The 69,005-nt window shown below is 38.8% G+C and overlaps 2 protein-coding genes across 7 annotated transcripts; one reads left to right on the forward strand and one right to left on the reverse strand.

Moving 5' to 3' along the window:
- Positions 1-4,806: 4,806 nt before the first annotated feature.
- Positions 4,807-46,682, reverse strand: LOC134816172 (membrane-associated guanylate kinase, WW and PDZ domain-containing protein 1-like). Of its 6 annotated transcripts, XM_063824943.1 has the most exons (21): positions 46,511-46,682; positions 46,251-46,347; positions 45,920-46,063; positions 41,954-43,435; positions 41,525-41,735; positions 10,618-10,728; positions 10,345-10,478; positions 10,039-10,177; positions 9,776-9,919; positions 9,486-9,602; positions 8,973-9,318; positions 8,704-8,852; positions 8,425-8,559; positions 7,884-8,279; positions 7,514-7,767; positions 7,139-7,387; positions 6,742-6,980; positions 6,496-6,618; positions 6,188-6,386; positions 5,801-6,021; positions 4,807-5,691 (listed from the first exon to the last, which is right to left on the reverse strand). In XM_063824943.1, exons 1-21 carry the CDS (start codon positions 46,608-46,610, stop codon positions 5,525-5,527), a joined length of 5,157 nt encoding a protein of 1,718 aa, XP_063681013.1. In that variant the 5' UTR covers positions 46,611-46,682; the 3' UTR covers positions 4,807-5,524. The 6 variants fall into 6 exon arrangements, with proteins under 6 accessions (XP_063681013.1, XP_063681017.1, XP_063681014.1 ...); XM_063824947.1 differs by lacking the exons at positions 41,525-41,735; positions 41,954-43,435; positions 45,920-46,063; positions 46,251-46,347; positions 46,511-46,682 and adding an exon at positions 40,587-40,805; XM_063824944.1 differs by lacking the exons at positions 41,525-41,735; positions 41,954-43,435; positions 45,920-46,063; positions 46,251-46,347; positions 46,511-46,682 and adding an exon at positions 36,885-38,573.
- Positions 46,683-56,595: 9,913 nt separating this feature from the next.
- Positions 56,596-58,901, forward strand: LOC134814901 (cilia- and flagella-associated protein 161-like). Its single transcript, XM_063823236.1, has 7 exons — positions 56,596-56,698; positions 56,850-56,939; positions 57,055-57,257; positions 57,574-57,655; positions 57,849-57,986; positions 58,165-58,259; positions 58,423-58,901. The coding sequence occupies exons 1-7, from the start codon at positions 56,630-56,632 to the stop codon at positions 58,529-58,531; spliced, it is 786 nt and encodes a 261-aa protein (XP_063679306.1). The 5' UTR covers positions 56,596-56,629; the 3' UTR covers positions 58,532-58,901.
- The last annotated feature ends 10,104 nt before the right edge of the window (positions 58,902-69,005 follow it).

Raw genomic sequence — 69,005 nt, forward strand, 5'->3', positions numbered from 1 at the left:
TGGGCGCCTAACCTCAATTAAATGATCTGCTCCATTTTAAGTGGAGCGTTTATGATTTATGGACCAAATGGTAGGTGTGATAAGTTTAACGATACAACTTGAAATGACCAGTTTAGCTTTAGGAACGTTGATGAGGTCAGAAATAAAACCACGCCTTGGGGGGCCAAGTTTGACCAGTTTTGATCAAATATTATCAGTGTTCTTATCAAAGCTTCCCAGGTTCTTTTCATGGTAGGTTCTCAATCACGTACTTTGAACAGTATCATAAATATGCCTCTCAATCTTCGTCTCACACTTTTCATCGGTCACGATCTTACATATCAAAATACATTCTAAATCTGTATCAGTCAGTTCCTATAACTCTAAAAGTAAACATGGATATACCACTGTTCAAGATACTTATCAGCCGGCCTGTTGAGACTGTGTGAAGCCGGTGTTAACTGCAGCAACTTGTATGGGTTTCCTCCAACCTATTGTCTCTACACTGCTGAACCATAGACAGCTGTCCTGGCAGCCGGCTCATGGTTGTCATAGCAACTACAGTGAATATTGTGACACGTACAGAATGGTGACTAGGATGCTGTTATAAATACGGTCCAGGCAGCCATGGTTCTTGGGGAATGGGTTGCTGCGAACTAGTCAGTCTGACTCACGTATTGTGTGCTGGCCCTCGCTGAATTGCACTGTAAATGTAAGCAGGCGCCGATACCAGCCTTTTTGCAAGCTATTCTATAATTTGTCAGCGACATGAATTGAAGGGATTTTGGGTTTTACTTTCACAATCGAATAACATTGTTATACGTCGTTATTCGATTGTGAATTGTGAAAGTAAAACTCAAATTCCCTTCAATTCATAGCCCTGACAAATTAGAGAACATTGAACATGTGCTAAAATATAAATATTGAAGATGCTATAACCTTTCTTGTACCTGTTCAGATTACTCTCATGGGTTAATTTGCCTTCACCCGCTTTTATATTTGCCCCATAACCAAGTCGGGTGCGAAATTCAAATATTACTAAATACAGTAGCGTCCCTCAGTTGGACTCAATTCCTGAAAAATATCATTCTAAGTTGAGCAATGCTCGCGCTGCTGAAATTTGTCACCCCTCACCGCTTTAAATCAAGTTTTACTTTTGGGCGTTGGGCTAGAGGCTAAGGTAAAATTAACCTATAAGCTCTAAAGAAGAGTTTGAGATAGAATGAATTTTGGTATATTGTCAATGGTAACATTCGATGGCCATTCGATGGCCATTTCAAGTTTTAAGATCGGTTGATTGAATGCAGCCAAGGTTTTTTGATTCAAGTTCAACTGTCGTTAGATTTAGAATTCGGTCATGATCAACATGATAGGTGCTCCATATTCATTTCATTAACGATTTTGTTCTTCAAGTTTGAACCCCGAGCTTAATGAAACCGATGGATATTGATCAATTTGCAGTACAAAATTTGTAAATAACAACAAAATTTAATCGAAGATAGGAGCCCCCGTAGGAGCACGTGTAGTACTAACACTAGTCTATTTGTTTCAAGGTGGTCTAAATCGGATGAACTGTTGTGGCCGGGCCCTTTGTTTGGGCGCTATAAGTAAAACAAGTACTATTCAATTTTAATCTCAGCGGTGATGCATGTTGCCTCGTGACATTGAGTTTAATCAGGCAAAGCTTGTGCTCAGAATTTTTGTGAATGGTAAAACTAAAAGTGGGCTGTTTTCGGGCTGCTTGGGTAAAGTTTAAAAACCGTTAGCGTTGCTCAGCACAAAAACGATTTCGCAACTCTTCCGTACTGACCAATCACAATTCCAGGTGTTTCTAATCTAACCAATGAAATCTCTGTGTTTAATCACGAGGAGGAGAGAAAGAAGCCTTTTTTCGTAAAATAAAGGGGCTGGAGTTACTACACGGAAGTGTTCATTACCCAAAAGTATAGTTTTGGGGCTTTTCCGGACCTTGCCACTAACCTAGAGCTTTTATCAAATGGTCGTGCCCACACTTTATATTATTATAACTTAATAATGCTAAGTTGATCCTTCAGCAAGGTGTGGACTGGTAAGGAAATTAATCGTTTAATTTGCATTATTAATCATAATTGATAATATTAATATCAAAACGGAAATCCTTTTTGTCGCAGCATTAAAACCTGGTCCTTTGTTCAATAAGTATCGTCATAAATCACATTCACAATTAATAACAACTGTAAGTATAACACTCTACAGATGGTTCTAGTGATCACCATTCATGCTAAAACCAGTAACTTTGGTATTCATTAATATAACGCCAGTGATTCCTTTGAACGCCAGTGATAGTTTTAAACCATCTTACCAAATACTTGAGAAAGTGAAAGAAAATGCTTTTTTTACTGTGGAAAAAGCAAGTTCTTTCGGGAAAATATCTCTCAGGTATAATATGATTATGGTCTCTGAGCTATGGCACCCTTCGATAGAAGGTTACTCTGAGTAAATCCCAACCGGGTCAAGGTTTGGACTGAGGAATGGGTACCTCAGGAAATAAGAAATAAGATTTGCATAATATAACGCGTACCAAGGTATATGATTAGGCGGGAATGGTCTATTTTGGTCGTTATAGATATTAATGGCTGCCCCTAGTTGCCAAGTTTATTTCCACGTGCAATCGAGAACTAATTTTGTGGGACAGGGCGATAAGCCAATCAGGGCTGCTTGAACCGGTCAATGATCAACACAATCATCACCGTGTTGATAATCACTGTTTAGCCGCAATTCTCCCTGACTTTTCAGCACCATCTGCCCGTCACGTGGCTAGGTCACGTGACTGCAAGGTGTCGGGCTGATTGGGCGGCCCTCTTAGAGAACCAAGTGTTAATCCTATATTCTATGATTCGGGGTCTCAACTTGCTACTCTTGACAACAATAATTGTACTATTTAAAATGGTGCTGTAAATGCTTGCTCGGGGGTTTAAAGTAAAGCCGGTTCAGACTAATTTGGTTTGGGCATTGGTCGAAATAGGACCGAGAGAACTCTCTAAAGATGATAATTTTACGTCGATATTAATCTCGATCTCTATATCATGAATTTGTACTATTTAATTAGCTAGTCATATGGGTTGATTTTATTCCATGTTAAGCCCTGAAATCGATTGGAGTCAGGAAAAATCACCCGAGCAGGTTTGTGTAATCGTATTTCTGCGAGAAAGCCGGTACAAGGTATATTTGTATCAATCGATTCACATCATCCAACAACTCAGTTGAAGGCTTAAGGAATTTGCATTGTAACCCAGTATAAATTATGTTCCTGTATCAGTCTCCTACCTTTAAGTTTAAGAAGAAAACAAAGATTACGCAGATCAAAGGAACCATACTGGGCACTGGCAGTCTGGTACCCAGTTAATACAAGTTCATACCAATAGTCACATACCAATAATCACAGTGGTAGTCGGAGTCATCATCATCATATTCCGATGCTGCTTCAGTTTTGAGTACTTCCGACAGAGAGTCATGATGTAGAGTACATGATAACACTAACTCCAAGTGGTACCAGGTACTGGTATCTGTCGGTGCAGAGCTAGACATAACATTATAAGTACCTTATCGGTCTGAATGTTAGCACAGTGCACTCGGATTATTGGGCGTCTTGCGGGAACGATTTACATACTTCATACTTAGAAGAGAAATACCCGATAGACCAAATAATCAGTAACGCGGAGCTCACATAATTTACATATGAGGGTTTGTGGTATCAGTACCGGTATATTGTTTTCCGGCACTAGATGTTCCTATTGAAACATAAAAAGCTGAATTATGGCCGGGGAAATTAGTGCCGGGGAAATTAGGGCCGATGAAGTATCCCCTTCAATTCGTGTATTTAAGTATTTGCAGCGATCATTTACCTCCCCTCGAGGGTTATTTCAAGTGTTATTGAGCTTATTGTTTTCAAGTGCAGGCTACATTCCTTTGAGGGAAGCGAGGAACCAATTAGTGGCTAATTAGATTGTTAAGTGTCCCATTATATATCACGAGGTCTCTACTGTAGTGAGAGGTCTTACTGTCTTGTAAACAATCCCGGAGAAGGTATTTTACAACCTCATCATTTCCTCTTCTAACGAGGTAATCGATCAACGGGTGATGTGAAAATCTGGTCCTACTTCCCACATCACACTCCAGCTTTAATCACACCATGTGACCCATGTCCGGCTACCTGATTGGCTCAGAAGGAGAAATGCGACACTGTCATTGGTTGGAGTTTGAGAAGAGCACTGCACCGTGAGACTGCACCTCAGTTCATGTTGGTAATTGTTATTTTGTTGCCAAATATTGCCAATTTCCCAGTCCAGTGCGACTTAAGCTTCCTTCTAAAATACAAGCTGAATCTCACGTACAACCAATCGCACAGAGAGCATATAATCCTGACCAATCAGCGATCTGGGAGACTACCAACACTTCGCAAGAACTTACAGAGGTCAATCTATTGACTGATTGATTTAATTCTGTTCCAGAACAAAAGAGGGAGTAACATATGGTAGGGCAATTTGGACACTTTGTCAAAATAGCAGTCTTTAATTGGCGATTACCAGGCCAATCATGTCAATAATCTCCATAGTTTAATTTGTCATTTAGATCACGCTGTATTCAACACTTTCAACATGCAGTTTCAGTCTTTCTTCAGACTAGATGAGGTTTTGATCATTTTCAGAATTTTCAGAAGCATAATCATTAATCTCAATGTACTAAATTTGATATTGCGGGGTAAGGATGTGGGGGATTTCTAATAATTTCCATAAATAAAGGTCACATCATTTGCGAGCGCACCCCAACTACAATGAAGACGAAATCTTTTTCTTTGTGTGATAAGAGATTGAATTTAATTACAAGGTACATTACAATGTAAAACGTTAATTCAAATGACTGAATTAAAACTCACTATAATGTTAAACATCCTCAAAACCACTGAGTAAATATCTTTAGAATAAAAACTTAAGTTCTCTTCGAAACTTATCTTAATCCAAAAATAATTTACGATTAGTAAATAATCTATTTTAAAACTCTGTACATCGTCATTTCAACCCAAAACTGACGCAAGTTTTTGTATCAACAATTAGATCTCGTCTGATGAAAAAAGTCAGAACATAATGTGGAAATCGAGGATCAAGTACCTCAAATAAGTAACAAAATAAATCAGCATCAACAGCTGGAGATCAAAATAAATAAAGTTACGCATCATTCCTAAGTAAGTTCATTACCCTAGCATCTCTGGATTTAGCCAGTGATGGAAAGGTGGCATCCAGCGACCCCAAGGTAGAGTCAGGTTTAAATATAACATTAGAAAATGATAAAATACTAGTCAGAGAGTCAGAGGTAATGTCATGCAATGTACATTCTAACACCTAAAGCTAAAAGAGGTAAGTTAATATACTGAAAATTAAATACTGAAATTCAAATAGTCAGTGTCTCTGCATTCTCATCTAAGTAATTAAAGTTATGATGACTAATCGCGTGAAAATGTCTCTGTTCGGAAGAAGATGCCCGGTCTGGCTAGAGTCCAACTTCTCTATTACCTAGTGGCTTGATGTCTGGCCACGTTTAGCACCACCTCCCCCATGGGCATGTACCTAATAACATTCACCACCTCCACGTGACTCAGAGCGGACAAGTCCACACCGTTTACTGAAGTGATGACGTCACCGGGGATCAGTCGACCACACTTGTGTGCTGGACTTCCTGAGGGGGCCGAGGAGTTAGGAGGGGGGTTTCATTTACATTTAAATTAACGTTCCATTAGAGGGTTATTTTCCAAATAAATAAATTCAGTATAGATGTTAAGACTAACCTGAATAAATTCGCTTGATATGTGGAGGTTGCGTAGTCCCCAATCCCCCTCCTACACTGAAACCCAGGCCTTTAGGCCCCTTCCAGAGTCTTATCTGCATTTTAGAGTTCGGTCCGTTTGGGAAGACGTGGTCTCGAGCCAGCTCCTCGACTGAGTTGTACGTACCAGGGTACACACTCGCAGATGTACTGTAGAATGAGGGAGCAAAACTTCCAGGTGCTCTGAGAAGGAAATTAATATTTATTGGAAGTTGTTCCTTTATATTAGTTAATTAATCGTTATGATATACTCAATTATACCTCAGTGATTTAGTGATTCAATTTGATCAGTAAAGGAACTTTAGTAACGAGAAAATCAAAACTTATTCTTTAATAACAATTTACAAACCTCATAGTCATATGATTCCCATTTTCAGTTCCAGTTTGCCAGCTCATGGCACTACAAAGTGATTGAGTGTCAAGACCCTGTTTCTTCTCCTGATCCTCCCTCCTTCCAAAGTATCGGGACAGTTCCATTGTCGTGTCAAGCGGAGCATCTTTCATTATCTCCAATGCTTGGTCATGGGTACAGTTCGTCAGATCGTTACCTGAATAACATTTAACTTAATGTTTTTTTTTAAATATTTCTCATTAGCATCTTATAAAACCCTTAAAAGTTCAACCCATAACTAGAAATGTAAGTAAAAAAGCTCTTACCTTCCACACTGAGGAGGATGTCATTAGGGATGATTCCAGCAGCAGCAGCAGGACTGCTTATAATCACCCTCTTGATCCGGATACATCCTAGTGGAGTGTCTGTTCCACCTTGTATTGTTACTCCTGAGATAAACGTATTGTAGTTTGTACTGAATAATTTTTCTTTAAAAATTATGAATAGTCGTCAAATGAATGCCATTCAGATAGAACCATAGGAATGAGATTTCTCGCCAGATAAGGACTCACCAAGCGCTTGATTAGGTCTCCTGGTGACGTTAACAGTAACTACTTGTTCTCCAGCATTACTGAGAATCATATCTCGTCTGCTGCCAATATCTGGAGTTAATTGATTGCTTGATTGACTACTGCTAGTTGGGATTGTTGGTAGTTGTAATGTCATGTCCTGGTGGAGTTGATCGAATGCATCCAGTACAGGAGGTCTCTTGTCCGGTACAGAGTAGAGAGGGTCTGCTGAATCTGTCTCTCTGAAAAAGGACAAGGTTACTCCAACTTATCTCGTGAATCACAAAATACATGTTAAACCTTCAAACTGCATCATTATCATAGGTTTAATAAGTGCTTAAATAAATTGGGAGTGAATGCAATTATCAGAACAAGACAATTTTATAATTTTATAACTCACTCGACTCGCTGTATTTCTTGTTCTAAAATAGCTGAAACTTCATCAGCGTTGGTATCCCCATCAGTAATATTGCTTAACATCTCAAGATTAACCACTGGCTCCGGCACTGTCACTTTTTGGTCCAGGATTGTAGCATTAATGATGGTGAGCTGGACTTTGTTTTTACAGGATCTCAAGAGCTGTGCAGCTTGGTAGAAAGAGAGACCGCTTACTGGCACGTTGTTTATAGCGAGTACAACATCGCCCGACCTGGTTATATTACAGGTTAATTAAGATAATAACTAAGTGATTGGGGTAATTACTTCTACCAAAAATATCTCTAAAATCTTCTTTTTATTTGCTAATCCTCATCTATTTATCTGTTCTGTTAATTACCTGAGCCTGCCATCAGCGTAGATAATTCCACTACTCTCGATATTCTTAACAGCCAGATGATTCTCATCATTGAGACAGAGCGTCATTCCTAACCGAGTTTTGTGGTCTCTGAAAAACTCCACAACGAACGGACCGTTCTCAACTCGCTCTCCAGTCCAGTTAACATCCATTCCCATTGAGGGGTACATAGCAATATACCTCTCTTCTGGGATTGAGGGAGCAGAGCCAGGGTTGCTAGACATCTCGGGGCGATTCTGGAGGTATTTACAAGTTAGAAAGAACGAAAATAAATCTCTGGTTTAACAGAATCCTACGAGTCATAATAATCGAATGATACGAACAAAATAATGCATAAAAGAAAAGAACGCACCGATGTTGAAGTTCCAGCCTCGGTCGCCTGCCCTCGCGTCGCAGGTGCCGTCACAGATATCGTAAAAGAAACATCACTTGAATGGTTAGATAAGGCTCCCACACTTTCAGCATTAGAAAGAGCCCCATTACTATGACCATTAGACAAGGTTCCAGTGGAAGGAGCAGATGTCTTTGTGAGGGTCCCAGAGTAGTAATCATCTTCCAGCAACTCCTGGGGCGGAGGAGGGAGCGAGTATACGCTCATTACTGAGTATGTCCTGGCCAAGCTGCGGCGCGCCTCCGTGGGTGTAGTCAGAGGGGACGCTGATTGAGAGTTCGTTTCCAAGGACAGTGACAGCTTTGGTTGAACAGGGTAAATACCAAGCATGATAGCAATAGCTAGCCTATCTTCAACCTGGGTAGAAAGTGGTAAGTCACGAAATAAGTAGCTCACAGAGTGAAAACTCATTATATACAGTATAGTTAAAGAGTGACAAGTCAGTCTTAAACTTTAGTTGGTGTTCAGATCAAAGTTTATCAACATTGCTTTATAGACTCACCAGACCGTTGAGAATATCAAGCAGTTCGTCTTCAGGAACGTTTAACATCTCACGAGTGTTAACCCTCATTATCACGTGACCTTTGGACAACGTGACGTCATCAGACGGATAAGGGTCCAGTTGTACTTCCGCTACCTATAAACGAAACATGGGTCAATTGTGATATCAAGCTGGACTGTTCTTTCAGTCTTAAATTCGGATTTTAACCAACAATGAGAGAAGAAGTAAAAATGTTTCATTGAGTATCTCAACTCTCAAGCTGTCAAGATTTCGGCTTACCTCCATATACCCAAGGAAGGGGGAAATGGCAGGTTGGAGTCGCAGTCCCATTCTCATGCCCGCGTTGAAATCTAGTTTAATGCACGTGCTCTCGTGCTCAAGGGGATCTTGTTGAATCGTGGAGTCCAGGACTTCTGATCCCATACTTCCTGAGAAAAGTGGGTAGTTGGAGAAATGTTTAAATTGAAGCAGAATTTTCAAATTATCAAATCAAGAATCTTCCAGAGTGTCTAAAAGTAAACAGCAATTTTAAAGTCAAACATTGTTACCTATTCCATCATCGAGAGTTTGGTCAGCGAAAGGAGTAGGAGAAAAACAAGTTGGAGACATAGACTGAGACAGGGAGGAACTTCTCTGAATACTGCTGTCCTTGTATGGTCGTACAGCTAACGTCAGGAATCCTTTCTTTGCACTCTTGAATATCTTTAATGCTTCCGCGTGACTTTTACCGACCATGGCTAGGCCATTGACTTCCACTATTTCGTCTCCGGTCTGCAACCTTCCATCTGCTGCTGCCGCACCGTCGGCGTGTATTTTCTTTATATATATCGGAATGTCACCTTTGGCACTGCCTTTACCTCCGACTATTGTAAAACCAAGTGGTCGCTTCGAAGCCTGAAGAGTGAAGAATCATAATTTTAGTTAGGATTTTGATTGAACGCATGAAAATGAGATAAATTATTGAAGAATCTAAATCCTGAAGGCCTAATCTATCGGTGTATATCGAGACAGTTATCCCTGGAAATAAATTATAAATTTGATTGCTTCCAAAAAAGAGTTACCTTGACAAGTGTGATAGTGACTAGGTTATCAGTGTGAGAGAGGGACTCAGTATCACCTCCATGACTCGCAATACCTGAACTATCAGATATTGTACTTCCTCTGTTCACACTGTCACGCTGTAGAGTGTAGAGGTCAGGAATAAGGATACACAAGAGACACAAGATACACAGGATACACAGGATACAACGTGTGTAGATTCACAAAACAAAAGTCAAATTGAAAACATAATTCCTGGAAAAGAATCTGTAGATAAACGCACAGCAACAAAAAATCTCTAAAGAGTATAAACCTGAACTGGGTCAGCAGATGCGGTCTCGTTGAAACTTGTTGCACTGCCTCCATCAGGAAGAGTCCTAATTTCCGACTCTACCTTAGGAGTCACATCTTCTGACTGTTGTTTTGGAGCTGGAGTTGGGGTAGTTGCTGGACTTTCCTGATAGAGAAATATGTTCAAGGTTGAGCTATTGAATATATTGTCACTTACATTTCATTAAACTTTTTCTTATCGACTTTAAATAAATCGATGAAATCTAAATTTCAAGGCCGACTAACCAGTTTGGAGCAGTACACGACACGGATAGGACCGTAAGGAAGTTTCTTGATAGACTTGTTAGCGTCAGACAAAGTCATACCCAGCAGACCAACACTGTTCACCATTAGAATCTCATCTCCAACCCTCAATCTACCGTCCCTGAAGTAACAGAATCGTCAGAATTATGGAAACTTGAGACGTCAGAATCATGGAAACTTGAGATAGGAAAATTGAATTTAGGAAAACGTGGTATGGGAAAAAATTAAGAGTAGAATAAGTTTTTTGGGAAAAAAACCGTCGCCAAGAATAAAAGTAAAGATACGAACTTGTTAGCAGATTTTCCAGATACAATGTCAGCTAGAATAATGTTTCCATCTCCAGCTCCTTTTCCTCCGGACAATACTAATCCCAAATCACTGTCCATTTTCTCCACGTGAATAATCTTGACACTCTTCTTACCCTGAATCAAAGATTATGTCATGCCAAAAAGTCACTTAAATCTCTTTATAAAGATTAAAATTTTCATTAACAAAAAACGCTTTTAATGCTAACATTTTCTCCAATATCTCAAACAAGAGAAAAAATCTGGTTTAACTGACCCTGGGGTCTCTTCCAAATGTTTCCTGAACTTCATCCTTATGGCAAGTAGTTGGGGGCTCTTTCACAAATGGTGCAGATTGTTCTTTGCTTCCCAGTAATCGACCTGTACTCTGAAATATAAATCCTGGTTAGAATAGAATATGATATGATCAGTAGACAGTGAATCATTGTCAGTGTCTGATTTGTATTGTGATCGTTATCATTTCGTGTCTGTGTAGACTAGAAGTCGTAAAAATGTAAGCTAGGTGTCGTATTTCGGTCTCAATAAAATGATGAATGTTAATTGATTGTAAATGTATACAGCATCCTAGCTGTAACATCTGACCCACTCTATACCTCTAATGCTCCCTCACTCGGACCTTCCCCACCTCCTAAAGTAACTACATCCCCTTCAGCAACCCACACAGTCCCATCAACTCCAGCTCCAATTCCAAACAGCTCTTCTCTATTTTGTGCTCTTTCGATCAACATCAACGTCAGCCGATCAATGAATAACCCAAAATACTCCAGAAAAGTCGGTATATGTTCCCTAAACCAGTAGATCAAAATAGATATAACAGAGCCGGATATGATATCCCCAAGTAGCATAGTTCCGAAAATTTAGCCGTTGGGAAGCATACTCGAATAGTATACCTCAAGAAAACTCCTAGTAAAACAAACGAATGAAGGAATAGTGCGGTGATTGTGGCAGTGAATGTAGATTGTAGAGGCATCTAGTGTTGGAGTGTTCACTTTCTTTACATTTACTTAACTTACACTTAATCAAGTGTTAGAAAGATGTTTTAGGAGAAGTGAGGCTGCTTTTTCAATTGCAAGAAACGTGTTATCTGTATATCAGGGACAGCGATATGTCCCAATCTAAGCAACCAATAAGAACGTATTCTCAAAATCCAGTACTGAAAATACAGCCTCAATTCTCAATTAAACAAATAATCCTCAAAACTTACCCAGCGCCTGACATTCTTTCGAAATGAACCAAAAAATGGCATGGCAAGAACAGTCGATCCCGTGGATAAACAACAATTTACAAAATACCAGAGGATGATAATAATATGATGGGGAGGTCTTTTAATTACAGAAGATGTTTTAATAGGTGTCCAAAAACATGTCTGGTGATGGGGAGCCAATCAGGTGATTTGGTAAGAGACACGTGACACACTAAAGGGTTAGAGGAAGGTCTAATTAGAGAACATCTCTCAAAACTTGGAATTGTTTTATTACTTAGCCAGACCGTTTTCCTTGAACAGCGGTCAAGTTTGTATACGCTATTGACCTGAATTCTCTATTGACAAAGAATATAGGACAATAACCAAATTGCTCGATCTCAAATATTGCACGAATTTCAGTAGAGAATAAGTGCTATCTGTAATAAATGCTATCTGTAATACCATCAGTTCAACAACAGATAGTAAGAAAATGTTTGAAGCTGTTCGAACCCTGAACTTACCTAAAAGTAAAGCCCCTTCTAGTATTGGTGTTCATGATGAGCAAGGGTGCAATATTGCAACAGACACTGGTAAAGCTGCCGTAGTTGCTAAGTACCTTGAGCAACAACTTACTCGTGATGAAGCACCTTTAGAACCTTTTGTAGGACCTCCTCGCCCACTAGTTAAGCCATTCACTAGTGAAGAAATCGGATCAGCTGCTAGAAGTCTCAAAAATGGTCGAGCTAACGGCCCAGATGGGATTCCTAATGAGCTTCTCAAGTATTCTACTGGATCAGTACACAGACGTTTTGCAGACATTATCAATAGAAGCTTCGAGACCAATTCCTACCTTGACCCCATTGGACAGGCAAACATTACCCCCTTACAGAAGCCAAATAAGCCCATTGGTCCAGTGAAGAATCTACGACCCCTCACTCTCTCAAATGCTGTTAGAAAGATTCTTTCAATGGCAACCTTGAAGAGAATTGAGAATAAAGTCAATGCCTTCACTGGTCCATGGCAATGTGCTTACAAGCAGGGTAGATCATGTGCTGACATTGTATGGTGCCAGCGTGTGATGTTATCAGTTGTCCAGAGGAAGAGGTGGGAATACCATCGTATGGGGATCGACATGTCTAGTGCCTTTGACACTATACGACGATCTACCATCCTCGATCTTCTTGTTGAGTGTGGCTGTGATGATGACGAAGTCCGTTTGGTAAGACTTTTGCTTTCCAACACCAAGCTCAAAGTCAACATCAACGGTACACTGTCTGCTGAATTCCAGAGTTTTCTCGGTGCATTCCAAGGTGACTGTCTGTCTGGATGCTTGTTCACACTTGTCTTAGCGGGTGCCTTGCGCGACCTCCGTAACAGGCTTGAAACTGCAACGAATAGGCCTAACCCACCTATCACCGATATTGGTCTTCCACTTGACAGTGAGTATGCTGATGATATCGACTTCAATGATGAAGATGAAGACAATTTGAGGGAGCTGTTGCCTATTGCAACAGAAGTCCTTAAAGATTGGAATCTCTTCGTTAACGAAGACAAAACTGATTTCACTCATGTGTACTTAGCTGAAAAGGGAGCTAAAGACGATCAGGGTAAGCCAATTGCAGGGAACGAGCTCTGGAGAAAGAGTATCACGCTTGGCTCCATGCTTTGTAGTAAGGAGGACATCTCTAGAAGGATATGTCTGGGATATGCCGCGTTTAACAAATACAAGAAAGCTTGGAACCATAAGATCCCTCTGAGCAAGAGGCTTCTGTTGTATGAGGCTCTGGTAGTATCCGTTTTAATGTACAATTCATCTTGCTGGGCTGCCCCTAAATCAGTATTGGAAAAACTAGATATTGCTCACAGACGTCATCTGCGATCAATTTTGAATTACAAATACCCTCACATCATCTCCAACAAGAACTTGTATAAACGCTGCAATAGCGAACCATTGTCAGCTAAAGTGGCTCGTAGTCGGTGGAGGATCCTCGGACATGTACTGCGTGGGCCTACAGATGGCCCAGCCTATTCGTCGCTTGTTTTTGCTGTCAACACCTTACAGCTTCAAGGGCGGCGTGGAAGACCGCAGTCAAACCTTTTCTCACTGATTCTACACGACCTTAGTGTCCGAAAATTATCGTTAAATAATTTATGTGATTTGGACTATTTAACGTTAATTGCTCAGAATAGAGTTAAATGGAGAAGTATGCAAATTGCATGACTTTTGTTTGAGAAAGATTAGGGGACAGAAATGTTTACTTTGTTTACTATCTGTTTCTTAGAGCTTTTGTTTATATAATAAGTATTATCTGTCGGTTATGGAACCAATATCCCTGATTGAATATGACGGATACTGGAGGGAAATTACAAAGAATAGGCACGGAAGAATGTAGGCGAACAGACTATTTGTTCACGATAAGACAGTGTTGTAGCATGAAGAACTAACGATACTTAACTATAAGCAACAGTGAAGAGGGCGTTAAAAACAGCGGGAACGAAAGGAACAGATAAAAGATAGAACAAGCAGAGGGTAGGACAAACAGCTAACTATTTACTTTGTTAATAAACACAGATGAGGCGGAAATTTGGCAATTGTCACCCATTGTATACGCTAAACAATGTCCTCTAACTCTCTAAACGTGTCAGCAGCTGGTAAGCGCAGATTTTATTCCCGCCTTTATGCGGCTAATTCTTCCACTAAACTCACGGGATTTTTAAATATGCGTTATTAAAACGGGATCGGGAGTATCTTTATGCACAGAATATGTTCCTGCAGAACTGAGAACGGTATCCAAAATCAAATAGGAATGACAGTGCAAACCCATAAATTTAAATTGATTTAAAGTTGTCAATCTTTCCCATTCGATATAAAATTTTATTGAAGGCTCCAGATATTTATAATGATTACTTACATGCACAAGGGTAAAGTGAAACTTTGCACCGCACCATACCATCTTGTTTATAAATTCGATAGAAAACCACTTCGAAAAATGTGGCGTATCGAAAAAAGGTAAACAAATGGGTGATTCGTACCACGAAAAGTATAAAAAGACGTCGAGGGCGAGACTGAATCACCTTATTGGGAATAATGGAAGTGATTGGCAACCATATTAAAGCTTCGCCCTATTTTTAGATCAATGCAAAGTTACCATGACTACTTTGTGTCCACTAAGATTTCTACCGACAGCTTTTCTCATTTGCAGATTTTATCGATGTCTAATGTCATTACTAAGCAGTGTAGTCTTAATGCACCAGGGATAATGGGTGACTGTTCAGTGTTCTGTAAAACAGTGACTAGTGACATGTTGTGAATCACAGAAAAACGATTGGGAATGAACTCCAACTATATTTCACGATACTTCAACCGATTTTGAGTTGTTCAATAATTTCTAAAAATAGCATGGGTCTGACAGGTGTTATAATTATCAATATAGATACGTTTTTATCTGAACACTGAACAGCATAAACGGAAGTCAGACACTGAACCTCGTCTCGCTCGTCGATTGTATTACAAATTAAAGATCCTGGAGTGAATTTACGTAAGAATGAGAACGAGTGTCTGTAAATCCATATCTGTGAAAATAAAGACCCTAACAAGTAACAGTAATGTCGGTAAATCGTTGAAACGATTCGCATTAAATAGTTGTAACTCCCTTCAACTCCATTGACTTCGGGACATAAGACATCATGCCTTAGCACTTTGTCATTCAGATTTGTGGTCATAAGTCTCAACAGAGCTTACGACCGGTAACACAAACCGCCTTTCGCTCATGACTTCTTAAGCTCATACTAAACTTGGCAGCATGTTGAATTATTATGGTCGTTAGTGCCTTTTAAGTTCCCACCATATTGTAAATCAGAGAAGAGGGGTTCACTGTTCAGTATTTTATTTGGGAACTTGGAGACGGAAGTAACCATGCGTATATAATATATGCGGAGTGCATGCAACATTGCAACAAACGAACCTAACATTCGCGCCGCGCGCGTCACAAAATGTTGTTGTGGGCATACAATGCATCAAACTTACAATATATAATTTGTTTCGCGCGTTACGCAAACCAATGACAAAAAATTGAAGGGCGAAACGATTATTTTGCAAATTTGATATTCTGACCTTCTCAAGAAAGGGAAACAATTCTGTAGAAAAAAGTAAATAATAGGATAGCTATTTTTGATTTACAGTAGAGTTAATAGCCTGCAGAACAAATACTCAATTGACGTAACCAGTGGGAAGACCGGAAACATGTTAAGGGCCTCCTTATACAAAATATCACCCACTTCAAGTACTCTCACAAACTTGGAATATCAACCAACCTTCCCTCCTTAATAGCTCTTCATTACATCATTTGTTTTCTGTCCAATTATATGCCAACTAAATGCCAGTTGCCACTCCTCCGGTTTCCATGACAAGATAGTTCTATAATACAAGAAGAATCTGTCAAAATTCCACTTTGTGAAATGTCCAAAATTAACCGTTAATTCTGCAACTCTACAGTCTACATGCAATAACCGTTATATGGAAAGTTTAATCTCATAGGCGTGGATCAATATACATATGAGCCATGATTTGATAACGCCAATACTTCAAATTATTTGCGTCACAACTGTACATGACAAATGAACATCATGTGCATTCATCATTGTAAGCAGCAACTCAAAATAAAGTTTTTAACACATTCCATGTGACATAAGTTATGCAATAATAACTGGCAGTGTACAACTTTTGATACAATTTCAAGATACATCTTCAATAAAGAAACGAATTACTAATTTTGATATCTGTATAATAAATTACTCTTACCAATAAAAAAGAGCCGAAGTGGAAGTTCCGATATTTACACAGAAACGCAACCGTCATGTTCGAAGAAACAAAATAAAGAATTACGATATTAAAATATTAAAATGTGACCGTCACCTCAGGAGGTGGGGTGCATACAAAAAGTTAAAACAATATGAGATAGTCAGACGAAAAGTAATGAGGTGCGGTCAAATGAGTTGTAATTAGACACTAGTTATGAGAGAGTTAAATACCTGATTGCTTACTAAATAATATAGTTCAAATTAATTAGGTTCAACACTAACTCTTTAAAAACTAGACTGACAATAATGACTAACTCGCAAGCATGATTGTGAATAACTTATCTCAGACTAAATATGTCAACAGAGAAATTAACATGACTAATAAAACATTTTTTAGATATAATAAGATTTATAATATTATGTATAATTCTGTAATAGAAATAATAGAAAAACATCTGTTAACCATCTGTTAACCATCTGTGAACGGGATCTCAAGATAAAACGCCTCATCAGTCAGCAAGGAGTCTCAAAGTCACTGTCATTTCCTTCAGCCCAATCTTTCTTCATCTGCATTAACGATTCAGCTGTCTTTGTCCTTGATTTTCTAATCATTCTCGCAGAATCGATCTGATCAGCTATATTAATAGTCACGTGGTTCATCTTACGCTTCATGCGCCTCATAACAAACCCTCTGAACCTTGTATTAACAGCAGTGTAAACAATAGGATTACAGACAGTGTTCAGGAAGTACACTTCCTTCTGGAACAGCATCAGCCAGTTAGGTGGGACCTTGTGTTGTGCTACTATAACGTTCATCACTCCTTTGGGAACGGTGGAGATAACGTATATCGTGCTAATACTCAGTGTTATGACTATAGCCCGGAAACTGGGCATGTTGGGGAGGCAATTCTTCTGGCTCCTCCCAGCTATAATAAGTAGAGCAATGTTAATAATTATAATCAGTATCGAGGGTACGAACGATATCAAAATGACTGATATCCCCCCGTATATGGCAAACTCAGGACGCTCCTTGTTAATAGAACAGGTCAGCTCGGCGGGATGGTATGTTGCGCCGCGCGCTATCAGCAGAGAACACACAGTGTGTGCTGTAGTCAGCAGGTAGGTGATACCAAACGTGGCACTCATCTTCCCCGCCGACCACTCGCTCGCTAAACTTGCCATCGGGCTCAGCAGCAGGATAAGCTTGTAGAGCGTGAACTCGACTATGATAAACGCTTGAGCTATGCCCGGTATGTAGATCAGGTATGCCAGAACCAAACACATAACTTCCCCCAGGATCCATTGTTTGGTGACCAGGGTGATAAGAGTTGGAACACAGGAGATGAGGGCTATGGAGACGTCTGTAACTGCCAGGTACTTAATGAAGATCAGGCTGACTGCGTCTATATTGATAGCGTTGTATCTGTGGGTTCCGTAGAGCACGAGGAAGTTGCCGATCAGAGAGAGTAGCGTTATTAGCACGTGGTAAAGTAGAATGAACCAGTATTTTGCGGGGGACAGGTTGAGAGATAGGGTCACATCTGTGTTGTTGGATACGTCCACTTCAAACATTCCTTAAATAGCTGGGAATATCAGGAATATCACATCGGGGAAATAACAAAGAAGTGAACTGATTTTAGTGATAAATATTTCTATCGTCACAAAAATAATTGACGATAATCATAAATCAACTGTAATTAGCAAAATTGATGGTTTATTAAAGAATAGTTGTCAGACGGAATTTGCAAATTGAAACAATCTTGAAGTATTTCCAACATAATTTCCGACGACTTTGGGTAAATTGGCTGATGACAAGCAATTTGAAACCATGTGCCACAATATTCTTTAACTTAGCTGTTTGTTTAAATGTAGGCCTTTGAAACGAAAATCTAAGAATTAACCAAAAAATGACGAAAACTGTTTGAACAATGGGCGTAAGAAAAAATTAAGTAAAAATATGACAAATAAATCGATTATTAGACAATGCATTGTGACTGATATGAGTGAACAACATAAGCTCATTTGCGGGCTGAAAAACAGTCAAAACATTATTACATTACATTGCCTTACTGTGTCTTTATATAAAATGAATAAATTCTAACATCTATTACACGCTTCGACATTAAACTATACCCAATTCCCAAAGAAGATGTACAATTATATCATTCAAGCTAGACTCAGCATGGAAATATCAATATATTACAGTACAAAAACGTAATAATTCCAAATGAACACAAATTGGAAGGCTTAAATGTGCAAGTTTGGGGAAGAAATGAATGGTTTGGTATACAATCACTTGACGTATTAAGAAGTATTCTGGGAGAATTTTATACTACAGCAAGAGTCCTACTACAAAGAAGAAAAGTTACAACAGCATTAGACAGGCTACATAAATTTTAAGCGCTGCCAGGACCAGTCTAGGTTGCATGTTACAAACTCACATTCTTATTATTATGTTGGACACAATAGTGCAATAGAGAAAGACCCATGTGGCCTCCCGCCCTCCTGCAGTGTACTTCTCTATTGTTTAGACCTTTAGTATCTATAAAATATAGTGCACTCCCTCCTTAGCCATTTTAACCATATCACTATTCACTATATATATAATACAGCATTATCTAGAAGTTCACGTTATAATAACAAACGCGGTAACGATGAGCACGTGCTGTGTCACAACGCCCACGTGCTGTGTCACAACACCCACGTGCTGTGTCACAATGTCCACGTGCTGTGTCATAATATCCATGTGGGTAACTAGATAGCGCAGTGAGTACAGTAGCCCTGGTCACGGTGGGTAAGCAGCCAGGGGATGTTACCTCACAGTATAACCCCTACTATATCCCTTATTATATCCCCGGAGTATACGAGAGTAAACAATGTATAATATGGAGCATGACAAGTGGACAGGTGCACGAATTGTACAAGTTTAAGGTAGGGGTGAGGGGAGGAGCTTCTAATCTGTCTGATAGTTTGAGTTGCAGCTGCGTTAAAGCTGCTTCCATAGCATTGAATTTAGTACTTAATATATCACGAACTTAATTTACAATCATAGTATCAAATGAAACAGGAGCTGACATTAGTCCTTAGAGTTGGTGTCTAAATGGTTCATAATATGAGGTATGGGATTGAAACTGGTCTGTGAGAAGGTAAGCACTGAGAAACGACCCGTACAATAAACAGTCAACTCCGGTAAATAATCACAAATCACAGCAAAGAAAATAGGTGCAGGGGGATGTAATCTAATAATGACAATGGACGCCACCAATGACAAACGAAAATAACTTTAAACCTTAATAAATTACTTTAACTGTAAAGAGAGCCATCGGTTGAAGTTAAAGTGATTAAATAATTTACAATTGAAGTAACGGCTAAAAAAGTCATTTACAACTGAAATACGAGGACAGTCACCAACCATCCTGCGAGTTCACGAAATGGGCCCTGTTTTTCATTTTGGTACTAGTACTCAAGTTTCAGTAATTCTCACTCTAACATTACGAGAGACGATTTCACCGCCTGGCAAACTGATAATAACATCAAGATGCGACAATTATGTCTCGGATCATTCGCAATGGGATTGACACTTTGTGACACTTTGAATTAAATGTTCTGGCCCAATCTCCCAATGTAATCGACTAATCGCACACTAAAAATTGTGAGATAATATTTCGGAATGACGGATTTTAGAACAGCAAACGAATGACGGCAATAGTCAGGACTGTCAAACTATTGTAGTTGAGATAACATAACTGCATAACATCGTATATTCGACACCTCAGATGGCACTTAATCGTGTGTTGTATATTGTTCCGTAAGAATATTAACCGTTGTTAGAGTTTGAAGCGGACTCCCAGGCGCAGCTGATATACAAAATAAGGCCTTTTAAATTTATTTATTTTTATTTAGTATTTTAAAATCACCACGACCATGAGGAATAAATAACGCGACTCAAATTACAAATTCTCACACCTGCTCGTTCAATGAAATGGAATTTATATCAGCGTATCACTTACTAATTGTAAGAACGTGGTAAACTGTCAATATTAATAACTGTTAAACTATTTACGTTAGTTTTAAACTATCGACGTAAGTAACAGACAAGTAAGTGTTACACAAGATCTCAGATACTTCCAATATATACGATACTAGCTGCAGTCTTTGAGTGTCTGAGATACTGACAGATACGGACAGTGTCACAGATACGGACAGTGTCACAGATACGGACAGTGTCACAGATACGGACAGTGTCACAGATACGGACAGTGTCACAGATACGGACAGTGTCACAGATACGGACAGTGTCACAGATACGGACAGTGCACCAACTGCGTGAATTGTACAACAACATCAACTTATTGTTACCTGTATTTTATGTAAAATGACTGTTGTACGATTCAGTATCACCATAATCATACATTATAACAATACTAGGTCAGTGGTAAGTGGTAAGTGGTAACAAGCGAGGCCAGCTCAACGACGCCAACTCATCTCAATAATTTATTATCCGCGTACTGAACCCATAACATATAGTTGACGGGCTAGGATAGGGTTAAAATAAGGGTTACACTTTGATTTAGACCTTTAAACCGTATTAGGGTTAATTAATGAACCTGGTTAAGCTTTCAGGAATGATTTTAAGTTTGGAGTTAGGTTTAGGGTTGGACGCATCAACATATTAGATATGCTCGGCCGAGGCCTTTGTCCATCTCTGATTGTATAGTCTGAGATAATGAGGTATGCTCTGAATAATTATTTAGACAAAGGCCCTATTAACGGTAAGTAATTCAGTATTAAAAGTTGGCACGTCCTGGGCCTTGATCAATTCAATGGTATTGATTTCAGTACTTTTTTGAAGAATTTAGAACGTACGATTCTTTAACCATCGACCACTTGACCACTCGATTGTTGATATAATGTGAATACGCTGCAGCAACAGCATTACACATTTGCTATATTTAGCTTACCTATGACTTTTTGCTTCCGGGGCAAAACTGAAACACACCTGATTTACATAGACAAATAACGTTTCCAGTTATAAGTATTACCTCAACAAATGTCACAAATTGAATCCTACATCACATCATAGGAAACGTAAATTAAAGTATCGTCAATTATAGTTTACTTTGTTTCAAGCAGTTGGACTATAATCCAGGTTATCATCATTCAGTGTGAGTAACCTAATGAGTAATGTTCACCACCATCTGATAGTGGTATAGTGGTAATTAGTATGTACACTCTCTCAGAGTTAAGACGAAACAAAGAAAGTTGATCATTTTATTCTGAGCCATTTTAGTCACATACTTCATACAGGTGTGATGCGTTAACATGAAGCTTAAATGTGAAGTTCAGAGATTAACTCACCGACAATCGACATGTGGTCAGAGCATTGACTCACACGTGCGGAGTTGAGACGATTATCTAGTTATCAGTTGTAGGTTAGCATTATAAATTGTAGCTCAACACAGTTAACGGATAACAACACAACGTATACTACAATTATCGGCCACATACTTAGTTTCTACTTTCTTATTTCCTTAAGTGACTTGCTCGCTGTCTTCTAATAGTAATAGTACACAGATTGTAACAGGGCTTATGTACTTTGCACTCTGCTTCTACTTAAATTTTCAAATTCTAAATGTAGTTTATTAGCTTTTATTAACGACATTGTGTGAACTTTTCAATCGGTACAATTTCATTTTTACATATTTTGAGCATTTTTTAAATGTTAGTCCGAACTTAATGTCTGTCACCAGCGTAGTATATTACACATAGTACTATATAAATTTGAAATATTGATCGTAAAACCCTGACGGATATAGTACAGACATTTTAATAATGTAAGCATGGTCCAACTTTCCAATTCCACATAAAATATGTTAAACGTTTCTTTGATTCGATGAGCTCGCTTGATTTAAACAAAAACATCTCATTTTAGTTTGCCCAGAAATTACGATATACACAACTTAAAGTTTAACGTCGTGTTCACGATGCAAACTGCGAACTGCAAGGATCCATTTTTCAAAAACCTTACATGCTTGTTACATGCAACATAATATGTGGCATTCAAAAATGTTTCTCTGAAGTCGATTCAGATAAGTTCATTGAATCAAGTTCTGAACCTTCTCTAGCAATGTAATTCTGGTTTTCGCAATTTACTTCTCCCGCACATGCACCCCCCTCTTCCTCTCAAATTTCTGAAGAAACTTTCATCCCAATGATGTTTTACTTTTAATCACACCCTCTTGCCAAATACCGTGAAGAAGGTTAAATACCAAAATACAGCAATACTAACGCCTAATGCTCTAATCGTACTTAATCTAGCAAATATCTTCCATCTGAAGCATGTCATATCCTTGAGGAGTCATTACTCCTTACGTTACGGCAAAAGATCGGAAACCAACCTGCAGAGTACAGACTAAATACCTTTTATCTAATCGTTTTATCTTGAAGACCTTTAATAAGAGCTTTTAGCTCGATAATTTATTGCTTCATGAACTTGTTTGGACCCTTCATACGTTGTTTCGGCTGTTTCAGAACACGGTTGTATTTCTGTATCAAGTGTACCATGCGGCTAAAACGTAATTAATCACAACACTTTTAATCAAATGTATTTTCCTGATCAGTTGTAACCCGATTGTAACCCGATTGTAACCCAACTGCACAGGTGACAGGTATAATGTTCGAAGTAAACCTGACATCAGGAACAGAGGAACACTACAAGGAAGCAGGTTTTGTTAACACCTGGTATTACCCTGTCCTCGTTATCTACCACGTGCTCATCACCCTCTCAGCTCTTATCGGTAACCCCATCATCCTGTACGGGTCCTTCAAGTACAACGCCCTGAACGTGGAGGAGATAAGCGTTGTGTTTATAAAGTGTTTGGCGGTTACTGATATCCTGATACTGCTTTCTTCAGCAGTTCCCATTCTAACAACCCTGCTAGCAAGGAGCTGGGTACTTGGTCCGGTCGTCTGCTTCATCCACTCTTTCCTTATATTTGTACCGGGTATCTCACAAAACATTATAATCCTCATGATATCCTGCTACAAACTGCGCTATATCATGAGACCCTTTTCAGCGCCTCTCTCTCCGTCAGCGGTAAGGAACTCCATACTGCTAGTCTACCTATTTGCACTTATCTACACTGTGATAGCGATCTTCCTCACTGAAAATGCGGAGTTCTCCTTCCCAGATCTGTCCTGTATCCCCAGTTTAAACAACCCCCTGATAAAAGTGTACAGCACTGTTGGGATCCTCCTCCTAAACTTCCTTCCCTCAGTCATCATGTTTGTGGTTAACGTTCTGCTCCTGCTACTAGCCCACGCTGCTAACCAGAGGCACGGAGACACCCTCTCAGTAAAGTCTCTAGTCTTCATCAGCGCTATAGCCTGGATCTATATTGTTAGCAGTATTCCTAAAGGAATCCGGTATATCCTCCAGGGCCTTGGTCGGGCTCCTCCCTTGTGGCTGGCAGTATTCCAGAAGGAGATATATTTCCTGAACATTTCCTGCAACTGGCTTGTTTACACTGTAACTAATAGGGACTTCAGGACATTCTTGAGAAGATTTGCGTCCCGAAAGTTAAAAGATCCCAGTAAGGTGGGAAGCACGAGTCCTAGCAGTGAAGTTACTATGAACACGATCAGTACTGGGCGGAGACCTAGCATTCAGTGAAAGTATAGCCCATTCTTTAAATTAAGAAAGTTATTCCTTTTACGCTTGAAAAGAAAGTTCCATTTGAAAACAACTTGCCCGACAATTTATTGTTTTTCAAATTATAATCAATTTCAAGATTAATCATTTTATTAATTTAATTAATACACTGGTTTTATTATTCACTAACCCGATTCATAAAGCTTTTGTTAGTTCCCATACGCGGAGAAAACGTTTCAAATACAAAAGAACAGCTCGATAGCTGTAAAAGCAGCTAACATAGAATCAGAAATAATGCCATATCCAGTGGGCCAAACAACATCGCTCACTGCTGATATTGATATGCAATATACACCGGGAGATGATTGAAATTGGCACACGATTTAATATCTCTCAGCTGATTGGCCCTTAGTTTTATATCTCTCAGCTGATTGGCCCTTGGTTTTATATCTCTATGGTGATTGGTGATCGGCTCTCGAGGAGTCACGTGACATCATGTTATACACGTAGGTGGGGGATTACTGATGATTGCAGTAAGATATATCATTAAGTAGTCAGATATTAACTCTCGTCAGATCCGCGTATGACGAAGGTATACTCAGGCAAGTTAGGACTAAGCACTTTAACTGCAGAGACCAACTTTTAAACTTTTTATATAGAATTGAACTCTACTAGTTCATAACTAAATTTTCAATATATCATTTCCATGATTGTTTCAAAGAGGTCATCTGAAAAGCATCTCCAAAGATCTCCGAAGTACTACTAGGTATAGTCACTCTCGTAGTCAGACTTATTATTATTTTTGGGTTTTAGATCTAAAATACTACACCACTGTTTCAAGATAAGAACGCCAAGGATTATCGTAATATTAGGGTCATTAAAAGGCTACGGTAAGATATAAAGATATAAAGAGGTAAAATGTAAAATGTTGAAGTTAAGAAATATCAATAGTCATGCTATGGTATTTTAGAAAAAGGATAACTTGGCGAAATCAGATAAGAATATAACCCTTCTCAGCTGTGAAAAATGTGAAAAATGTAGATGAATTAAAAGAAACAGTTTCAGGATCTGCAAAACAGACGGTATTTAATTTCCACAGAAATAAGTTAAGATTTCTGTCGACCAAACTCGCTGTGTTTTTAAGTGCATATTTTACGAAGCGAACTTAAATAAACTTTTACTTATTCATTGTAATTTTATCACCCACGAGATACAACCCATTTCTGATTCAGATGTTTGAAAGAATGAAGGCTAGTTTAATGAGAAGAACGACTAGACTTGTCAGATGTTGTGAGGGAGGAAGCCATTTGGTCTGGTAACTCCATCAAATCGAGACTGTGCCACAAAGCAAATATTTTCAGTACCATGTAACTCAGTAACTGGCAATAACTCTCCAGCAAAAATTCTTTAACATGCTATGACATTTAGATTTTGTAGGAGGAAAAATAGAGGTCTGTATCCTTAACCATTCTTAACTACGTCTATATGACCGTTATGATTATCTTCAGCAGATTGTGTTTCATCTTCATGTATGGTTTCAATAATAGATGGACGACTGAGGTTGCTGGTGGTAGAAAAGAAAGACATTCGGGCAACATTTGAAGACAACGATGAGAGTCTCGTGACGAAGGTGCTGTTACCAACACACAAAGACAAATTAGAGACACGAGCAACGAGGTTATTATTAGATCTACCATTTCCCCACTCCCCCACATATCTCCGGAAGGGTTTCATCCTGGAGAGGTAGATGGCGGGGTTAAGAGCGCTGTTCAGGGCTGTCATGACATCTTGTGCAACCAATCCCAGGTAGAAATCTCGGAGTTGCGGCTGTATGGGGGACCCAGTGGAGTGATGTAAAAATGTTACAGCCAGATAAACTTCGTAACAAACTAAGGGGATGTTGCAAGCTAGACTCGTCCCTGTTAATATCTGTATTGTTCTCGATTCGTATCTGCGTTTTCTAGTAGTGGTTGTCGGAGTGGGGTTATCGATTTCTGCGCGTCTGAGGTGAAACACTGACAGTATGAATGAGATTAACATTGGAAGCAGTGGGAGACAGAGAAAACTGGTCCTGATAAGTGAGAATAGTGCTCTGTCAATGTAATATTTAGAACCTTCGGGATGTTGGGGGTTGATGAAACAATGCACTTGCCTTTCATTGTAATTCACGTCGAACTGACCAAAAAAGGTCGGGACCATCGACAGAGCAAGCAAGGCAATGACAGAGGCCCAAAGAAACTTGCATGGGAAGCTTAGCGATAGCTTCTTACAGGGCCAAATTAGAACGCTAAGTCGGCCACAACTCAGAACTGTAACCAGGTAGACCGATAGGGGCTGAACTATTGCCCAGGTACTGCCCCAAAAGTGGCATATCGTGTAATCCGTAAAAAGCAAGTCTTCTTTTTGTCGGCCCACAATGAGAGATTGTATGACAGGGATCTGGGCTAGGCAGACTATGAGATCCACTGCGGTGATGATGAGGAAGCATTTCTGGTTAAAGAGATTGTTGCCACTGTTCGATTTCAGGCTTCTGAAATAAACCAGAGACAGTCCATTTCCGTATACACCCAGAACTGTACACATTATCAGGACAGCTCCTAGGATCCGGTCCGCTGTTTCGTTTGAGATGTAGGACTCGTTCTCAATCATCTTCAATACTTTGAATTAATGGTTTATAATGAGTTACACTAGGAACAAAGGAGTTTAAGCAACATTGAGTGAAATATAATCTAACCCGATATCTTATTACCTTGACAACGGTTTGCAAGAAAATGAGGCAAAATAATGTGAACAATTCCTGGTCAAGGAAGCAAGTTTAGATATTATAGATGTCCACTGTATATGATGTGCACAGCATGAACAGTTAGCTGTCAGGAGATTAATTCCAAGTATAAGAAACGGCAAAGAAGTGATGCTTGTGGAGAGAGCTACTGTAGTTGACAGCATGGTAATTTGGGCGAAAATAGCCGACACCAAACACTGAGCATTGATTCCGTCCACAAAATATATATTACAAAGCATACAATGAAAGAGTAACACAACTTAAAATTCCTAAGCTGAAGAGGTCAATTAACGTAAGAATGCCAGGACACATATAGCCATTTTTATCACAAGGGAAACATTAATGATGAGGGAGCAGTCTTACTCGGAATAAAATGGGGACAAAAGAACTGGACAATTATACCAAATAATACGGTCAGAATCACCGACTAGTATTTAATTCTGCTGAGAAAAATCTGTGGAAAGCGACATGCCCTGAAATGACACGTTCCGCCAAGGCCAAAAAGTGGGAGCGTCATGAAATTTATCGATGAGCGTCAGAGAGCAGAGCAGTAAGAATGGTTAGACACGTGATGGAATAATAGTTTCATTTACAAATTACAAAATAAATGTACTATTTTCACCCAGCACTACTAGTACTGCCTTTCATGCTCACATAATGCTGCATTTGTACAGTAAAAGAAATGCGTGTCTATTATAATGAACTGCTGCGTCATGATCTTGATGACAGCTTCCCGATTGATTCATGAAATTCATTAAGTGACACGAATGAATATCAAATTTAAACGTTGATATAAATATATCAGTCTGGGTGATATTTCCATTTTTGGAAGTTACAGATAAACAAGATGTTTCAATCAATCAAGTGGTACCGCATGTTCATCTGATTTGGGAGTCTTATCGTACCCAATCATGTAAGTGATAAATCCGATGATTAATATCTGAGGGACACTACTTTTCTGATGAACTGGGGCTATTAAAACAAAACATTTGAAAGCACTCACCGCAGATCCCATTGGTTATCCCTTGAAGAGCTTTAGTGAGTCACTAAAGCCAGCTTTACATCCCAACAACGAGACTACCTCCAACACATAACAACATTACGCCAATAAAACAGGTACAAGCCAACAACGGTCAGTTTCCTGCTGCCGCCAACAATGCCTGTTAATAATACTCTTACATATCTCCCAAGTATACCCTGCACACGCCCCACTCCTATTTGCTAACCTAGTCCTGTGTTCAGCGCCTAGTTCCGTTTCAGCTGTCCAACCTTGATTTATTTTAATAAGAAGAACTGCCAAGTTAATTTTAAAAGTTCCGGCGCTCTGCTCTTTGTTACTCAGCTCCGGCTCGCCCGACGGTTCACGTGTAATTTGACAGTGTACTCCGGGACAACTGCCGCTCTCATGTTGTCAACTGTCACAGTGTCACAGTGTGTCAAGTACCGTGACATGACGTCACGTGTGAAGAACTGTGACGTCACATGTACTCACTAAGTGCAGTTTTACATTAGTCAAGTGAGCATTTGTGACATTATTAAAAGACAGACGTACTCTCTGCCAGTAATGTCAGTATTTTCTACAATAAACACGTACAGCGCACAGTAAAGTTATCACAATCACATATTATGCTATTATTGTACTGACAATATGAGCTAAATAAGTGACATTTACCTTACTGCTCCAGTCAGTAGAGATTAGTTCACTTCTCCAGTAAGATCCACCATCTCCAACTTGGAACTCCTCTGTTGAAGACATCCCCCAGGGTTTCCTCTTCACCTCTGACAAGGACATACCACGACTTCTTCTACCCTTTATTGTTGGTTTGTATTTTGAAGATTGGTCCACTGATTCAGCAACAATGGAGATATTTGTAGACATGCTCACTGGGATAGGTCGGACATCCAGGACATATTCTGATGCATACTTCGTTGAAAGATCTGCAGGATCTTGGTTATAAACTTGTGAGTTATCGTAAGACCTCCGGTGCGCATTAGGCAGAGAGTGGAAGATTCGTTCTGAATTCCTATGAGTCTCTGATGAGTGAGACGCTGAAGAGACTCGACTGTGATACTGCTCACTCTGCTGCTTATTACAATACTGCTCACTCTGCTGCTTACTACAATACTGCTCACTCTGCTGCTTATTACAATACTGCTCACTATCAAAAGAATACTTCATTGGAGGACTCTTGGGTCTATATTTTGAAGTCTGAGAGGGTTTAGGAACTATAATCGAGCTGATAGGTATAGAGAGACTGGTGTAGCTTCTTTTAGGAGAAATGTCATCAGAAGTTGTGTGTTCGAAGTGAGTAGTTTCCAGACAGGGGAAACTGGAGAACTCGCAGTGAGAACGAAACGAAGTGAACATTCTGGGGAAAACAATGGAGTGAAGCAATGAACCAGATAAATATTAAAACCTTGCAACCAATAGTAGCACAAATATTAGGGGTTAAGAGACTCAATAATTACTATTCTCAATACCAAACAAAAACGGCTAGATGAAAAGAGATGGGAAAAAGACTAATAAACACTGGCAAATGAAATGGAGTGGGTATAATTAAGACTAGACAAAGGTAACTCCCATTTTGTTGTCTAATTAGTAAGAAATCTGATCGAACCAGCAGTTGATAAAAACTTGAAATTTGAAACCAATAGTTTGCAGAAAGCAAAGAGTGGGGCACATTTACGTCTCACAGGAGTTAATTAGTCAAGTTTAAAGCTTATATTGGGTATCGATTAGGGTAAATGTCAAGTGATATGTTTATTTAAACGTATCATTAAGCGCCGATTGGTTAAACTTGGCATGTATCACATGCATAAATCAATCGAAATACATCACATCGAATAAATGGCAGTATTAAACTGACAACTTACAAAACCACAAAACAAAGACTTAAATCCTCTCTCTTTTTCTTTGCGGGCCTGAGTGGTGTGCTGTCAAATAGACACTTGACAAGCAGTGCCCGCAGTTACAGAGTTACACGAAGTGCATGTTTACAGTGAGCCGTTCTGTGGTAATCCTCACTTGGACACAAGCCCAGAAGACAGAGTTACAACAATTTAGAATGTTCTTTGAGAGAATCTTAGAAGTTTTAGCATGCTGCTCACTGCAGCTGTCTGCATATAATATTCTCTGTTTTATTCTACACACATCTATCTCTTTATTTGACGGTGTGTCTCCGAGGTCTGCACACCACAAGAAGCGCGTCCAGGTGGTTCATCTGAATATTAAGATGAGATGATGATAATTGCAATGTAGATGTGGTCTGGTGAGGTGTGTGACGTAACTGTTGTATCATGAGCAGTACAGCATGAGTGAGCAATGTTTAAATCATCCCTGGCCACCAGGTCACGTATTAAATTATCTCATGACTGTGCACGTGAATGTAACTGAGTCCAGGGTTGAGAGTGTACCACTGTGCACTGTGCACTGTGCACTGTGTACTGTGCACTGTGCACTGTGCACTGTGGACCACTTTGTTCCTCCTCCAGATCACAGATTACAGTAAGGTAAAGGTATCCAATATTCATGTTACTCTATATAGTTACTATAGTTACTCTATACTACACAGATAGACCCCTCTCTCCTCTCTTCCCTATCCACTCTCACTCATTCTCTCTGCTAGCCAATTCTATATACTTTATACACAAAAGAAAAGGCCCTCGCCTCATCCTGCTCAAAACCAGAACCGTGAAAGCTCAAATAGCACAACTCAGAACCCCCATAGAAAAACCAGAAAACAGAGAAAAGTGCTCCTCCTTCATGACTCTCAGATGAACGGATTTATAGCCGAGTCTTTCTCTTCTGGGTTCAAGGTTGAAAAAAAGAAAGTAGGTTCCTTTACTGACCTGAACGGTAAACACATGAGAGATGTGATCAAAGAACCAGAAGTTGACTGCTACATTCTTCAGCTCGGAGTTAATGATTACAGATATAATGACCGTCATGTTAATAAAGCAGTCAAGGATGCAAAAGAAGCCATCGACACACTCCTCTCAAGTTCCAGTGCTAAAATTGTTGTCTCCCTGCCCACTCCAACTCCTGGCCCAATAAGTGATCTAACAAATCAATTTGTTTCGGAGATCACCCAATTTGTCTCCACTAAAAGAGAGCTTAGTGACTTATACCGGCGCCTCTTCACTGTAAACAACACTGGAAACTTCTCCCGAGCCATCTCTGCTGCTGAGTCATCTGAAGACTCTCCTAACCCTCTGAAGGAAGACCAACTTCATGTCTCAGAGTATGGTCTAAAAAAACTCTGTATGAATATCAAACTTGGCCTATACCGTGCCTTTGGTATGAGATCCTATAGAAAGCAGCCCCCCACAGAGCGTTAGAATAACCATGAAATTCAATAAAAAACAAGCCTCACGAGATCAACTCGCTGTAATGTCCTGGAACATTCAGGACAGCACAGGAGATGGGTCTAACAAATTTGAAAATAAAGAATTTCTTTCAATCCTCAATCAAGCTAACATTCTGTGTCTCCAAGAAACAAAGAAACAAGTTAAGATTGAAGGATACCTTTCTTTTAATAGCAACCGCAAAAATTCTCGCTCAGGAGGGGTCTGCATTCTTGCTGAAAATGATTTAAGAAAAGGTGTTTCTTGTGTGCCTTGTAGCGAATCTGACGATATTATTGTTGTCAAACTTGACAAAAACTTTTTTAAGCTTGATTTTGACCTATTTTTAGTATGTTACTATATTAGCCCTGCATATTCGTCCTATGTCAAAAAAAATCCAGACTATACTGCTAATACTTTCTCCGCTCTTGACTCCATCTGTATCAGACTACGTCAAAAGGGAGAGGTTATCATGTGTGGCGATGCAAATGCAAGAACTGGAAAACTCCCAGACTATATCCTCTCTTGTAATGCACCTGCCATGCATGACATTTACAATGACATTGGACTTGAACATGACATCGAAGAACCCAGAAACAACTCTGACCTGACTATATCTGAACCCCACTGCCAACACTTCCTTGACATGGTTATTAATAACCAACTCAAAATTCTTAATGGCCGTACCCTCGGGGACACCACTGGAAAAATGACCTGTCACAAATACAATGGGAGCAGTGTGGTTGACTATTTCGTAATCACCTCATGGGCAAGGGATCATGTAAACTCTCTCCAAGTGAAGGAGTTTACATCATACTCTGACCATTGTCCATTAGTCTTGAAACTTACCACATTTGAACCATTTGTTGCCAACTTCCAGCTCCCAGACTTTTCTAATTTTCCTTGTGGCTATAAGTGGGACAGCAACACCTCTCACTCACTATTTAAAACAGCCCTTAACTCGCCCAAAATTGTTAGTAACCTGGAAAACATTGCAGCAAACGAATTTAGCAGCACCTTGGAGGGCAATCATGAACTGAACGATGCAATTACTAACTGTCTCCACAGTGCTGCTGATATAGCGTTAAAAGTGAAAAAACCTCCTAAAACTTCCGCCCACAAGAAATGGTTTGACCCACAAATCAACTCCTCGAGGCGAAACCTGAATAGGCTAGCAAACCGGCTAGGTAGTAAGCACTGCAACAATATTCTCCGACGTGAATATTACAAGCAGCGCAATAAGCACAGTAATCTTGTTAACAGTAAGAAATTATCTTTTCTTAGGAAGTTAAATGAAGCTATTGAAGAGGGTCATATTCTTGACTGGAAAAAATTTAAAAGGCTTAAACAAGAACATGACACTAGCCCCCTACTAGACAAATTCGATCTAGCTAGCTTTCATGATTTCTTTGCATCCCTCTATAAGAAACCAGACCAGGAGCCCGATCCCACTCACCACAATCACAATCATTACCCTGAACCACCAGATCTGGATATCCTAAACAAGCTCATATCTGAACCCGAACTAACTTCTGCAATCAAAAAGCTCAAAAAGGGTAAAAGTTGCTCAAATGACTTGATCTCAAACGAAATGCTTCAGAGCCTAACTCCGCTTTGTCTCCAAGTCATCCTCAAAACGTTCAACCACTCTCTGGTCTCAGGTTACTATCCATGGCATACCAGTATTATCACTCCTATCTACAAATCAGGCAACCCCTTCAGCCCAGACAATTACAGAGCAATAGCAGTTGGCAGTTGTATGGGTAAGCTGTTCTCTAGCATTTTACTTGAACGTCTGTTATACTTCAAAAAGCTCTACTGTCCTGATCCAAAAGAACAGCTCGGTTTCTCGAAGGGTGCTCAAACTAATGATCACGTTTTCACCCTTAAGACAGTCATTGATAAATACACTAAAGTTAAAAAAGCTCGTCTCTATGCATGCTTTGTTGATCTAAGAAAGGCCTTTGACACTGTATGTAGGGACCTTCTTCTGCACAAAATAACATGCCTTGGAATTACCGGTAACTTCTTTAACTGCTTAAGTGATATGTACAAAAACTCAATTGCTCATATAAAAATCTCCAAACTCTTGTCCCCTAAAATTGATATTGGCAAAGGAACGGAGCAAGGACACCCCCTATCACCAGACCTTTTTAAAATCTATATTAATAACTTGTCATCTCTTCTGAAATCTGTTGGTGATTATCCAGTTCTTGCTGACGTTCTAATATCACATCTGCTCTGGGCTGACGATCTTGTCCTTCTTGCTCTAAGTCCCAAGGCCTTGCAAGTCAATATCAACATTCTATCTGACTTCTGTAACTCCATGGGCCTTGAAGTAAATATAAAGAAAACTAAGATTGTCATATTCAGCCCTCCCAAAAAGAAGCAGTCCCATGAAACATTTACATTGGGAGGTCAGCCCATCCAGCACACCGAAAAGTACTGCTATCTTGGCATAATATTCCACAGAAATGGATCCTTTACGGCAGCAAATACTGAGCTGAGGGCCAAAGCTCTCCGTGCTCTATATGGCCTTAAAGGCAATATAGTTAAAGATGCCCTCTCTCACCGTGCCCTTAATATTCTATTTGATTCCTTAATCAAACCAATCCTGCTTTATGGCTGTCAAGTCTTATGCCCCCACTCTAAAACAATGAGATACCTTTCAAAAATAGATGACAAAGCCAGCCCCCAGCATACCCTGAAGTACATTGCACAGGACCACTATGAGAAATTCCACCTAAAATTTATCAAGTGGTCTTTGTCCGTCCATTCAAAAGCATCAAATATAGGTTGCTGGGGCGAAAGTGGGCGCCACCCCCTATTCTTTGAAGCCTGCAAACTTGCAATAGATTACTATAGTCGCCTTGAAAGCACCGAAAATGAACTACTTTGTGCTGCATTTCACGAGCAGATCATGCTGGGCCTTCCTTGGTATACCAACATCTCAAAACTTCTCACCAAATACAACTTCCCCCACTCATCTTCATCAAAATCTAAGCTCTCCACCCAAATCAGTCATAATATGAGGGAAGAATTCGTGAATACCTGGAAATCTGCCAAGGCCTCCTCACCAAAACTAGAATTCTATAACTTAATTAAACATGATTTTGAACCAGAGGCATACCTACGAATAATCAAAGTACCTGATTTTCGAAAAAGCTTGACAAGGTTTCGTATCAGCTGCCACAACCTCTACGTTGAAAGGGGCAGATACGAAACCCCTCTTGTACCAAGAGAAGAACGTTGGTGCACTTACTGCTTTTTCAGTAAAGGGCTCAAACCTATCGAGGACGAAAGCCATGTATTAATTGACTGTTTGCTTTACTCCTCAGTTAGGGAAAAATTCAACTTTTATCCCCAAAACATCACTGACCTAGCCGGTCTGCTCTCCAACAAAAATCTAGATCCTACCAAATTTACTGCCACAGCAAGAGCAATCCATTCAATTCTCTCTGTGAACGAACAATATACAGCCTATTATAAGAGCCCAGATTTCCACTCAAATACTGGCAAGTGCATAATGCTCTAGGAACTCAAAATAAACTCATGAACCATACAAATTTGATTTACTTAAAGAAAATAGCATTATATTATAACATTTCTATTTTATCCCTACACATTTGTAAATGATTAGAAGTGTGTAACTTAAATTATTTCAGAATTATAACTATTGTGAACTCAATAAAATAATTATCACTTTTGTATCCTTGTATCCTTTGTATCCTTGTATCCTTACACAATCCCTCACTCTCTCTCTCTCTCTCTGAAAGTGAACACACTCATTACTCCACACTACTCCAGGGCCCTCACACTGGATCAAATTATACACCACACTTCTATTCACTGCAACACATGGGGCACCAGCTGTGTGTAATGATGCCGGCTAGTTTAACATACTGTGAGCTTGTTAAACTTCTACAATGCGTCGTCGTCTTGGTAACTACAAACAATAGTTTGATAAATGGGACCCTGTTTATTTGTCACTGGTAAATAAAACATTCACCGTGAGGGGTGGTATCTACTCATAAACTGTTAATAACATTCAGTTATTGGGTGGTTGTGGGAGCTGGCAGTGCCTGGTGTCCAGTCAAAAACTTAACTTACATATAATAAAATATCTTTCATTATTAAAGTAAGAGCTGGAAAAATGGCTCTTTTTGTGGTGTGGTCCTGATTTTAGATCATTGCATATTTATTGGGGCAAGAAATGCAGTGCAAATATTAGCTAGAACTATCACGAAGTGGCCACAAATATGACTGCAACAGAAAAACTGGCAGATTCTATAATTAAGCTAATGGTTAATTAATGTCAACAATGTTTACAGATTAAGTATAATGAATACTGGATAGTACTTCCTAACAGTTCTACATAGAGATCATCCCAGTGGTATGAATATCGAGAAATTTCAAACCACTATTTCTGCAAAGTATGATTATATGAGGATTAAGTCCTATCAAAGTATTCTTATTCTAGAGACAATAACGGCGATTAATTGGCGCCAGTTAAAACTTATGCGGTCACAATGTTCAACACTAAACGGACACATGTAGCGCAGGTTAATTCAAAGTAAACAACTGACAGACTAACAAGCCATCCGTGAAGGAACTTGTTTACAATGTTTACAGACAGAAGTGACAGAACATAATATGCGGTTAAATACCGCGGGTACAGACATACCTTTACCACCGGTGATCAACCGTTCTACATTCTACTCTAAAGTCTACATTCTACAAATTCTGCTGGAATAACAGGATAAACATTAAACATTTGTATGGACCGAAACTTGTTTCGATTAAAAGATTTTAAGCTGGGCCAGAAAACCACAAATTCTGTCAGAGCTGGATTTTAAATCCAAATTATATTCGGAAGTATTATTGATGAGTCAGTATGACTACTTATGTTAAACAAACGTAATAATGCGAGCTACTGGATTTTATCAGAAACATTGCTTATTTGATGATCGTAATATTAATATGGTCCACGATGTCGGTGATCGTGTCCAGTGGACACTTAACTGTCCACGATGAGAGTTATCTTATCCACAGTCTACGTGATACGAAAAAATAGATATAGTAGACTGGTAGAGCGGGTTTCGCCCAGTTTAATTGCAGAGCAGTATCGTCGCCAAGTGAACGCCCTCAAAGATATGAGGAAGCTGGGATAAATCACGAATTCCGCCCAATCACTTAAACTCGCTCGTATTCATGACTCATGTCGTCCACGAAGAATATTATTTAAACAATTTAACAAATTCTCATGCTAAAAGGGATACGAAGCTGCTGAAATTGGATATGAGTATAAATTATAGTGTCAACTTCATTATATAGGAGGTGAATCAGTGATGAATCTTTAAACTGATTAAACAGCGTCGTTTCAGCTGAAAAATCAATAAATGAGGCCACTTTTCTGGCTTCTTTATCGTGAACCTAGCGTGAACTAATCGTTGTAAGCCCTTTCTAATTTTATATCAGTTCATGTCTTAGAACCGTGTCTGCATGTAACTTTACAGTCAGTTATCCAACTGACCTCGGTGGTAAAATTTGTATGGTTTAAACCGTTTCATATAATATGTACATGCCTATTCAAATATACATGCTTAAATGACCGTTTATTCATTTTTAGTTAGAGTAGATCCCTAAATTCATTCGAATCCCCAAAACATTTACGAGACTACATAAAGTGTGAAAAGTATAATTATTATTATATATTATTTATTTGAAATTTAAGAATCCAAGAAATAAAGCAAGTCTTCCTACCTTATGATTCCTGATTCGTACAGCTCCGTGACGCATTGCCACTCTTTTCCCGCAGTTTCTTCCAACAACTTTCCTCTTTCCGCCCGGCCCTGCCACGTGATCAGACTCACAACTGTCAATGTCTGATCCACGTGGGGTGTTATCAGATCCACGATTATCACTATCGTATTCAGCACCTTCGTGCAGTACGTCAGTATCGCGCGGTTTATGATCTATTTCCTGATCACTTCCATGGGTACGGTGATCAGATCTACGATGTTTTGGATTAGATCTACGGTGTCCTTGATCGAATCCAGGACGTTCTTCAATTGAACCACGATGTTCTTGACTGGATCCATGGTGTTCTTTATTGGATCCACGACGTTCTTCATTTGATACACGATGTTCTTGATTAGACCCACGGTGTTCTTCATTGGATACAGGGCGTTCTTCATTTGATCCATAATCTTCTTCATTGGATCCACGACGAACTTGCTCAGATCCACGGTGTCCTTCAATAGATCCACTGTTTTCTTCGTTGGATACAGGGTTTTCTTCGTAGGATTCATGGTGTTCTTGATCGGATCCATGGTTGTCTTCATTAATTCCACTGTTTTCTTCGTTGGCTCCATGATATTTTTCATTAGATCCTCGTTTGCCATGATTGGACTCTCGTCTAGGGTGATCATATCGATGAAGTTCGTGTTCTGTTCTGCGTGCACCCTGATCTGCACTGTGGTGTGATCCGCGATGTTCTTGATATAGTCCTCTATCTTCTTGACCATTTCCAATATCATCGTTATTGGATCTACGCACATCGTGTTCGCAACCACGATCGTATCCTTCTGCATAGTGATCAGGCGCGTGTGCACCATAATCGTTCATACGTTGATCATGATCATATCTAAATTTATCTGATCTGTGTGCTGAGTTATCGGGTCTACGATTATCATGATATGGTCCACGATGTCCGTAATTTTGTTCGTGATGTAAATGATTGGGTCCACGATGTTCGTAATATTGTTCACGATGTAAATGATCGGGTCCACGATGCTCGAAATAATGTTCACGATGTCGGTTATCGGGTCCGCCATGTAATTGATCGGGTCCACCATGTAAGTGATCGGGTCCACCATGTAAGTGATCAGGTCCACGGTGTTCGTCATAATGTGGTCCACCATGCAAGTGATAGGGTCCACGGTGTTCGTCATAATGTGGTCCACCATGTAAGTGATCGGGTCCACGGTGTTCGTCATAATGTGGTCCACCATGTAAGTGATCGGGTCCACGGTGTTCGTCATAATGTGGTCCACCATGTAAGTGATCGGGTCCACGTGCAGTAACATTTGGTTCATGTGGACCGTAATCAGGCCTACCACCAGGTTCACGATGTTTGTTGTATCGGTCCCGATTTACATGATAGGATCCACGGTGTGAGTGGAAAGATCTAGGCGCGATGTTAGCGTCAGTCACATCATCTAATCTACGTTGTACGGGGTCAGAACCATAAGCGAACTTCTTCGTTCCATTGGCCAGTTGACCGTTCTGTACAGAATTTGAGAGAATATCAAGGGATGTGTGAACAATACCAGAGGATATGTTGCCAGCACTGGAACTGAGATTTGAACACAATAGTAGATCACCTCCTGGTCCTTCCATTATTCCACCACTTGGGAGACGTTGTATTATTACAGATCTTAAATAAGTTATATTATTTAATTTCAATTACAAATTACTGCTTATATAAACTATGAAGTTGGTTGATTATGTATAAAGAAGATAAAATATTTGTTGAGATGTACTTATGAAAGAAATGACAGCAACTCTAAGCACTGAAAATACGATATTGAAGAATGAAGACCACTGCCAACTAATTTTAGAATGCACTACAAGATCAAGAAGGCTCGCCTTCCATGCAATCTGTTAAATTGTCGTTTAAAGAAGTCAGGAATCTTTAACTTGATCTTGTATATGCTATGGAGTTATTTGTTATATCAATGCCAAACAAGGAGAGAAATAGCAAAAATCGTCAGCTCAAGAAATGACAGCAACTCTAAGCTCTGAAAATGCGATATTGAAGATAGTGACCACTGCAAACGAAGCTGATAATGCACTAGTCGTTTAAAGAAATCAGGAATCCTTAACTTGATCTTGTATTTGCTATGGAGTATTTAACAAACTTTGTTATATCAATGCCAAACAAGGAGAGAAATTGCTCAGATCTTCAACAATGAAGACAGGCATCTGTCAACCTAACTGCAACTACAGTGTCATTATTAAATTTTTTTCATTAAATTCAAAATTTAGCGTTAAACGCGTATGTACCGTTTAAACGGTATCGTTGCCAAGTTTCAGTCTCAGAATGAAATATTTAAAAATTCTCAGGAAATTTGTCAACACACCTACATTTAGTAGACAGGTTATCAAAACAATACAACACAGGAAATGGTAGTAGCAAACAAACAAAGGAACTAAAATATAGAAGGAACTAAAGCGTGCAACAGCTGGTAGGGCTGGTATTATGAACATCTACATTCTACAACTAGAGTACAAACTGCAAACACTTACTGTATTACAGATCCCGCCAGCTCAGGGGGCGATGTGTGCTGCAATGTAAAGAAATACGAAGGATCGGAGGAATGTAATCGAATTTCCCAATAATAACCGAGAACGTGTGTAGAGTCTTAAAGGTGATCTGATAATTCATAATGAGTCGAGTAAGGGTGATCTGATAATGAGTTAATGTTGACCGATCGTGTGATGTGTTGGGGCACCTCAGGCGAAACTGAAAATATGTGCCTCATGCAGCCGGGCAATCCAGCAAATAGTCTGCATGATAATGAATATGGTATTTAAAATTGAGTGTAGTGATGAGGTCACGTGTGTGTGTATTTATGACGTCACTAATGTACATTTCTTATAGTAATATTGTGACGCATTTCAGAGATTTCTGATTACTTTAGAGTCGGCATTAATGGTCTTGCAGTATGAGAACATTGAATGAAGAAGAGAAAATGTACTCTAGTAATAGTATATTGCTCCTTTGGGTATAATGAGGGGATTTCAGCGAGAAACGTACAAAATGTTGCTTTTTTCAGTGCTACACTTGTAGAAAAGTACAGGATGTTGCATCAGGGGGTAACATTTCGGTCCAAGCTTACAATTAAATAATAATAAAAAGTTTCGTCTTTTGCAAATAATTGCAAATACAACAAACAGCAACGACAAAAATGTTGCAGACAAAACTAGATAGGAATTTGGCGAAATTTTAAATTAGTGATGCTACTTATAATTACTATCATATATATCTTGTGATCGGGATTTTTTGATTATTGATAGGTCTGTCTACAGTTTATCTTAACTTACTCGTATTATTTAAGATCTTTGTAATCAAGATACAGATCTCTGACACCTCATTACTCTTCCATATTCCCGCATTATATCTGGAACAGGATTGGTATGTTGATGTTATTGCCCTGCACGCGGGCTTAATGTGGCCGAGTGTATCTAAACAATTTGAACACGGAACAATGCAAGAAGATGGAATGTTATTATTAAAACATGAATGGTTATATCACGTATGGAACGGTTCACGCATATTTCTGTCTCCACCTCTTTCTTGAGTGTAGTCTCCCGCCGATCATTATTTTACACCCAGTTTTAAATCAACTGGAGACAACAAATTTCCCACGAAAACAATCCTGAATCTAGATATAAACTCACCCGGTAGTGGAAGAATCGAGTAGCTGCAATTATCATCCTCAAAACTAGAACCACGCTCAAACGATCAAAAATTAATGTAAAATCAAAACTGCTTTCAAAAGTAGATAAGCGGATACTCAAGATTGGAGTAATATGAAGAAAGTAACTTGAATCTAAAGTTTAGTGACGATTACCTCACTCTCCGACACCCCTTGGAGATGCTCTCTTCTTTCAAAGTTCTCTTAATCTAATTCTACCATCACACTACACTGTCATTCAACCTCCATGCTAACAAGGTGATTGGTTCGTGAATTTGAGGATTGTCTGTGATTGGACAACTGTTTGATCAGTTAGTATGTGTTAGTCTGTCTAGTGAAATGTTAACCTAAAAGCGGTGAGATTGCTGTAAATTTCGGGATCTTACATCAGAATCTGAGTGATTGATTCCAATTAGGATTCAATTATATCAATTAAATGTAAGGTTCGGTGATCAGTCGGTCATTGATCCTATTCCTTTGATACAACAGAAGTATAACCACATTCCGATTAGAGTAAAGCGGTGCGTGTTAGTCAGATAAAGATAACATCGTAAACCGAGCTCTTTTTAATTGTTTTAAATCAGATCTTCCTCTTTGAACCAACTTGTTTCGCGAAACCTCCCTAGCTGCACCACCAGGAGTATTATCCGATATATATTACCAATATTTACTATTTAGGTCCTGGTTTGCACATAAAACATGCACCATGTTCGGAGTACACGCAGTTCCATCAACGTAAGTGGAGGAGGTGACGCTCTCATAGCCCCACCCTTATACTAGTATGCTTGCAACCAATCTCTTGATGATATTAAACCCGGTTTATGCTATGGATATTTAGCCCCCTAAGTGCAGTAGTAACAAGCAAGAACAACCTAAAATTACTAGAACTCAGATATATCTGAACCATGTTTGGGAACATACCTGACAGGATGGCGCCACTTTGTAATTTCTCGAGATCGAAGAGGAAAACATTTCCTCAGACTCAACCTCCTTGGGTGTAATCTGAGGAGTTTTTGAGGTTGGGCTAGGTGGTGTTCTGTTAGGAAGTTTTAAGGTTGGGTTGGGTTGTGGTCTGTTTGGAGGCATGGAAGAAGGTGCATTCACAACACCAGAGCTTTCGTCAGAACGGTGCCTGAAACGACAGATTTTATCAAGCGAGTAAAATTCAACATAAATACTTCAGTGAAAGTTTCTGACAAATTTGCAGTGATGTAATCAAACCTGGAAACCCTGATAAGTGATTAGTCTGAAAACATGCAAATTTCAAACCTAAAAACCTTATCCTACTCGAATTTCCCATAAAAATGTACAAACTACATTTATGTTCGGAAACAAGAAGAAAGTACTAACATGTCAGAATCTGGCCGTCGTGGAGCAGAAGGAGATAGGACTGAAGCGGGCGAGGTCATCTCCATATAAACATCCTCCTCAGGCGGGGGTTTGTTAGGAGGCTGAGAATGTATCCTGACTGGGGGTTGATGGATGTTCCTTGAAGGTGGTTGGGTGGCGTGTCTAGGCGGGTGTTCAGATACCACCCTACTTGGTAGATCAGGGCCCGTTTTAGTATCTAGTTGTGAAGGTGTACTGCTGATACTAGAGCTGCGGTTCTGTTTGGGACTGAGTAAGCTCTCCAGAGCTCTGGTGATGTCGTTAGGATTGACACCCTGTGACTGTGTATTAGACGGTTGAGACCGGGGACTCAGTAGTGGAGGTGGGGTCTGATTACGATTAGCTGGTGAAGGGGGTCGGTTTGTCTCCACTTTGTGAGAAAAGTGGACACTTCGCGGTTCTACTTGCTGTTGCCGTGGTTGCTGCTTATTGTGATTATTTTCGGCAGACAGGGGTCGTGGTTGCTGGTTAGTTTGAGAATTCTGATTATATTCGGCAGACAGGGGTCGTGGTTGCTGGTTATTTTGAGAATTCTGATGATATTCGGCAGACAGGGGTCGTGGTTGTTGTTTATTTTGAGAATTCTGATTATATTCAGCTGATAAGGGTCGCTGGTTATTCCTACTCTTGATAACCGCCTGCTGAAGACTCTGCAATGGTACAGGATGTTGTGGACTGTTGGTTCGTACTGGGAAAGTAGTATCTTGTCTAGTGTTGAAGGTAGGGCTGGTTATCCTGATGTTAGAGGGTCTCTGAGGATAACCATTCTCAGCTACAACCGGCCCGTGATCACTAAGATCAACACTGTTCCTCTCACTGCTAGATTCAATGCTTTGACTGTTCCGTTTTCTGAACATATCAACTCTATCATCTCTAAAAACAGGGTACTCCTGATCGATATATCTGTGATCCAATGAACGTTCACTTCGTAGACTTTGTAAACTAATCTCGCTACTCTCACTCACTTCACTCCCTCGTGATCCCTTCCTCATTCGTGTCGCATTATAACCAAAATTCTTAGCTTTAGGAGGCAAGGCTGGTCTCAGGGCACGAGATTGTCTCATTTGAGCGTCTCTGATCTGTCTAGACATGGGATCGGAGTCCTGACTTGAAAAAGAGGGACTGGGACTCAGGGAGCTGTATTGAGAAGCAGTGGAGGAGGCTGAGCGACGAGGTGGAGTACGGGAGACAGTGCGGCGAGGTGGAGTTGGAGGTCCACTACGTGGGGTCTGGTGTGGAGGAGTCTGATTAGCAGGTTGGGGTAGTCGGGAGGGGAGGAGAGATATAGCTGGTTTAGAGGAGAGGTGAGGAGGGACGTTGGGAGAGGCAGGGTGTTTGGAAAAGAGTCCAGCTTGTTCAGCTAACATACTACTCGTGTTCTGGGCTCGTTCCACTGTCAGGTGAAAGTGAGTCTCACGTGATCTCATGTCCTCTATACAACGCCTGAAAAAAAAATGAGAAATTATTTTTGTGTTGCCTTTATTGATATTACTTTAATTGTCTGTAATTCGCACTATTTGATCGTGCTAGGTACCTGTCTCCTTAAAATTATTGTTTGCCTTATGTTGCCTTATCTAGAATAGCTGATGTAGAATAAAAGGACGCATGTTTGTTTCATGGTTACCATATCAGCACCACAATATAGACAATATTTAAACGATCATTAACTCATTTCTCAACAAACTCCGTTCAGAGCTTAACGTCCCTGACTACTCGAGTGTACACTCTGTGTAAGCACACTGCACCAGGGCACCCTGGAGTAGCGCCACCAGCTGGTCTTACACTTGTAATAACGCATGTATCATCTTACCATCTAATCGAGTTTCTGTGGCCAGCAACCAATATCATAGAAAATGAGCTGGTGTGACGGCTTACCTGGATATTATACACTCTGAGATTGGATTACCTGTGACAAAAGGGGGACTGTGTGGGTAATGTGGATAGTGTGAATTTGTGGCGGGACTAGTATGAAAGGGGAGATGAGCACGTACAGTCTCAGAGAGTTGTAACTGTACGTACTAACTTACTTTATTGTATTTACTTACTTACTTTTACTTTACTGTACCAAACTTATTGATAATTAATTTTGTTTAGTTTTGTAGGAGAGTCTGGAGTACTAAGTGTAACGGAACTTATCTATTCAATAGGTGATCACATTATCAATAATCTAGTTATGTTTGTCAGGGTTAATAAGGGGTAAAACTTCAATATGATGTAGTTTAATAGCAGTCTGAATAATAACAATAACAGTGTTAAATTACACTTTATGCTCAGTCAGGTCCCAGAATAGGTTTGCTTTGTTCGCTGTGACGTGAACTGTAATACAAAGTCTCAACTTCCAACACACAATACGAAGGCGAGGATCTAACGCTATCCAGGGCTTATAGTAGCTTTGTGAAATGAAGCTTTGTGACATTTAGCTGTGTGACATTAAGCTTTGTGACATTTAGCTTTGTGACATTAAGCTCTGGCACTTTTAAAAACACTCGCCAGAAGAAACCTGATATATATTCGCCTCGGGTGTACACTAGCTTTACTCTCTGATAACAGAGAATTAAATCATCATACTTAGATCATCTCCCGTTGATAAAAGCTCAAACCATGACTCTGTGTTCTCCAGATCGGTAATCTGAGTCACCATGTTCTACTTTAAACATACCCTGGAGCAATTATCATTATACAGAGCCTGACTCTCTATAATGCAGTTCAACAAACCCTGGTTACTCGCTCAACGATTACACAAGACACTAGTAAACGTGGTTAGTATCGGTCTACACACAATCTAACTACAGCATGTAGATAAGGACCAGTAGATGGGACGTGTTCTATACTTACAGGAGGATATTCTGTAGAGCAGACAACTCGAACAGAGCTCCTTGCATCATACTAAGATAGAGAACTCTGCAAATGTAGACGATATGACCCAACAATACAGATCTACTAAGTTAGGACGTCTACTAATGGTTTCCTTAAGAGATTGTCCCCTGAACATTGAACAATGATGCAATCTATCAGTTTCTAGCAGCATTATCTAACTGTTATGCAAGTTCTATCATCAGACTTCCCACTTCCCGCCAGGGCTGGGTAAGGCTGCTTACTCCACAACTTAATGCAGCTACATTATTATTTACTCCACTATTATATGTATACTCCACTATTATTTACAAAGTAAATATTCGAACCCGCTAATATTCAAATGTTTCCTCCCTCAATGAGGTAACATTACTCTGCTCCAGGGCTAATGTGTGATCCAGTGCTTGGAGAGAGAGACACTGTTTGTACACACTAATGGGTCTACACTCTACAGTGTGTCATGAGGCACGCTCTCTACAAGCTCTCTACACACTTTCTACACGCTCTCTACACTCATGTAATGGTTATTTTACTAATGGTTAATGGTCATTTCTCATTGGTCCATTGTAATGGAAAACTTATGGATCATGGTTTCTATATATTAAATTTGCAATATATTAACTATTAGTTTATAGTAAATACGAAAACAAGCTTAGGACTTGCAGGTTATATTCATTATTAATGAAAGTTACTCTATGATGGGTAATTAGACAATCGGGGAAACCTCCCATGTCCGTTCTGTTTGGAAACATGCGCAATTCGGTAATCTGTCGATGTGCACATAACGTACGGGTAATGCACGGTTAATGCATAACGTTAAGTAACGATTGTGGGCTAACCGTGTGTTAACCGTAGCTACCTGTGTGTTAACCTTGTTTTATGTGTGCCTTAACCGTGCATTATGTGTTCACTGTTCATCGACAGATTACCGAGTTCCCCACATTTCACATAATATGTGTTGGAAACTCAATAACAAACAGATAACTGATACTATTAATAACAATGTTAATTTAACTAGGTTGGACATTGGAGAAATTTATTCCTATGAAAAAAATAAGATTACAAGCAAGTCACCTGGCACTAGGAAGGCTCATCTTGGCAGTACTGAACTCGTTGATGAAGAGAATCTTGTCCCCTGGTTGCAGGTATGGCTCTATCTCAGAGACTCGCACATACACTCCCGAGTGTACACCTGCCACACCAACTGTGTCTCCATGTCTGATAAATTATAAAATTTAAAAAAGTAAGTATTGTCAATTCTAACATAGAAAGAAGGCGGATAATTACATGAACGTTTCATCTCATAGGATCGTTTTTTTCTCCAAAAGAGCAAATACCACAAAATCAAATATTAAGTGATCAATTAAATGAAGCCAAGTTCATAACCGATTGAAGCTGTTTAAACCTATCACATAAGATTAAATGGGTTTCCGATGACACTTTAACGGCACCCGAATTCGAGCTCTGATCATTTCTGCTGCACAGCGAATACCTGGACCCTCCTGCAAACAAGATGTTAGTCAAGCATATAAATGTATGATACAATAGTAATAAACAAATTTTTGAAATAATAATATGATGATTGTTTTGTTTTAGAATAGATCAAAGTTGTAGTGCAAACCATTAAACAATTTGTAAACCTCCATAATTCAGTTTAAAGCTCACCATTGTTAGAATTCAATATCTGAGAATCACTAGTCCTAAGGTTGGTGTTTTTTCGAATGGATTTTGGCAGCGTAAAGTAAGATTTCCCCCCATCACTCATACTTTATATTTCACCCATAACAAGTCATCTCATATCCCACTACGTTAGTACATTTGGGCTGAAATAGTTATTAATTTAAGAGCCTAGAACAACTATACAATTGTGGATTGGTCACAATAATGATTAAGAAAATCTAAATCACTATAGGCTACAATGAGCATTTTAGTACAGTAAATAGCATGGTAGAAATAGAAATGCAGGAAACAACAGGCAGTAACATTAATACATGTAAACCCCGATTTAGGAAAGTATGGGAAAGGAAACAGCAACTGCAAAACAGGGTTTTCTTTGTTTACATTATGCGCAATAAATTCTGGGGGTGGGGAGGGGGTGGGGGAGGGGGAGGCCGGGGTGGGGCCAACATGCAACGTTACACAACTGCCACAAACCCTGATTTACTGCAAACCCTGATTTACCACACACCCTAATTTACTGCAAATCCCAATTTATGGATTACATCAAAAGACTAAGAAATGAAGCGCAAAATATGCCAGATAGATCTTGGCCATTTTAGAATTAAAGCATTAAGGACAATAGGAAAACATTATTCTTGGGACAAGTCAAACGACCTAAATTTGCAGCAAAAAATTCAAAATAAAAGCAAAAATTTGAAAATCATACATATTGCTTAAAGCTCTCAATCAAGATGATTTGATTGATTTTGACTTGAAATTTTCACAGATAGTATGTTCATTGTACATATACAATACAGCAATAATATAAAAGAACAAATCGGCATCATGAAGCATTACAAAAAGTTAAAAAGTGTCCTGAAAAGACCATAATATTTTTAAAATACCAAATAAATGGTTAATTAAAGTGTTCCAAGTTCTGGAGATATACCTATTACAGGTAAAATCATCAACAACAAAAAATTAGGAATTTCTTTTTCAGCTGTCAGGTCCACCATCAAAGAAAAACAAAACAAAATAAGGGCTGACACACTCTAGACACAGGACGTGACAGAGTTAGGGGTTTCAACTCTCTCGCTCTGACTATGAGGACACACTGATAGCAATAATTCTTGGCAATTCTTCCTCCAGTGACCACTTTTCAGGTCTTCTCAGCTAGACAGCTAATGCACAAGGGCTAATCTTGAGGCCACCACATTTAACCTAGGATTAGGGGACCGGGTTAGCTTTGCCACACTTTTCATCGAAATATGACTGGACTCTCTACAAACATCTAGTAGCTGTGCAGCGTTTGACTGACACCCTTACTGGTTCTTAGTAAGGGTAACCAGTGGTTCTAATCAGTTTCTAAGATATTCGGAAGATATCAACGCTCAACAACAGTTCATCTTGGACATCCTGCAGAAAAGCTTTAACACAGCCTGTTTCATTACGCGGGAAAACCCTTAGATCTACAGTTAACGGGTGATACTCGTAAAATATTTGTTTCAAGACCGTCGACGAGTCCAACTCGGCGCGCGTCTTGGTAGGTTATAAACCTACAAATCTACAGTACCTTGGTGGACAGTAGAGCTCACTAAAACATAGCAGACCTCTATAGTTCTGAGATGCAAAGCTAACCGGGACAGGAATAAACAACGATGCAATGGGAACTCTTCAGGGATGCAAATAGGACATACATTAAACTTTATTAAGCAAAATTTGGAAACACCTGCCTTGTAAATTAATATGTAGTAACTTTTCAAAACGCACGCTGAGTTGAGCTCGTCGACAGTTAAAAAAACAAATATTTTACGAGTATCACTTGTTAATATATTGTATCGTGATGAAGACCGGTGTCCATACAAAATTTTTACTAGGTTGCCGTTTAGTGTGAGCAATAGCAAACAGCACGCACACTCCTTTGCCCCGTCAACCTATATCTAATCCATTAAAGAGTGACAACCATACTACACATTGAATTAATTTTTTTTAAAAAGGGGGGACCCCCCACCCATGTAGCTGAGACACCTCACAGCAAGTAGACAGTGGCGTAACGTTGCCTGTTGGCGCCCCCTCCCCTTTTGGTGCCCCTCCCTAAAATTGAACACATTAGGTGATTTTAGAGGATACGCCGTAAAATCTCTAAAAAAGTGTGTTTTTAGAGCAAAACACGCAGTTTTGCTAGTACTTTAGTTAAGTTTTCGAAATTGTCCCACATTCAAACGACGATTTGGCACCCCCCCTAAGACGGCGCCCCCCGCACAGCAGGGTCAGCGGGGCCTTCGTTACGCCATTGCAAGTAGACCGAAGTGGCTCTTGCTTGTGAACAGTGCATCAACTACCCGCCGAAGCGGTGGGTTGGGAGTCCCCCCTGGGATCATTTGGTCCGTAAAATTGTATACAATATAAATAGTACAGTAAAAATACTATACATTGAATTAGGATTCCTTTAAATATCAAATTGATTTATTGTAAACTAACTTGTTTATTCAGTAATAAATGGAATAAAATTGAAATTTTTGTTTAACTGAAATTTTTGTTTAACTGTCAAACATATAACGGCTCACAAACTTGCTTAACGAACATCAAAATCCCGTTGACAGGCCCAGCCATTTTTGCAAAAGGTCATCAAATGTGTAATTTTAACCTGAAAATTTAATTATTTTCCACTTTTTTTGCTTTTTTCACTGGATTGAATTTAACTTAACTATTTGACTAACGGGTGATACTCCTAAAATACTTGTTCCAAACAAAAACCGTCGACGAGTCCAACGCAGCGTCTTGTTAGGCCAAGGAAACATAAATTTGTTTATTGTTAATGGACTGACCCGCCGCGCGTTATTTCGAATTTGCTTTAGCTTCGCACAGCTCGGGTCATAATATTTCGAAACAAGAAATATAAGCGGTGGCACGCTATATACTTATACTTCGAAGAAATTTAGAAAATGGAAAAGAATCATTTTTAAATTGTAAACCTAGAACATACAAAAACTTAAGCATAATCAATAATACAATTGCCTCATTCGCGTCGCTTGGATTACCTAGTGACCCCAGGCTATCGTGTTTATAAACAAATAAAATAGAAATTTGGCGGAATAACAGGCTCAGCGCCGCTCAGTAACGCTTGGATGACTTCGACGCTTCCACACGCCGCGCAACCTATCATTTTTACTTCACAACGAAATCGTTGCACTGTTAATTTGCAAAATAATGATCTGGAAGGGTTGACATCGTCAATCAATGGCGTCGCACGTTGTTGGCCCGCTGCGCGGCCATAGTGTGGCTTTTGTCATCATTGAACATGGTTTTTGGTTTTGTTTTTGAATAAATTAAAATAAAACTTAGCTTGGGAATATATTAAGTAATATTTGTAAGCTGATCCGATCAGTGCATATCATTAATTTGTAGCGATATGCACTACTGAGCCGCGCAGTGTTGAATAATAAATAATGTTTCTTGTTAGATTTTTTGCATTGTTATTCACCTAACCATGTGCGGGTGCGCGCTATTGAAAGCGCAAGGGCTCTGGATAGAAAAACATATCATTGTAATACATTCCACACCCGTTCAAAACTCATTCAAACCACATCACATATGTCTTGCTTTTATGTACTATTATTTCGTCCTTGTTATGTTACTCTGTTTCACCACCTGTATTTTGGAAAACCCACCTACAAATCCTGCTAAATTGATACAGCTTATTAAATCTCCACTCCTACTAAATATTAACAGTCTTGGTAATTTACTTTGCAATTTCTACCTTGTTATCTTTGGTATTGCAATTAGACGTACAATGAGTAGCTTATCTATTAGAGGTAAAACACTAGATACGTTGTTTGTTAAATACAATCCCAAACGAGGCTTAATCCCATATCTACAAAATATAACTGCATCACTTTACCTTTGGATACTACTCATAAACTTTCTCCTTATCTTTATTTGTAACCCTAGCATGAAAAATCCAGGACCCCCGGGAAACTGCTCAGTTTTTTATTGTAACGTTCAGGGCTTGATCCCTTTTGGTGAACTTGGAGATGCAAATCCCACTCTCCACTCTACAAAAATTCACGAACTAAACCATTTTATTTATATCAATAAACCAGATATTGTAGTTTATAATGAAACATGGTTAAAGGACAATATCCATGATAGTGAAATCATCTCGACAGCTGATTACAAAGTATTTAGACTTGACCGTTCTAGCTTTACTCATCCCCCAGACCCCCAGAATAGTCGGAAATTCAGAGTAAATGGGGGTGGTGTCCTTATTGCCATAAAACATTGTCTTGACATAGAATCTAAAATCATTCCTGTCAAATGTAGAGCCGAGATTTTGAGTATTGAGCTTTCTGACAAGTTAGGAAGAAAATCCATATTTAGCTCGTTCTACAGAGTTGGCACACTTGGCAATGATAACCATGATAGAGTCAAGCAATACCTACATAACATCCGTAGGCGTAGAAGTGTACAGAGCATTACCTTGGTTGGTGATTTGAATATGCCCCAGGTCAGATGGGATGAGGGCTCCTCCTCTGTTCCTATTGAACAAGCATTCATTGATACGTTTAATGATTTATCTTTACAGCAGCTGGTAACAGACCCTACACATTACAGGGGAAATGTTCTAGATGTAGTTTTGACGGATAAGCCAGAAATTATATCAGAATTAATTGTTGACAGTAAACATGGTATTTGTGGGTCGGATCACTATGCGATAAGATTTGACATAAGACTTAACGCTAGAAAGAAAAAGTCTACCAAACGAAAAATCTATAGCTATGGCCAATTGGACCAATTTAAATAATGCACTGAATTCTGAAAACTGGGAACATCTACTTAGTGGTAAACCAGTCGAAGAGGCCTGGTCAGTTTTCAATACTATTTTCACTTCTCATTGTAATTCACATATTCCTAAGATATCTGTCTCCGATGAATTTCAACCCCCATGGTTTGACTCAGATGTCTTTGATTTATGTAGAAAAAAGGAGCGACTACATGACGAATGGAAACAGTCTTCTAATCCAAAAAAATATTTAAAATTTTCCAAAGCTAGGAGGGATTTTAAAAATCTCGTTGATGCAAAATTGGACGCAAACTTTGAAGATGATGATAACAGAAATCTCATTAACAAAAAGTTCTGGTCTTTTGTGAAATCTAAATCAAACTCTAATCGCATTCCTGAAACAGTCAGCTACAATGGTTGCCTACGGTCCGATCCGCAAGGACAGTGTGAGTTATTCAATAAATATTTTAACGAACAGTTTACAGAGGGTAGTGATTATGATATAGATATCGACTTTTCCAGTGACTGTGATTTTCAGGTCAATTTCGACACTTGTAAAATCAAAGGTTTACTTGAAAATATTGATCCAAGTAAAGCGCAAGGGGCCGACAATATCCATGGAAGAATTTTAAAGTACTGTTCAGTGAGCCTGTCTAAGCCTCTTGCTATCCTTTTTGAAGCCTCATATAAAACTGGATGTATTCCAGCAGATTGGAAAATGGCAAACGTTGTTCCAGTTCATAAAAAAGGCTCTAAAATTGAAGTTAACAACTATAGGCCAATTTCTCTGACAAGCATTATTATGAAAGTTTACGAAAAAGTAATCCGGGATGAATTGCTCAATCGATGTGAACATCTTATTGATCAACGTCAACATGGTTTTATGAGTAGGAAATCATGTACAACTCAGCTAGTAAATTTCTGTGACAGCTTAGCCCTATCTCTCAATGACAATGTTCGCACTGACATAATATACTTTGATTTCCAAAAAGCTTTTGATTCTGTCAACCACGACATAATTCTGTTGAAGCTCAAAGAACAATATAACATTGATGCATCTCTACTGAGATTCTTCAAGTGCTACCTTGAAAACAGATACCAAAGGGTTGTCATTGGAAATAAAATGTCTGCTCCCTGTCAGGTTAGATCAGGTGTCCCCCAGGGCTCAATTTTAGGGCCTACTTTATTTATACTTTTTCTTAATGACATTACAGAGGATTTGTCACCGGAAACAAATATAACCATGTATGCTGACGATACAAAAATATGGCGTAGAATCACGTCCCAGGATGACCATTGGCTGCTCCAGCGGGATATTAACAGTCTTCAAAATTGGGCTCATCATAATAAGATGGTGTTTCACCCTTCAAAAAGTCACGTTCTTTCTATTACCCGAGCATATTCTATGAATCGTAGTGTTAATTTTGTGTACTCAATGAATGAAACGGCTATCGAATACACAGACATTGAAAAAGATCTTGGAGTACATATCAATAGTAAGTTAGATTGGTCACATCACTGTGATATGATATACTCTAAGGCTAGTCAGAGGTTAGGCCTTCTAAAAAGAACATGTTACTTCACCAAGAACACTAAAAAACGTCGGGCCTTCTATCTATCTCAGGTTAGAAGTCATTTCGAACACTGCACAATTATCTGGCGGCCTCATTCAGAAACCTCGGTGGAGAAACTTGAATCGATACAAAAAAGAGGTATCAAGTGGATCCTTAATGATATTTACTTGAGCCTTAGGGACAAAAAAAGGTATTTCATAGCGTGTAAGGAACTAAATATCCTTCCACTCTCGGTAAGGTTTGATTACAAGGATATATTATATTTTCATAATATTTTTTATGACATGTCAGTTGTGACATTTCCACCTTACTTACGACGTTTCATGGGAAGTAGGTTAAGGCGATCACATCTAGACGATCTTAGTATGATTAGTGACATTTCTCCTCAAGTTCCACAAAACCTTACGTCAAGCCAGACCAGATGTTCAGGCATATCTAAGTCTTACTTTTACAGAGCACACATTCTTTGGAATAAACTCCCTTATGAATTAAGGGAAATCTCAAGGCCATCCGTGTTTAAAATCCATTTAATTAAGTACCTCTGGACAGTTCTAAACGACCATATAACATCCTCTGACAGTTAAACAATTTACCTTAATGTAACTATATTGTCTAAATATAAATTGATAAAAAGTATAATTAATAAAATATGTTAAATAAAGTGTGTTTATAATTATGATTTATGGTACATTGTTATTTATTATATTTATATTTTAGGCTGTAACCTTATTAGTTCAATGGAATAAACCTAGCATGCCTTGGTTGCAGCATCGCTTCACTTATAGGTGCATTTAGGGCCCGATGTAATTGCTATGATCAGTTTACTGGTCAACTGGTGTTTCAGTGTCCCTTATTTTGTTTACACTCGGTCACTTGTCAAGGCATGTAAGGTCATTCGGCGATATTTTCTTTGAAATAAAATGATGTATTTGTGTAACAATTTGAAAGTTTATTGATAAAAAAAAATACCGGTGCGATGCTAAATGCTAAATGAACCACTGGGCCACGCCGAGCTGCGAAGGATTGACATCGCATCGTCAGTCAAATTAGTGATCAGATAAAAAATAAAATTGGTGATCTAATCATTGGTCGGATCCGGAAAAGGAAAAAAGTAAAACATAAAAAGTGCATGGTAAAAATAGATTTGCTCGGATTTTCTAAATTTGTATACCATTGTTTTTATTAGTGTGACTGTGTGAGCCTCTTCTGTTTTCCCAATACCAAATTTATTTTACCTTTTTGGCGAATGATCAGGGAGTTTCACCTTGTCATACGCTGTATGACCCGCCGCGCACGAGTGCGCGGCTCCCCCTGTGTCGTTGAAGGATGATGATAATCACTCTACACTCGACTGTCATGTGACTTTTTCAACCCGTTCTCTAGTATGTCATGAACGACTATTCAAAACTCAAACCCTCTAATCTGATCCCAACCTTAACTCTAACCCAATCCTTAACAAAAGCATATGCCATATGCTGAAACCCTAACCCTAAAGATTAATTAGACTAACTTCCTTATACGGTCATATCACGTGATCGAGACAGTTTTTCGCCAACATCTCGTCAGACGTCAGTTAACGGATACTCGTAAAATATTGGTTCCATATATTACCGTCGACGAGTCCAACTCGGCGCGCGTCCTGGTATGTGGTAGGTTGTAAACCTACAAGACGTCAGGGGAACATTTTAACCCCATATATGTCATGGGGGTGATTCGCAATCAGTGTCCGAAAATACATTGATCAAAGCTGGTTTCAACTGGCAGGGGCCCTTTTAGAACAATTTCGAAAATCGACTGTAGAGTGATTTAGCACGCCCGATCGTTGAAACTCTACATACAACATAATAACAGTGGGGGTCACGACGTGATACAAGTTTCACTTAGGTGCCATATTTAATGATGCACGGCTTTTGGAGCTTTAGTAAGTGTAAAAGTCGCGTAATTTGAAATTAAATTCGTTGATTTTTGTCGTATTATTCCGTCATATATTCGGTTCCTGGAATGAAATCATTTTGGAAATTTTTAAGGACCTTCTAATTGAACTTTTTTGGTGTAAAAGGTGTAAAAGACGTTGCTCTGAGCTGTAACATAATGTTGATGATCGGATATGCCCCAACTTTTTGGAAAGTTTCTTTGTAAGTCTATCTATATATCAGTATATAGGGGCGAGAAAGAACTTTGTCTATATAGACAGTTTAGATTTGAACTTAGAGCCGCAAGGCCAAGGATGATCTTCAAAATATTGAATTTTTTAAGGGTTATTTTTATATAGGGTCATTGACATTATGTGTATCATGTATACTGTTTGATTATTACATTTTATTATTTTAAAAAATATCTTTATTTCAGTAGCTAACCAATTTTTGTTAAAATTGGATTGAGGGAAGGTTATCCGATATGCATTTTTTTCAAGAATTTTGTGCTTATTGGCTCCGTCAGAGTTTTGTCGAAATTATACCAAAAAACCAGTCCCATGACTCTTACTGTTTTCTTCATTGAACCGTTAGGAAATTACACATGTACACACGTACACACCCTACCCACAGATTTATTGGGATTATTAGTATAAATGACTGGGACTGCTTGCTTTTAGAATATTAAAAATTATGTGTCTGAAAACAGAAAGCTCTACAATAACTGGATTATTTTATTACCTAGACCTAGCTGTTAAGATTTTGTAAACTCTTTGACTTAGCAAGCCAGTACTGAATACATGTTGCCGCCCACAACATGGTAGTTAATGTTGGTTATTTCATGACAGTTATTATGATTTGGAATTTTAAGACAGACGAAAATCTGTCTGAGCTTAGAGATGACCGATTTGTGACACCACACTCATCTCACAATTTTGCATATAAAGGGGCAAATCTATGGAATACGTTCCTTGAGCAGTCAAATGCATGTGGTAAAATAGGCTCACTAGGCTAAATTAAATCCTGTTTAAAGCACTCTATAATGGAGGCACAACACCAACATGATGTTATTAACTGGCAGGACTCAAACTGATGAAATACCTGCCATTTATAGAATTACACATTTTACACCTGTCAATCATAACATATATACACCATGTGAACCAGGGACAAAAGGATTTCGCGGCATGTACGAAATCGCGAAATTTCCCATTCTCCGCGACAAATTTTATGTGTAGTTTAATGTATAGCCTGTTAAATTTCGCGGTACCGCGAAATTTGGCCAAAATAATCGCGAAATCCTTTTGTCCCTGATGTGAACGGAACAGTTTCAGCCAATCACTCTACACTCGCTCCACCACATTAGCACACAAACCATTTTAAGCAGGTTACACACAGGTGTATCGTTCACATCAACTAAACGAAAAATTAAACTTTTACGGAAAAAATAAAAATTGTCATAGGCGTAGCCAGGATTTTTGGCCTTGGGGGTCACTATCTGGAGCAAAGCAAAAGATAATGCGATTTGTTACGCAAGTGAGGTGGCATAATTCAGGGTATAAAAATGAACAGCAGGCTGATTTCGAGGTTCAATCATAAAATCGAATCACTATCACCAGTAGGTCATAACTTCAAGAGGCTAGTAGTAAGCTAGGCAGTAAGCTGCAGCCAAACGTCCAAAATTTAACCAGACCAATATGCCCGAGCCCTTTGCATGGGACTTTCCCTTTTCTGACTACGCCCTAGATAATGTTAGGGAAAAGCACTCCCCACATAGTAGAGTCTGTGGAGTGTGGGGCCCATTAGTTAGGAGACTAAATTTACTAAGATTTTAATACAGTCTAGAAAAGTGCGAATGGCTACGAGAACTTATAACCCGGCTGTGCGGGTTGGAAACTGGATTGAGGATGTCCAACTTGAAGAGGTAATGAGTTTGATAATTACTTAAGCTTTGTCTATTATTGTTGTAGTTTTTGATTGTTGTTGTAGTGGTTATAGTTTTTAATGGTTATGGTTAATGTTTATTCTGATAAATTTATCTTAATATTCATATACTTCACTGATTCTCTTTGTAGGACATTATCAAAGATTTTCAAGAGAAGAAAGACGCTGGTGAACTCTTGATACAAAAGACGCACAATGTTATGAATAACCTGCTAAGACAAGTATGTAGTTACAAAGCAATATTTTTAAAAATCACCTTAAAATTGCTGACACGTTTACATTCAAAGGTGATTGAAATTTTATGATCTTGGACTATATGATACATCATCCTAACAGGAAAAGCTGTCTGCACAAACAGAAAACAAACACTTGATGTTTGGCTCAAGGATCAATTTGTGCCACATTGCTTCGGGTACAGTACTGTCCTCAAAAGTCTCTGAACTGAAATCCCGCACAAGCTCACAACTCAAAAGTCCGTGTGACATGTCTGCTTCTTTAATGACTAATCCTTGTCCAAGAAACGTCTTTCAGATATGCAGGTTACTTTCGATTATTACTAAATTGGTTTAATTTTGAGGATGGGTGTGCAGTATACCTGTTGGTAGTTGTATTAACTCAGATTTATAAGTTTTTATGTCGTTTTGGTCATTTCATTTAGTGCTTACTACACACTCTGATTATGTTAATGAATTCAATTTCAAACACGAATAAAATATCTAAAGTTGCTTTTCTTTGTATTCGGCACAGCTTAAGCCATTGACGAAGAACTACTGATTTAAAAGGTAGAATGCCTGTTATCATTTTCGAATAGTAAATACACCCGCCCTAACTCGATTTAGATCATCTAAAATTCAGTGCTGACGGAGAAATTCTTAAGAAACCACTCTGTTATGGCCAAAAGTTTGTGCTGAAGACATTGCCTGGACCTGGAGGGGAGGTATGTGCTGTCACATTTTAATCTGATTAATTCGTCTACTGTTTTTGAGTTTCATTCGATGATGCTTCAATAAAATTTACAGCGTTTGGCCACTTCAAATGTTGTGATGAAATCACAAATATTTCCTGTTAAAACTGTTATATGGTGAAAGAATACAGTTGTCATAACCAATAACCATGACAATATCCTTCAGTTGAGTTTGTGGTCGGATAGAGCCACCTTCACAAAGTGTGCTGCTAAATCCAGGTTGCCAGTGGTTCAGTTACACGACGATTCCAGTTATAACGTTGTCTGGCAATTTCATTGCAGGAACCCTCTAATTCGCATGGAGGTATATACTGTATATCTTTTTCGTTAGTTTTCACTGTTACACTAGTGCTAAAATGTTACACTAGTAATCAACTGTTACACTAGTGATCAACTGTTACATCATGTTATGGCATAGTTAGGTTATCTATTACGTTATCTTTAAACACAAATGGATGTTTCTGATACGTTACTATTTTTAGATGGAAGGAAATCCGGTTGTCGTTGGAGATACTATCATCCTGAACCACTGTAAAACTAACCAAAACTTGGCCTGTATGTCTCAATATCAGCGCAGGTAAGTTAGATTAAAATTACCGAACGGAGGGGTGGGGTGCTAATTCGCCAAATATTTTTTGTTCGGAAGATTGGAAAATAAAGTGCCTTCCCTCCCTTGGCCTTCCAATGTATGAGATGGTAGATAAGTAGATATTTCGTTACGAAGCTTATAATTTTCACAGGACTCCATACGGACAAGAGATGGAAGTATGCTGCAAAACATTCCTCGACTCTCATAAAGCTGAAACGGAAGAAAACCTCTGGACCATTGTAGTCAACAAACCTGAATAGTTAATAATGTGTAAAAAGAAAGTGTAATTTAAACGACTTTACTTATATGTTGCAGCTGGACTTCAATATCATAGTGGATGCCATGAGAGTATAGTAGATTGAATCGATATTTAACTGATACAAACCCCGACCAAATTTATAATCTTTCTGAATGGCGTGTATTATAGGGTTTTGATACAAATGACCTAATTCAATTTCATTACCAGCATGATACTTTGCATTTAATTGACAATAAAATATTACTTTTTAAATATCTGTTCCTTTTATCAAAATTCTGACGACATAAACTGTAAATAATCAAATTGATCATAATTTTGAACAACGATTTTATTGTAATGATTATTAATTAACCTGTCTTTCCCCATTTGAATCATGCGTATGTTTTGGAATTTTACCTCGCCCTCGCCCGCCTTTTCTGATTTGAAATAAAAGACACCGGTCACTGAATAACATTAACATCAAATATTGAACACATTTTCTAAAATGACACGAAGAAATGATTTATTTTACATATTTTATAAATCTCGTTTAAAATATCTGATATTTTCTAATCAGGCTCGGGTGAGTACGCTTTAATGTGACTCCTATTATCCAGTAATATCTTGTCCTTACTCGAGTCAGAAGAACAGAAAACATGAGAAATGTTAAACACAAGATCATTAATTAATTATATATTATATATATTATATATATTTATATAATAACAGTTCACGGCACTATGGCAGCATCAGATCACACTTTAAAAATGAAAATGCATAAAGAAATATCACAATTCTTAGGGATCAAAATTATAATCGTTACTTTGGAAAACTTGTCAGTTAGTCAAAAGAAACACTTCATAGCCTGCCTGCTGTTTCTCTATCTCAACCATCCACTCATTAAAATGCTTACAGACCTTTCTAAACTGCTTGCACTCCTCCACGACATCAACCTCCCCTGGTACCTTGCTCTCGTTCACGGAGATAACCTGAGCGATACTCCTACGCATGTACTCGCCTTGAGCCAGGCTAAATTTAGATTCCTTGGTTTCTTGATATAACACTTTGAGGTGATGTGCAGCTTTAGCTGTCAGTCTGTGCTCGATGGAGTAGAGGTACATTATGTAACGGATTGGCAGTGATATCGGTCTACCGGTCATTATTAGTTCTATTGAGTCAAATAGAGCCTGGATATCTGGGAAGTGTTCGTTAACCACTGTTGCAGACTTAACAAGCTGCATGAATGCAGGCAGGTGGTTTGCTTGGATCATGTATTTGATCCCTTTTGATTGTTCGTCATGTTGTAAGAGAAAGTTCCCATACTTGTGAAGAGTCATGTTGCACCAAGGGTCGAGTCTTAGGGCCATTTCGAAGAGTTCTTTTGCCTTTGTTTCGTTTTTCAGCTTCAAGTAGATGCAAGCCAATCTGCAGTGATTCTGTGAATGATAGGCATCTCTTGAATCCCAAGCTTTTTCCAAAATCTCTCCAAATTCTCGCTTCAATTTGAAAAATAGGACACTATTCGTACCTGCATTTTCAAAGGAACTCAGTATAACGGGAAGGGCTAGAATCCTGTCTGATGCAGTGAGAAGCAGTTTCATCTCAAGCTCTGTCACATTCCGATCATTCCTCGTTCTCCTCTCTCTGGCTAAAGTTTTACCGTGGTAGAAAGCAAAGAAGGGTTTGTACTCAGGCTGGTCTGCAATAGAGTTGAAGAGTTGCAGAGCTGGGTTGTAGTTGTAGAGGACCATGTTGAACCAGCCCTGAATAGCAGTGGTTCGTGGTACAAGTGTTAGGATTTACTGGAACGGAGTCTTGTGGTTCTCCTCGCAACCAGCTTATAACATAAGCCGTGCAGTTCACCATGAAGTGAAGCTCTGTTCTAACTTTGTTCAGATCCGCTGGAGACATGTTCTTCTCTGTTATTTTATCAATTCTGGTATGACATTCCTGGAATTCCGCCTCTAAACCTTCTAGTTCTTTCTCGAGTAAGGTCTTCAAAAAATATTGGATCAACATGTCCAGAAGAAACACCGCTACCTTTTCCAAGTCAAATGTGTTGATTTCGTTTGTCTTTTTTTCTATTGTTTTTTGTAAATCTCTTGTTGTCATCTCATCTCTGAAATGTGGTGGAAGTTTCCAAACAAAAGGGGTCTCAAGTCCTAACTTAAGTTCACGAAGTTCATTCAACTTTTCTTTCAAACCGACTAGGTTGGAGATAGACATTCTTTAAAGCCAATTTGTTTAAATCACTCAAGCTGATAGAAAATACATACATACTACTCGAGAAGTGAAAAATATTCGTTTGACTGTCACAACTGCCGCGTGTATCAGGCCCAGGTGGGAACAATTCATTCGTCCAGAATATTCTCGTGACATAATATGCTTTGTCAGCAATACACTGTCAATGGCTATTTTTATATTATGCGGAGCTATGCTATTATTATAACTTCTAAGCTAAATTTTGCTCTAAAAATAATCGTTAATCCAATCAATCATCATTCATCATCCTCTACTATTTTAGATTGTCCGTCCACAGTCGATAAGGTTCTCATGTGAATATGCAACCTACTAGTTAATCTGTCCATTCTGGCTGTACTTGGATTAACCCTATTCTCGTTTCTCCTTACAATCAGGTAGATCTTACTCCAAACACAATCGCGAAACCCGTCAATTCTGAAGTAAAGTGCGAGGGGATTCAGGGCACTGTTCAGACAAACGAATAGCATGTTGGTGATAGCGATAACATACTGATTAGCAAACCGCGAACTTTGCCCAAAGGGTTCGCTGAAGAAATATCTGATCATATCTCCAGTCTTCAGATCGTCTGTATTTGGAGGGTTAAGCAAGAGCTTGGACACCAAAGTCGACATAACCACCATGATTGGGGTATTAAAAGTTAGGTAAAGTAGTGTGACTAATATGACTGTCTTGGCTGCCTTAACGTGGCGTTTTGCTGAACTGTTGATGACGGTGGAGGCTTTGGCTGACCGGTGGAGTAGGTAAAGTGAGGCAATGAAGGATGCACAGGTCAAAAAGAAACACATTGAGGTGATGAAATTAAATGCACTTAGAGTTCCAATGATGGTTGTTAGCATTTTGGTCGTTACCGGCTGAGTTAGATTGTCTTTAAAGGCTATAAAAGAGCAAACTAGATATTCTGGAACGTAGGTTGTAAACATGAACTGCATAGAGAATGACACTGTGAACATGCACACTTTGGACAACACGAAGATGGCTGGAACCAAGAAGGCAACGCTTGGACGGAGCTCAATAGTTTTGTTCTCAGGATGGCAAGCCTGGACACGCTTAGTGTTGCCACTAGAAGTACTGACTTTTGACACAATATCCACCAGTACACCATCCACACGCTGCAAAATCCCGGGTTCGTCAGCAAATAGCCCTTCCTACTCTCCGAAAAGAGCGCCTCAATTGATGGAAATGCAGAGAAGCAAATCAAGATGTCGGTAAAGTTGATAACCATGTAGAGTCGTCTGAAGAACTCTCCATTTTTGTTCTTTCGAACGAGACTTCTAAAGTAGCAGAGGGCAGCAGTGTTGAAAATGGCCCCAAGCAGAGATGTTAGTAGAAGAATTGTACCCAACAAGAAGTCGATATTTACATCTGTTTCGGTTCGTGTCAAGTTCAACATTCGCTGCGAGAATGATTTTAACTGATTGATAAAACCTTGCAATAGGCCAAAAGCGATTAATTAAATGTTTGCTAGTCATAATTATTATCAAAAAGCTGAATCAAACATTGGATCCATTACAAATTTTGTGGGTCAAGAAATATCCCTGAAAACCATCATAAACCATCAAACCTCTTTTTGGGACCCCTAAAATGCAGAAATTGGCCAAAAATTTGACAAACTAAAACTAACTTGCTTTAACCGATGTTTTATTGGTCCAGAATAACTACTTAACATTATGATTATAGCAATCAAAATTCGCCGAAATCTTGCGTAATTATGCAATTTAAATGTCAAATGATTATATCTTCACGCATGAATTTTGACAACGTTCTTGTTAGGCACTAATAATGTCCTTATTGCACTGCATAACCTAATAACATTGCGCCGAGTTGTCAGACCCAATTTCATTAAATTTAGAAATATTCTCACTGACTTTGAATTTAAAACTTCAACTAAAATTCTACTTTAAGTTGGTCTGTGGGGAACCTCCCAGCTCAATTCCTTGTTTTACCAGCTGAACAGCAAGGATAGCCACTACGTTCTACACGTTCTACACGTTCTACTTGTTCTACAAGTTGCATTGAGGACCGAGGTGTCAGAGTTCACTACTATATTCCCATTACATTTAAAAATCAAGTCACGAACAGAAGCTTTGTTTGAAAAATCAATTTGTAGAGATAAAGTATAAATTCATTTTGAATTGTAGTTGACGAAGTGAGAGTCTCCACTCAGTGTGTTAAAACATAATTCTTTGTCGACGTTAAACTAATTACAACACTACAAATCTATTACATTTATTGAGCTATGTAAGTTATCAATACGTCCTGTCTATGACAAAGGCATGTAGCCGAAACGTCGACAAAGAATTATGTTTTAACACTCTGAGTGGAGACTCTCACTTCGTCAACTACAATTCAAAATAAATGATTGACCCACTCATAAGAGCGAAAAAAGATTACCAGCAAAGTATAAATTCATTGGAAACGATACTGAAAAATTTGAGCTGCTGAATTAATGATCAAAATTCTGGAAGGAATCTTAAATATCTAGAATCAGACAAACCATGAAACTACATAATAGAGTTAAGGCGAAATGGTCTTAAATAGTTCAGACGTACTCACGTAAGTGCATAGTTTGTTAGTTTGTTAGATAATTTGATTAGTTTCGAACCGGCTCAAACTCGAGTAGTTTCGTTCAAGATTAGAAGTAAGCTCGCTAGCACTGCAATGCTCTAGTTAACCAATATAATACAGTTTAACAGTTTAAAGTAATACTAATAAGCGAACTAGTGATTTAAAGAGTTGCTGGATGTATATACAGTAAAGAGGCGAGTTTTTATGGTTCTACAACTTAAGATGTAGCATTGGTGGTTTATATTAACATTACGGGCCCAACTTTCACCTTCCCACAATAAATTTTCCTATAAATAATTTAGTGTATTAAAATCATAGAAATATCTAACCTACGTTGAACAGTGTATAAAATAAATTCTAAAATCAAGTAATATCAGACGAGTATAAAATCGTTATTAATATCTGTCAGAAAATGCACTTATTACGGGAGGTTAAGTTTTCAGATAAATTTATGGCTAAGTTCTAAATTTCGTACTGATACCAACTGAATTTTCAATTATTGCTAGACCATTCCTAATTCTGTGGTTTAAAGGGTTAAATAGATAATACGTCAAGTGGTTGCTGGAAATGCTCTGGATTATCGGACCGAATTTTTCAATAAATCTACGGCTAAATGGTCACCGAACTTGAAGTCGAACACTGATAATGATCTGAATTGTAGGATAAAAGGTGGTTTGTTGTGGATAGTGATGTACATTGTACATTACTATCAACAATACATTGTACATCTAATAAGGTCATATAAACTGAGTCAAACTAAAAGAAAAATGTAAGAGATTGATGTGGGCCACTATTGCGTTAAATACCTTTGTAATGTTGTAGCCGTGGGTAAAATGTAAAACAAACGATTGTGAACATCTCAAATTAGGAATTAACTATCGAATACGAAATCAGATTCTCAACGCTGTGGCCAGCTTACTAAATTGTCTAGTCTAAACAAATAGCAAACCAAACTTTTAGTTGTCCTTATTACGGACGCATGGTTTTGACTTATAAATACAGAGAGATCTGATGCCCTGGTGGGAAGTTCTATATAAATCATGATCGAGTGTAATAAAACTCGATTCAACCTATAACAGTAAGATAACAAATTAAAATACATCAATGAACTAGTTAACGACCCTCGCTATTTAAGAAATCTCTTTCCCCTATTTATAGCCTGACAGACTCATTACTTTATAAATGAACATTTTAAGAGACGAGCTCGACATTTAAGTTCAATCTTTATTTGCTCGGTACAAAGGGTAGTGACAAAGAAAGCTCACTCAACAACTAGTCCATCACTTTAAAATTAGGGGTCGTTCACATATTACGTAATCAATTTTTGGAAGATTTTAACCCAGTAATCAGTTTTACACATAGCTATTGTGTCCAAATTACACTAGCGTAATCATTTGGAAACCCCCGGCCCCCTCCCCCCTCGGCTGATTACGTTATATATATATGTTCGCAAGGTGCGAACCCTAAACGTACGTTACGTGCTTTAACAGTTAACACTGATAAGTCGCATGGTACTCTCAACAGTCCCTGTGCGTCAGGCAACAGGTGGCAGGGTGTTTATACCCCTTGTTTATAATAAGTGATCAATGGTGGACACATTACAGCTAAGATTGAAGCGTGGATTTCAACATCCCTAACAAATATGTCTAATGATCTGAAATGTCAACGCTTACAAAGACCATAAAATATAGCTCAGAACAGTTGGCTGTTGGTGCAGCTCAGAACTCAGTACTATCTGGATTAATGAGCAGAGTAAGAACTAACGTCATATATAACCATCTATCTGGAATACATGTTGAATTTAACTCTATCTTTGACACTGTTCATCATCTAATCACTTTAAACCACTTGGTAGGGAAATCTTGGATATCGTAGACCGCGTTAATATTTAGGACCAGACCGTTTAAATGAAACCTGCGAGAAGCGGTACGCCCCTTTTAACAGGATGATCACAGGTCATGAGTGTGACATAGTCAACCTACGGCCACAGCAGTCTAGGAGACTTGCGCAACTCAGAACAAGATCGCATCAATACAACATTGAAACACGGCATGCATCCCCATAAACTTTCGAATAGGGCATGCAAACACTGTTCTACTACAGATGTGGAGTCACTCGACCTTTTTCTAGAGCTTCCTTTCCCTGATCCAATCATCAAAGATGAGCTTCATGTATTGCGCACTTGCCCTCTCTATGAAGATTTTCGTCTCTGTTTGTCCCCACAAAGTAAAACATTACTCTTCTCTGATATTGGACAGATCTTCGCACACCCTACAACCATCGGAGACCTAGGAAGGTTCCTTACCAAAGCTCATGAACGAAGATTCCCTAAAGCATCCTCTAAACAAATTCCTAACAATAACAATATTGCCTAATGTAAGATTCGGAACGCTTTTATAAGAGTTCATTTAAAGTAATTTAGAAAAATAAATCTCATTCTGAAGATTTGCGTGGATTATTTCTTTGTTTATTATAATAGTGGTTGCAATTTTATTCTCATCCTCTTGTATATATACTTTTTGACTATTGGGTAAATTTACTTTTTATATTGGGTCAGACATTACCATGTGATTTGACTTTTGAATCGTTTAATCCGTTTAGTCATACAATCGTCATACAGTTAGTTATCCTCATTTATTTTGCGTCAGAATTCAATTATAAATTTGACATCAATGTAAATTAAAATAACATTTACAAAAGACCAAAAATCCTTATAATGAGGCAAAACCATGATTTATCAAGGATAGAGGAATACAAATGAATGCAGCACTATCAAACTGCTGCTGGAGTGAGAAATATGTATGATATCGATAAACATTTGTAAAATCTATTTTGGCTAGACCAAAACACAGTGATTAAATTGGTGCTGAGTTGATCAACCGGATGTTTGGCTCAAGATATTAGAGACGGTGAACAAATACAAAAATGTAAAATGTAACATCAGCAAACTGAGTCACTGACTCTGGTTTTATCAAAGTTAACAACGTTAAAGTATAGTGAGACTATAATGGATACTAACGGCCGGAAATGCAGACTGCAGCAGAGTGACGAGCATGTTAGCTTCAAAGACTTATAGTCTGTATAGACATAGATGAAATTAGTTGAATGTTCATGAACTATGATTAGTTTTCCTCAAAACATTGTTTCTGGGAAAACCAATGACTCGTCAACAGCGTACAGAGCGTTATACGTAATACATGTTTTAACAAACTGGAAGTGACTTCCTCAATATGTAGAACTACAAAGTGTAATATTGATAACCGTCTCAACAGGGGTCGAATTCATGTATAAGGAAAGTAAACCATCGATTTAAAGCTACCGCCGCTCCTGTTACTTGATTGGGCGGATTGGTTTGATCGGTTGTAAACGGTTTTGTGTTTATAACAACAAGTTTGGATACTCTTGCTAAACAAGTCGAGCAGAATATGAACATTGCACGGTCATGTGATGGTCGTTATGACATTGGTAGGAAATGAGAGAACTAAAGTTGAGTAGAATGTTCAGATAAATTCAGTCAACCAGTGCTGCTCAGCCGGTGATGAAACTCCCCCGATTCATCATTACAATGATTGGAAGATGATTGCTTTTATCACGTTCACTCATTGACTCATGAAATGTAATACTATTGATGAGACTGGTATTAGCACTCACGGTGATCCTTGCTTCATCTCTACTTTATTGTCCTGATTTCAATGAACAACTTTGTACTTAGTTCGTATAATTACTACTGGGCTAATCGTATAATTTATTATAGGGACCGAATCTTCATCGACCTTGAAAAGATTCGGAGCTTTGCTCAAACTGATTCTGCCAATGGTATTACAAGGTGAACTCAACTTACTAAGAACAATACCGACGTGGCAGACTAATTCAGTGCCTTTGGTTCCTAAATCCAAGCTAAATGATGCATATTTCAAACCATATGAGGATCTTTACGGTAACGCCGCTCAATAAGCACTTTTTATACAGTATGTAATTTCTGTAAACAAAAACGTAATTTTCGTTGAACGACAAACGTCTTTAAATTAGGTGAAAGTCAAAGTTCAAAAATGTCATTCGTCGAATATCTGAAAATACAACTTATTTCCAACTGACATTTAAATTGGCTGAAAATATCAACCAATTTAATTCGAGCATTTTTTCACCCATCTGCCATAAACTCAATAAGTTATGCAGTGTTGCTGTCTACAGCAGACGAAGAGAAATTATGACATTATGTATTACTCTGTTTTGAGTATATTATATCACTTTTACTCAATTTCATAATGACAACGAGCAAGTCATTGTCCCACTCATCAGCTGATATGCCCTACTCTTCCGGCCTCATTCACACCTCATCTACTGTTCATAGTTCATTATTAGTGATATGAGCACCAGTCAGACTTCAGACACTTTTATTAGTGTAAGACCATCTGGTTTACTCGATTATCTTTGGTTCACTTCTGTTTTTTATTGCTAGTGTATCCACGTGAGTATTTGGTTTATCGCCTTAGGGTTAACGCTTGCCATATGTATATTTATAATTTCTGGGTCACTAGTTTTGCATGCAAGGATGTATTGTAAAAATAACCTTTGGAGGGCGTCTAGAAACTGTTAATAAACAATTCCGAAACAGGAGAATATTTCGACAGTAATAATTTAAGCTATAATTCATCCTATTTTCTCTGATATTCACGCCAGCCAAAATCGTTTTCGGTATTTTATGAAAAAAACTTAGAAATTCTTCTTGATGCGGAGGTTTTCAGTTGTAATTAAAGATATAAATTATACATTTGCTCTATTTTTCATCTTTGGTGACAATAAGATAAATAATCCTCGTCTGAATCTGTAACTTATCACGTGATATTTAATGTAATTCGGAGAGTCCTAATCCGCTTTGCGACCATGGGTGGCATATCTCTTGTCTCTAATATAGAGTAGTGAGACGACTTTCTAGTTTATGTACCAATTTAGATTCAATATAATCGACATGCTCCGGTCTTCTAAGTGATGATCTGTGATTTTCATTATCCTTAGCTGAGCCGTAGTTTCACGTGGGAACCTACTAAAGGTCCATCCAGGAGCCAGGTGTGGTGGTTTATGTCCCGTTTATAATACGAACGCCCTGCCTCTGACGTAATCTGCTGTTTAATTCCGTAATCAGATGATCATTTGTCTGGGAGTGAAGTACTTTAAATTTGTTTCACTAAGAGAATCTTTCCATCAGTTTACCTGTTTTTGGGTCCTTTCCTTTATTTTATCATAAGCAGTGGTCAGTCGTAAGCTTTTTAACCCCTTCTTGATTGGTCGATCGATCGGATCCAGGAAAAGAGTATTCTATATAACCTCCTTCTATCTAGTGCTACCTTTATTTAAAAGCTATTAAACAGGTCGAATGGAGAGTGAAAATAAAACTTCAGGGCCATGTGCCTTGCCCTTCATCGTAAAGAAGTTCTTTAGCAGCCCCTGGGAACTTAACTTCTACACCAGTCTTTGTGTAATTTTCGGACTACAAACCATCATTCTCAACTGCCCCATCTTGAGATTCTATTCAAAGTCAACCGGTAAAAGCAGGGTCATTCCTTACTTGTACAGAATCATCCCAACGTTTGATCTCTTATGTGGGATCGCTGGATTCCTCAACGCTGGCCACTTTGCTGTCCTCAACTCAGACGACCTAGAAGACGTGA

The sequence above is a fragment of the Bolinopsis microptera genome, chromosome 5 (genome assembly GCF_026151205.1).
Source record: "Bolinopsis microptera isolate Bmic1 chromosome 5, MBARI_Bmic_1.0, whole genome shotgun sequence".
NCBI lineage: Eukaryota > Metazoa > Ctenophora > Tentaculata > Lobata > Bolinopsidae > Bolinopsis > Bolinopsis microptera.

What these genes read in the sequence shown, in the direction of transcription:
- LOC134816172 (XM_063824943.1), bottom strand. Translation starts at nt 46,610, where the DNA reads ATGAGTGATGGGGGGAAATCTTACTTTACGCTGCCAAAATCCATTCGA. An exon ending in ATGAGCCTTCCTAGTGCCAG is followed by an intron (nt 43,436 to 45,919) that starts GTGACTTGCTTG and finishes TTTTTTTTTCAG; the next exon opens with GCGTTGTATAGAGGACATGA. An exon ending in CAAGAAATACAGCGAGTCGA is followed by an intron (nt 6,981 to 7,138) that starts GTGAGTTATAAA and finishes GTCCTTTTTCAG; the next exon opens with AGAGACAGATTCAGCAGACC.
- LOC134814901 (XM_063823236.1), top strand. Translation starts at nt 56,630, where the DNA reads ATGGCTACGAGAACTTATAACCCGGCTGTGCGGGTTGGAAACTGGATT. An exon ending in TGAATAACCTGCTAAGACAA is followed by an intron (nt 56,940 to 57,054) that starts GTATGTAGTTAC and finishes TCATCCTAACAG; the next exon opens with GAAAAGCTGTCTGCACAAAC. An exon ending in AACGTCTTTCAGATATGCAG is followed by an intron (nt 57,258 to 57,573) that starts GTTACTTTCGAT and finishes TCTAAAATTCAG; the next exon opens with TGCTGACGGAGAAATTCTTA.